This window comes from Magnolia sinica, chromosome 6, assembly GCF_029962835.1.
Source record: "Magnolia sinica isolate HGM2019 chromosome 6, MsV1, whole genome shotgun sequence".
Lineage (NCBI taxonomy): Eukaryota > Viridiplantae > Streptophyta > Magnoliopsida > Magnoliales > Magnoliaceae > Magnolia > Magnolia sinica.
In genome coordinates, this window is record NC_080578.1 from 31587568 (window position 1) to 31659656 (window position 72089).

At 39.2% G+C, this 72089-nt stretch overlaps 1 long non-coding RNA gene across 2 annotated transcripts; it reads left to right on the top strand.

Moving 5' to 3' along the window:
• The first annotated feature begins 32690 nt into the window (after window positions 1-32690).
• On the top strand, window positions 32691-45788 carry LOC131248626 (uncharacterized). Of its 2 annotated transcripts, none has more exons than XR_009172321.1 (5): window positions 32691-32797; window positions 42575-42733; window positions 42817-42897; window positions 43032-43112; window positions 44438-45457. It is a non-coding gene; the product is annotated as an uncharacterized LOC131248626 (long non-coding RNA). The 2 variants fall into 2 exon arrangements; XR_009172322.1 differs by lacking the exon at window positions 32691-32797 and adding an exon at window positions 45593-45788 and having other exon boundaries at window positions 42207-42733; window positions 44438-45302.
• Window positions 45789-72089: the final 26301 nt, after the last annotated feature.

The following is a 72089-nucleotide window of genomic DNA, read 5'->3' on the forward strand; positions in this document are numbered from 1 at the left end:
CAAGTGAATGGGTGAGAAAACTTCAGCCAAGTAATTTAGAGCCGTACATTTGTTTTGCAAACTTTGGCCCACTTGACCATTGGATCAACCTAATTCTTGGGCTAGGGCATCAATATAGTGGTGTCTTTCTAATGGATGGAATCAATCTTGGACGTACATGCCACATGCCATGATCACAAACATGCATAATGTACATTAGTTCTATTGCATGGGATGGGGCTAAACAAATCTTCGGTAGAGAGGTGGACACTGTCAAGTTTCTCATAACCCCCTTCGTCGGGCATTGTGGGGTCCAACATGATGATTGTACGCAATCCATTCCGTCTGTCCTTTTCGCCATATCATGTTACGGGTTCACTCCAAAAAGGAGGTAGATCCATGACTTAAGTAGGCCATGCCAGATGAAACGTTCGGATTCAATGTTCACCGTTGAAACCTTTATGAAGATTTTTTTTTCTTTTTCTTTTCTTTTTACATGCATGCTTACCAAACATTTACTTTTTAAAAATAAATAAATAAATAAATTTAATTTTTACCAAAGCAATTCTCAAGAAATAACTCGAGAGCAGCTGCAGGAAACACCAAACAGGACATGAGAGATTTTGACATCTGGTAGCTTCTTTTTTGGCCAAAGGCAAACAAGAGTCCGTTGCTCCCCGCTTTTCCAATTTAAACTTTATGGAAGATAAGTTACTTATGATTTTTACTTATGTAATTTCAAACATTATAAATTATTATCCCGAAAGCCTATTTGGCACCCTCACATCCATAGCCCATCATGTGGGGCCAACCTTTTGTGTGGATTATTCATTGTGTGGACCCCACCTTTGACGTGGGTTGTCTATCATACGGGGCCTACCTTGGTTGTGGGTCATTCATCATTAGGAGCTGGCCTATAATATGCACATTTCATTAGGTAGGGCCCAACGTGGATGTTAGTCATCCATCATGTGAGGCCCACCATTAATGTTATTGTCCATCATGTGGGGGCCATCTTTAATATCCATTGCCCATCATGTGGAGCCCACCTTTGATATGGACAGTACATTATGTGGGCCCACTTCCGATATGAATTGTTCATCATGTGGGAGTTGCCTTGGATATGGGCCACTCATCATTAGGCTGACCTTTGATGTAGATTGTCCATCATGTGGGGCCCACCTTCCTGCGTATCATCCATCACGTGGGGCCCACCATTATTAATTGCCCATCGTGTGGAGCCTACCTTTGATGTGGGTTGCCTATCATGTAAGGCTCGACTTGGATGTAGGCCATTTATCATTAGGGGCCGACCTTTGATATGGATTGTTCATCATGTGGGGCTACCTTGATATGGGCCATTATGTGGGCCCTGCTAGAGCATTTATCCATTCATTGGATGATTTTTCAATTTCGTGAACTTAGAAGGGTTTTATGGCCACATAGAGTATATTTTCCTTAAATAATTCTAATGAAAATGGAGGGAATAAGTTATTTTTTAGAAGTTGAAAAGTAACAAAAAATAACTTTTAAAAATAAATAATTTTTTCTAAAAAGCTATTTATTTAAGTTTAATAACCAAACTAACTTATTTAAGAAAAATAACTTATAAACTTATGTAAGTTAAAAAAGCTACTTATTTGGTAGTATCTGAGCGGGCCTTAAGTAACTTCAAATTAAAAAGCTACGTATAATTGATCATAAACCAAACGTACCTATCTCAAATAAATTATTGTAACACCCCGTAATTTTCAGCACTCAAGTGCTATCATGAAGATCTAATCTAGTACAAATACAATTTTTTTTTTTTTGTTAAATTTTTTTTTTAAAAATGTATTTGTACTAGATCAAATCCATCCATCGTGTTAGACAGAAGACAGACAGATCTGATCAAAACCTAAGAAGTCCCACACGCTGTTTCACACGTGTGTGAACAAACGCAGGCCCAAGCAGAGATGTGCGTGCGACAGCATTTCAAGAACAAAAATCACGTCCTGTTTGCTGCCAACCTAGAAGTTTGCATGAGTCTCTCCGCCTTCATCGCAACCGTAAGATGCAAAGCAATCCTAGCCCTTCAACTTACGGTTTCAGCCGTGCAAGGACAACTAGAGATTTTTTTTCGTTAGAGGGTATCAGTTGCCCTAAATCGCATCTTAACCCTTCATTATCCATCTAACGATCCGGGATGGCTAGGCTTTGGAATATTAGGGGAAAGATCAAACAATAACATTTCCTCTCCTACTCTTGTGGTTGTGCTAAGACAAATTGGTCGAAACCTTTGTTTGTCGAACCCACCACAAAACCAATCATAATCTTCAATTTTAGGGTCCCTTAAGCTTCATCGGACCCATTTGCGCCATCCAGAAGAATCACTTTGAAGGAATGTACAGGCATTTGAGATCTACCATGAGAGTTGATTATCTTCCCCACCGCACTAAAGCAAGTTAAACTCAGTTCAAGTATGATGTTTCGGGCTCTCTCTATCTAGTGGTCTACACAAGGGCCTCCTCTTGTATCAGTCAGGCCTTTAGGACCCAAAGAAAGAAACAAAGAGAGTGAGAGAGAGTGCGACATCGTGCTGCACTAAACCACCACTGAGTCTCTATGTCGAGTCGAAGGTTCGACTCATCATGTTGATGAGCCTGGTTTGGTATAGGTCATCCTAAGGAAGGTGAGAAAGAGCAGGAAGAAGAGAGAAGAGAGAGTGGGTGTGGTTCATCTCATCGACTCGGCCTGACCGAGTCACTGGACTAGGGCGTGGGTTGTTCTTGAGTCCGTGCGAGTCGGATTGAGCTCTGTCTGAGTCTAGACATCGCTGGACTTTAAAAAGAAAGAAGAAGAAGAAGAAGAAGAAGAAAGGAGAGAGTGCTCGTTGTTGTGTTGCACCAACTCGGCCTGACCGAGTTGCGGGTTGGGACTGGTGTGTCTGGACCTAGTGTTGGCCGAGTCCAGATAGCACTAGACTTTCATGAGGAAGCAACAAAGAAGAAAGGAAAAGAAGGAAAAGAAAAGGAAAGAGAGAGAAATAAGAGAAGGAAGAAAGAGGAGAAGACAGTTGGGTCAAACCGAGTAATCGGGCCAAGTCTATGCTAAGTTTGAACCTTGTTTAGCATCCAGAGAAAAAGAAAGGAAAGAAGAAGTAGAGGAAGAGTTGACTTGGGTTGCTAACTCGGCTTGTCCTCCTGAGTCAACTCGTTGGACATTGAGTTGGGTCGCATCCAAATTCCGCTGAGGTAAAAACTCTCACCTCCCTTTTGTTTGGTCTTTCATTCATAGTTGTTATTGTGTTGGCTTAACCGCTTATATTCAGAATAGATAGTAGGTAAGCTTAGCCTAATTTAACTCAATTTAGTTGAGTCCAATTGAGTTCAGCCCAGTCGAGATTGTATGTCAAAATTCACTAAATTACATAAGTAAGACCCTAATGTTGATCATAACCACAGATAATTTGTAGAACTTGGATATAATCGTACAATTTCATAATTCAGGATAGGATTCGATTCTAAGGGCGTACGCGCTTCCTGGTAACGTTAGTTAGCGATTTGACTCGTAAGGTGATGACTTTTCCCCTTAGACTTTCTATTTTTATGTTAGTTTAAGTGATAGTTTCTATTTTAATTCTTAATTGATAAATTGATATTCTTATTTTATGATTACTTATGTTGTTATTGGAATAGATTTTCAAATTTGTATGCTCAACATTTATCTTGTATAAACATATATATATATTACACTTAAATATTTTCTCATATTTGTGGATTGTTTATGTAACTTGAATTTCTACATCTATTAGTGAAAAACTTCACTTATATATGTTCATCCAGACTGGGGATGTAACTTAATTGATCGTGATTATAATGAACCCTTGACCTAGTGACCATTTTTGCCTAATGAATTAAATGAAATTTTATTGTGGACTGACCATCTTGTGGATCGTTGTACTTATGTGGCTTTTGGGGATAACCACTTTTTATTGCATTTATTGATGAACTATTTGCCCTTTGTGGCTTTGGTTTAATATTTGTTATATGTAGCTTTGATTTGATATTTGCCATATGTGGCTTTGATTTGATATTTGTCCCATGTGACTGTGATTGAATATTTTCCTTTATGGCTTTGTTGGATTATTTTTGTATAACATCATGATGGTAAAATTTCACTTGTTGAACTATGATTGACCACTAGTTGTGGAGGTTACTATTAAATATCATAATGTTGGAGTTTCATGAGCTGGGAATGGTGGTATGGGACACTATGCTCAAGTTGTCGGCCTATGCTGGTTGACGAGGCCCCCATAGTGACCTTTGAACTTTCTTAAATTGACTGTTTGAAATTGGAATAATAACGGTTGGGCTAATCATACATACATGGCACATGGGCATTATCGGGTGCCTGATTAATTGTTCGGAAGACCCTTTTTACATGTTGAATGGGTTTACTATTTGAAAGACTTATTCTTTTGTATGAATGGATTGACTGTTTGGTCCATTCATTTGTCCAACTAGATGAGCATCCCCATTTGATGTACATTCACCTATCCATGCATTTAAAATAAAATTGCATTTGGATTGTTTTGTATGACTTCTTATTTAATTTATACTTAACTAATGTGGTGGTATGTAATTTTGAGGGAAATTTACACTGATTTGACCCCTCATTCTTTGAATATATAATGATATAAATAATGAAAGTGACTTAAAAGATATTTATATTCAGACTGATGAGGAGCATGATACAAATATCATAGATTCCAGCCGAGTCTACTCCAAGAGAAGTTGTGCAATCTTGTGGCTTAAGTTTAGTTGCATTTTATTCACTTTCATATGTTAAATTATTTACTTCATGTATTTGTTAGCATTAAGACATTGGTTTGTATAAGCCTTATAGAAAACCGCTCGTATATTCTGAATATGTATGAAAACTTCATTTATGCTTGATTGTTTCTCTTCTACTGAACTACTAACTCTAAAAAGAAAAGAAAAAAAAGAAGAAAAAGAATATATATATATATATGGGAAAAGGTACTATATGTTCGACCGTATTATACCTTCTATAAGGTCGAGTGTTGGTGGCACGTTATTCATCGAATGGTGAAAATTTTAAACAAATTAGGAAATTTTATAGGGCCACAAGGAATTTACCTCGTTGTTGGAAGTCATGTGCTAAGATTCTGTGTAGGGCCCACTATGATGTTTGTGATAAATCCAACCCGTCCATCCATTTTTCAAAATCATTTTAGGACATGCAACAAAAAACGAGGAGGATCCAAATATTAAATGGGCCACATGAGAGGAAACAGTGGGGATTTAATGACCACTATTGAAACATTCATATGACTACAAAAGTTTTTTATTGGTTTATGTTCGTGTTATTTTCATTTCATATCAGTGAAAATGACCTTATAAACGGATTGGATGGAATATAAACACCAAGGTGGAGCCTAGGAAGGTTTCAACGATGAGCATTCCTTTCTGCAGTGTTTCATCTCGCATGGCCCACTTGAATTTTGGATCCTCCTCATTTTGTCCTAAAATGATATCTAAAAATGAATGGCTGGGTTGGATTTCACACAATATCACAATGCCACACAGAATCCTTTCCCGAATCTTCATGGGAAAGGCTCTGGTAGGAAATCTGCGTTGCTGGGTTTGGGAAATGGACTGGCTACTCGCCCGCAACCAGCCAATGGGGGGTGGTCGGTGTTATGTGGGCCCCACCATGCTGTATGTGTTTCATCTATGCTGTCTATATGTTTTTCTAGATCATTTTATGGTAATGAGACCAAAAAGGGGTATATCCCAATCTCAAATGGACAACATTACAGGAAACAATGTTGAATGGGTGTCAACCATTAAATTTTTTTTAGGGGCCATAAAAGTTTTGGATCAAGTTGATCTTCTTCTTTTTTTTCCTTCATATGGGTCTGTATGACCTAATCAATAGATTGGATGTCAAATAAACAATACATTGGGCCTTAGGATGATTTTAACTGTGAGCATCACTCTCCACACTTTTTTCTATGGTGGGGTCCACTAGAGCTTTTAATCTGCCTCATTCTTTGGATAATGCCATAATATGATCTCTCAAAATGGATGAACAGTGTGGATATAATACATACATCATGCTGGGACTCACAGAACTTGGTGACATGACTTCAGCTACTTAACCTCTCATTAGGTAATTCGCATCCCACTCCGAGGCGGAAGCAGATTGGCTGGTGTACCACACACTAGCTATATAGCTGGTGTATTAACGTCAACAAGTTTTGTGGGTCCCATCATAAGGTATGAGGTATGTGCCAAAACATCCATCCATTTGGCAAGCTCGTCTTAAGGCTTGAGCCTAAAGATAAGACGGATACAAAGATCAAGTGGACGACACTGCAAAAAGCAGTTGAGGATTGAACGTCTACCATTGAAACCCTTTTGGGGTCACAGAAGCTTTCGATCAATTTGAAATTTGTTTTTCCTCTTCATCTATGTATTTGTCATCTTATTAACAAATTGGATGGAAAATAAAAGTTATTTAAGCCCTACAAATTTTTTAACGATGAAAATCATTATCCTCGCTACTGTTTTTGGTGTGGTCCATTTGAGCTTTGCATATGATTTATTTTTTGTTTAATGGTCTAAATTGATCTCGAAAAATGGATGAAGGGTGTGGATATAATAAATAAATCATTGTAGGGCCATGTAACTTTGATCTCCTTTGAACCATTCATGCTACTTGGAGTTTGAGGAGCGTTGGCACTTGTCTTTGTGCAACACGTATCTGCACCAGCTATATAGCTAGTGTGTAGTACACCAGCTAATCCGCTTCCCTCCTAGAGGGAAAGGGATTGCTCAGCTTACTGAGTAAACTGTGTGAGGTCCACCATGATTTATGTATTTTATCTTCTCCGTCCATCCATTTTCCCAGATAATTTTATGGCTTCATCCGAAAAATGAAGTATATACAATGTTCAAATGGACCACACCACATGAAACAATTGAATTGAACTTCTATTGTTGAAAATTTCTCGGGGGCCACGTAAGTTTTAGATTAAGCTTATAATTTTGTTTTCCGTTCATCCATGTATGTATGATCTTATGAACAGGTTGGATGACAAATAAACATCACTATGGGGCCTAACAAGGTTTCAACAGATCTCCACTTTTTCCCAGGAATGGTGGACTTAATCTTTGGATATGCTTCAATTTTGGGCTCAACCCCTTAAATTAGATGGAAAAATGGATGGACGGCATAGATGAAACACATACATCATGGTGGGGCCCACATAGCATTGACCACCTGCCATTGGCCGGTGGAGGAGGTGTAGCCGGTCCGTTTCCCAAACTCAAAACCCAGGGACGTGGATTCTCTGCTAAAGCCTTTCCCGTGAAGATCCGCGGAAGAATTTTGTGTGGGGCCCACTGTGATCTTTATGTGACATCCAATCCATCCATTTGTTTTTAAATACCATTTTAGGACATTATACCAAAAATGAGGAGGATCCAAAATTCAAGTGGGCCATACGAGATGAAACAGTGGGGAAAGGCATGCTTACCATTGAAACCTTCCTAGGCTCCACCTTGGTGTTTATATTCCATCCAAACCGTTTATAAGGTCATTTTCACTAAGATGAAATGAAAACACTATGAATATAAACCAATACAAAACTTTTGTAACCATATGAATGTTTCAATGATGGTCACTAAATGTCCATTATTTCCTCTCACGTGACCCATTTAATTTTTGGATCCTCCTCGTTTTTGGTCTCATGCCCTAAAATGATTTTGAAAAATGGATGAATGGGTTGGATTTATCATAAACATCATAGTGGGCCCTACACAGAATCCAAGCACATGATCTTCCAACAACGAAAGGCTCGTACATAAATTCCATTGCAGTCGTATAAAATTTCCCGGTTTGTTTAAAAATTTCACCATCCAACCAATAATGTGCAGCCAGCACTCGACCTTATAGAAGGTATAATACGGTCGAGCGTATACTACCTTTTCCCTACACACACACATGTGAAATTGGTGTTGAGGGTCGAATATTGCATATCAGACCCCGATTACTGCCTGATTTTACGTACACGATAATGCTTAATATTATAATTTAATCGTGTTTTTGTTGCAGGATGTAATAAGGAGCTTTGATTGAAAAAGAGTATTAAAAGTATGGATTTAATGCTCCGAAGTCACCAGAGCAAGGAATGAACTCCAGGGGACCGAGATTGATGGATATACACGCTAGAGATCCGAGAAAATTGAGAAACTGAAGCTCAAGTGGCCTGAAAGTTAGTCAGAATGCAAGATCACAGGGTTTCCACCATCTACTCAGCTCGAAACTTCATACATGGCCTGAGGACCATAAATTAATCGTACACATCAAATTTCAGCCATTAGATCCTCGTGGAAGTGGCCCAACAGAGAGATCAAAGGGCGCTAGCCATTAAAGAGCATCTTGACAATCCAGAAGTGATTAAGGCTCAAACTTAAGCGTTAGAAAGAGTATAAAAAATAACAAATCCTAGTGAAATTTTGTGTCATTTACATGGTGCAATCAAGAGATACTGACGGCAGAAGATATAACAAAAGAGAAGGGCAAATCTGTAAATAGATGTGCCATGCATGGCATACGTGAAGCAAATTGTATTTTTAACGGTGAATGTTGTCCATACATCGGTTAAGCGTGTGGCCCACCCTGAAGTCAGATCTGCTTTAAACTAGAGGCCATAGGCCAACACTATGTACAGGAGCTGATGGAGGGAGTGGATTTCTAGGACAGGCATCACAGTGGACCCCACCATTTTTTTTGCGCAAAATGTCCAAACAGAGACTTTCGCACGTCCAGTGACGGACGTGCTCTCACCGACTAATCACAGTGGGCCACATCCATCGCCCAAACGGACGATTTGAACCATCTATTTTCTCCATAGGGTGGCCAAGACCCTTTCCAATGTCTTCTTCTGTTCCCATGCGCGCACACACATGTAACTCATGATCAAATGCAAGACGGACGACTAGAAGATCTGGTACCATGGGCCGCATCAAACTCGAGACAAATCAGCCTGTCCCGAACGGTTCTTCGTCCTGAATCCAATGGACGGCTTGGATTTCTCAAAACAACAGTGAAGTGGGCCTGCCATCGTCACAGCGTCAATGACGCTACTCTGTTTCGCGGTCCGGAAGAACCGGACGTTCCGAATCGTCCTGGCCCACTGGCGATGATCAGATGTCCGATCTTAACCGCTCATCATACAGAGGGGCTCGCTTTAGCCAAGCCCATGTTGTCTTTATGCACTCATACATGCGCAGGTGCTGGTTTCAATGATCACAAACGGACTGTCTTACAACTGTTGCAGCTGATCTCTTCCATGGGTCACGTTGAATCTGATCCAAAACCGACCATCTCCGGTCGAAATTTCGAGGAGAATCTAGTGAACGGAGTGGATCTCCTGTCTGAATTCAAGAATGGGCCCCACCGGAAAAACAGCGTAAGAATTCTATTCCTGCTACGATTCGGACTGCGAAGAAAGGACGGTTCCAACTCTAGCAGCGTGCGTGAGGAGCTTCGGCTCTCTCCGAACGGACGTCCTTTTGGCCTATAAAAGAAAGAAAAAGAGAAAAGAGAGGGGGATCCGTGGGAGGAAGATCATGCTCGGCTTGGACTATGGTAAGGGAGAGAGAGAGAAGATAGAGAGTTTGTTTTTCTTTTTCTGATTATTTTATTTTACTTTGTTTGATTTATTTTTAAGAGAATCAGCCATTTATGTGTGGCTAAACCTCTTAGCTAGGGCTAAGAGGTGAAGCCTGTAGCGAGATGGGAGATACTATTTCATACTTTTAATTTAAATTCATGAACTGAATGTGATTTGTGTTGATTATTAAAGGAATGTTTTTCTTAGTCTTTAATGGTCTGTTGTGACTGAAATTACAATGGGTCTGCAATGGCTTTGAATATTTCTTTCTCCCTTTTGGATGTTTATGACGTCAGGAAGCCCTGTTGTTCACCATCGTCTTCTGGGCATGGTTGGATGATGGCACCCTTTCTAACTTTCATGCACTGTTGATTGGTTGGTAATTAGTTTAATCCTGTTGTTTGCTTTGTCTTCTGGGCATGGTTAGATGATGGAATCCATTCTAATTCATATACCTTTCATCTCTTGAAAACCAGATCAAGTAAGTTCAGTTTAAATTCCATAATTCTTGATACAGGCATAAGATCTCCCTGATCCTTACAAGTAGATCCTCTGAATCCCTAGTTTCCTTCCTCTGGATTACTTAAGTTTTAGATTAGTGTTTCACTCTTATTACTCAAATTACAACTCGAATTAGATTTCATCTCATTCTAGTTTTAGTTCTAGTTAGTTTCAGACAACATACAGATATCAGTCCCTTGGGATTCGATCACGGTCTTACCGAGATTATTACTACATCACAACCCTACACTTGGGGAGTGAACAATTGGGCTATCTTTAGAGGTTAACACTTGAGTTTTCGGAGAACGAGGGATATATTCGGGTTACGAGAACCAGGGCATTACAATTATCTACTGCTGTAAGGGAAAAAGTAACTTATTTGGTGGTATCCAAATGGACTCTAAGTATAGCAATCCCCCTTGCCAATAATTATTTTGGAAAAAGAAACCAACAATGTTTAGGTTAGCAATTTTTTTTCTTTTTTAAATGATAATATTACCCTTCCAAACCTCTTTCTTCTCAATCCAAGAGCCCAACTCTCTCCCAAACTGGAGTAGATTAGGTAAGACCTCATCTTACCCGAGAAGGTGTGACCCATACCATGGGGCCCACCTTGATGTATGTATTCTTTATCCACAGCATCCATCCATTTTTTCCATATCATTTTGTGCCATTATCCCAAAAATGAAGCAAATTCAATTATCAGGTGGACCATACTCTAGAAAAAGTGGTGATTGAATGCCCAACCATTAAAAACTTCATAGGGTGCACCTTAATATCTCTGTAGTGTTTTTTTGTCATCTTATCCGTTGATAAGGTCACATAAGTTTGGATGAAGGTAAAAAAATAAGTATAAGCTTGCTTTAAAACCTTTGTAACTCGTTAATGGTCAATCACTATGGTTTCCCATTATATGGTCCACTGATATTTGGATCTGCTTCATTTTTGGGATGATGCCTTAAATTGATTTGGAAAAATAGATGGACAACGTGGATACAAAAGAAATACATCAAAGGTGGGCCCCACAGTAAGGGTTGCATCATCTGAGGTGAATCTAGGGTCCCCTAACAGTGGTGTCAACAGCCGCGTCAGCAGGCCAAGCTTTTTCCAAACCCAACCTACAACTTTTAACTTACATCTAAGCCTGGCCAGGGCTGTGATGGGCCATCAAAGTTTTGGTTAAGCTGATATTTGTTTGTTTGTGTTTGTTTTTTTTTTAAAAAAACCTTTTTTTTTTTTTTTTTTTTTTTTAATTTTTTGTTTTTTAAATCCAGGTCCAGTGACTTTATAAAGAGGTTGGATGGCAAATAAATATTACCATAGGTAGGAAGTTTTTAATGGTGGGCATTCAATCACCACTATTTCCTTCCATTGTGCTCCACCAGACTTTCAGATCTGCCTCACTTTTCGAAATCGTGCCTAAATTGAGCTGAAAAACGGATGGATGAAGTTGATATACAACAGATACATCGAGGTGGCCCTAACAGTCAGGGCCTCACCCACTGAGTTGTTACCACTCCTGAAGAGAACCCATAAGCTTTCTCAGGCTCGGCGGGCTGACGGGCCTTTGACCATCTTAGTCCAAGACAAGCCTATTATAGAACCGGCCTGATATTTAACACTGAGCCTGGCCCAACGGCCTGATACTCTAGCACAAGCCCAGCTTCAGGTAGGCCAAGCTCGGAAAGCCCGACTGACCAACCTGGCCACCAATATCCCTACGAACGAAGAGTAAAAAGGTCATTTTCCTTGATAATCAATCAACAACTTTGACAAGCTCCCACACATTTGGGGGAGCCAATTAGGAGCAGCCCTCACCTCAACAACTTTGACAAGCTCCCTGATAATTGATCAACAACTTTAACAAAGTCTTTTTCCCTGATAATCAATCAAGACCGTACGGCCTTTACTGTAGAGCCCACCTTGATCTATGTATTTTATATCAATGATGTCCATCCGTTTGCCAGATCATCTAAATTTTAGGTGGACCATCATATAGGAAATATTAGCTATTGAACCTTCCATCATTAAAAACTTCATGGGCACGCTATAGTATTTCAGTGATGTTTATTTCCCATCCAACCTGTTCATAAGATCACACAAAACTGGATGAAGGGATAAGACAAATATCAGCTTGATCCAAAACTTTTGTGACACATAAAGAAGTTTTTAATAGTTGATCACCATTATTTATTACGGAATGATCCACTTGAGATATGAATCTGTTTTATTTTTTTATCTCATGTACTAAAATAATTTGTCAAAATGGATGGACACCATTGATATAAAATACATACATCAAGGTGGCCCCAGGGCAAGGGTCGTACCATCTTAGGTGAGGCTGGGGCTACAGCTAATCTTCAGGTCACCGTGGGATTTTGACAAATATTGAAAACCAAATGCATTATTTGGGAAAATGGCCAAAGGGATGGTCTCATTTCTCTGTGAGCTAAAAGATATGAAAGAGGGCAGCCGCTTGCATCTTGCCCTGTGCAGGAATTAAATGCTTAATGCCTCCACACAGGGCCTCAGTGGGGCCCACCATGATGTATAGAATTTTTCCATGCCATTCATTCATTTTTTTTTCATATCATTTTAAGGTATGAGTCTAAAAATTAGGTAGATCCATTGCTCAAGTGGACCGCACCATTGGAAGCTACGGAGATAATGAAACTCACCATGGAAGCCTCTATAGGAGCCACCATGATGTTTATTTGCCATCCAACTTGTTCATAAGATCACATAGACATGTATGAAGGGAAATATGATTCAAAACAATTACTACTCACGAGAAGCTTTTAACGGTGGGATTTCAATCCTCACTATGTGGTCCACTTGAGCCTTGGATTTACCTTTTTTTTTTTCATATTAAAATGATATGGAAGACGGCACAGATACAACCCATACATTATGGTGGATCTTATCATCCAACGGAGAGGCAGGACGCAATCTACATCCTCCCGTGAGAGCTCAAAATTTATTATTCTGGACTTTTCAAGTACTGGTCTACTTTCGTTGCCATGTAAAAGCAAATAAAGTTCATTGGATCCATTTCCAAGGAGACTCTTGTACTTGTAGGCTGGGAGCACTGCTTGTGCCAATTCGCCATATAGGAGCGAGATTGAAGCCATTTATCAAATGGATTCGACCAGGTAGATCATTTGGGCCGAAAACTCAGGTCGATGGGTTTTTTAGATGGGCCACTATATTAAAAGCAAGAAGGCCTATCCATTCATCTGGTTGACCTGACAAGTGGTTTTGTGGCAAGGAATATTTATATTGTAATCCACTTAAATGGATGACTTGGATCTTATACATGTGGCGTCCAAAGAGGCACCACCAACGCTCCATGCGCCAAACAATCTAATAAAGAAGTCTTGGACTTCACTTCTCAACATGTGTTAGATGAATAGACGGACGCGGCTTAGCTACTGACATATTGAGTAGGGAGGCTCGCTACTGAAGTGACGTCACCAAGTTCTGTGGGACCCACCATGATGTATGTTTTGTATCTACGCAGTCCATCCATTTGGAGAGATCATTTTAGGGCAAGAGCCAAATAATGAGTCAAATAAAAAGTTTTACTGGACCCCACCAAACAAAATAGTGTGGAGAGTGACGCGCACCATTAAAAACTTCTAAAGGCCACGAAAGTTTTCAATCAAGCTGATATTTGTGCTTTTCGTTCTTTCATGTCTGTGTTAACTTTTGAACAGGTTTGATTTGAAATAAACATCATGGTTGGCCTTAGGAAGGTTTCAACAGTGGGCATCACTCTCCTTACTGTCTTCTGTGGTGGGGTCTATTACAGCTTTGGATCTCCCTCATTCTTTGGTTAATGCGTTAAAATGATAATGGATGGATCGGTGTGGATACAACACATACATCTTAGTGGGGCCTACAGAACTTGGTGACGTGGAGTCTCGCTGCTCAACCTGTGGGTAGCTAATCCGCGTCCCGAATAAACGGCGAAGAGGGCAGCTCTCGAGGTGGGGTAGCAGATTCACTCAGGTCTAGGTGGCAGGCTAGCAAGGCAGCAAGTTTTTTAACGTGCGCCCAAGAATAAAGTAAACAAAAATCTCAGGCAAACAAAATCACATGATTGACCATTATATACTCATTTTGTTTCGTTTTTTTTCTTCATCCAGGTCTGAGTGACCTTACCAACAGGTTGGAAGGCACATTATGGTAGGCCTTAGGAAATTTTAATGGCGGGCATTCAATTTTCATTGTTTCTATAGTGTGGTCCAACTGAGATTTCGATCTACTTCATTTTTTCACTCACATTATAAAATGAGTTGACAAAATGGATGTACAGTCTGGATATATAATACATACATCAAGGTGGGCTCCATGATCATGGCCTGATGGAAGTCATTTTACCCAAACCTGACCAAATTTACTCAGGCTCACCTAGATTGGGTACTACCCTCCCCAGCTCATAGCTGGGCACGGGCAAGAACTTGAGGGCCATTGTGATGTATGGGTTTTATCAGCATGGTTCATCCATTTTTCCATATCATTTTAAGGTATAAACTTAAAAATGAGGCAGATCAAAAGCTCAAGTAGACCATAATGTGGGGATTAATAGCCTAACATTAAAGACTTAAAAGATTATATGGCCAAAAAAAGTATCACAGACACCTCTAAGGAAGGTTTCAATAGTAGTCACTATTATCATTGCTACCTGTAATGTGGTCAACTTTTTAATTTTTTGGGTTAGCTTGTTAGCACACAAGCCACGGTCACTACGCACTCCATTGTTAGCCACCCCTACAATGGAATCGACACGGAGACCTCGGTGTTGAAACGAGGTATCTTCACTCAGTCTACCATATGGTTGACTTTAACCTAGCTTCATTTTTTTAGCTTGCCACCCAAATTGAGTACTACCCTCACCTGTTGAAAGCTCCACATAGTTAGGTGATCCGAGTGGCTATAGTGGTATATGGTTTCATCCACATGGTTCATCTATTTTGCTATGTCATTTTTGGGTATAAGCTCAAGACTTAGTCCAACTAAGGCTCAAGCAGACTGTAATACTCTAGCAATTTCGAAGGGTATTTTTTCTTTTTGATTATTTAATCATAACCGATCATCAAGTGAGTCATTTTAACCATTTAAATCAAGATCTGTAATAATCCATCTGTTGAATCATCAATCCAAACCAACCAAATTGAACAATAACTGATTAATTTTCAAATCTACCATTAAAATTATCATCTGATAGATGTGTCATCAAGATTTTGATGTAGACCACCGTTTAATATGTACTTTAACACAATATCAATAACGCCATATATAAATCTTAACTTGAAGAATGATAAAAAGCTAAGATTTAAGGCTAATAATTCTTGAACTGTTAATTTTAGCATATTTTGTAGATCTTAATAAATTATACTAACTTCTTATTTCATGACTGTAGTAGATCTTAAATACCATGATTTTAAATTATTTTAGCATATGTAAAATCATAAAAATTATCCATATGTATTATAACCATACATTTGAGCATGACCCATAGTACTATACACTTATTTTTTTTTACCTTGAAATTATTTTTCCCATGATCTTTGTAATAAAAGCTTTATTTTGATATAGTGATTGAACATAGAAACTTTTGGTATGAGCCACATAATCATAACATATACATACTCGATTAATATACCATACTTCACATGAACGCATGTGTACAATCTTTGATACATTGTCGCCTTTACGAACACTTGTGATTTTATTACAAATAACCATGTTCATTTTAATCAAGAAATCATTTTTACAAAAAGACATAAGATATAAACAATCTAATCATGCACTTAGATTAAGAAGGTATCATGCACTTAGATTAAGAAGGTTGTACTTGTGGGATCCACATCTCCACGACACATACGCACACATTGGTTGTACCCTCATCCACCCTAAAACTTCTCATCATTAAGATAATAGTTACATGCACTTAACATGTGTTTATCATATGTTACATGTATATGTGCATTAATGTAAAATGACCTTGACTCCTATATATAAAGAATGTCAAACCACTTCTTACGCGCGCACACACACACACACACACACACAGAGAGAGAGAGAGAGAGAGAGAGAGAGAGAGAGAGAAGTTATATGAGCTTACCTTATTATCCAAACCTTTTTATCAAGTAAGTGCTCCAATATTATATCTCTTATAGATGTTTTAGATCAAATCTAAGTGGGCCCCACCACAAGATCATGTCTATCATATTAAATCATTTGCTTTTCCATATCTTATATTGTAATAATTCTGCAAGTGAAAAACTCATTATAGACATTACAGTGGAAGTGGGTCGCACATAAAATTAACTTTACCTTTAGAAATCTTATTCATTAAATGTAAATATGGATTGAAGACCTTATAAATCTATATTGAGATTGTTAAAATTAGAGAAAATATCATAATAATGATCTGAACCATTAAATCGATGATTGGTTCAATCCAACCGTTGATCAAAGGTTTAATAAACTAATTAAGGGATTAGAATTAAGAAAATTTAAAATCTACTTGATCTAATATTAGTCGGATCATCTGATCAAAGATTAATCAAGACCATTAAACCAAAATAGTGAAAAATAAAGAAATAAATGGTCGGATCGGATAGATTTAAATATCCAATTGTCTTTAAGGTAAATCTCAATATGAATAAAAGATTAATACCTTTAATATATGGTTAGAAACATAGTAAATAGACTATTTACGGCTCATATTTAAGAAATTAAAGACTTGATTGGCCGATTTAATAGACTCATATAACAATCTTAGGATCTTACTTATTTTTGTAAATGTTCTAAGAAAATGAACACTAAGTAGAGAAGAAATTAAATTGATGCTTGCATTATAGCCATGACTAAAAAAAAGAAATATTTTATGAATCATAGACCTGAATACAATCATCAGATCTATGAAGAAATGATCAAAAGGTAAAAATGGTAGAATAATGAATGGATGTTATGGGCAAATAGTCACTATCACGGATGAATTTTTTCGCATGCATTGCATAACATTATATGCTAACTTTTACTTAACCTTTATAATCTGTTGATATTTGTTTAAGTATACGACTGCCTTATATTTGATATGTCATAATTCTGAGAATACCAGACAACTCGGGGATTGAGTTATCCCTTAAATTTTCTGGCAGAGTTCTCAATAAAAATCGAGTTGGTACCAATAGGGCCTCCTCCTTAAACTATGGTCGAGGCTGGGGAATGAGGTTAGCCATCTCTAGAGTGGGCCACTCATTATCAGACTATACAGTTATACACGGTACATGAGATACCTCAAGCCAGCATTCGCGCAGGATATGAGTAAACTCCTATACGTGTTGAGCTCGTATGGATCTTAGTCGGATGGGTGTTGGCAAGCCGAACGCTGTGTGTAGCTATGACATTGGTTGTTCACTAAAGAAAATGTTTATGTGGTAATGTGGCATACAAAGATTCTTGTATATACACTTGTATCATGCATATGTTGTGAATCATGTGTACAACTACTTGCTGGGCTGTTAGCTCATTCTGTTGATTGGAAAATCATCTAAGACAGGGAATTGAGCTGGAGTCTCCATGTGGAGTGATTGCTTTAAGAGGCGTACTCTTAAAGATTTGCTACGAAAATAAAGAATTTTTCATTTTATATTTATTTATTTTAAATAATGATATATGAACTTGCGCTGGATATCCGGCCAGTAGATAATTAATACTTTTGACTGGATACATGATGATTAATTAATTTTACTATTTGCGATTATTATTACGGTTATGTCTATAATATTACTCCCCCTCTATTAAGTCACACCCTCAATTCGGTGACTGAGTCAAGCAAACTTGAATTTACAAATTCGAGGTGTGACACGAACCTTATAGTAGGATTGATCTCCCAACATTAAAAACTTCAAAGGAGCAATAAAAGTTTTGGGTAAGTTGATATTTGTGTTTTTCCTTTATCCATATTTATGACCTTATCGGTTGGATGGCAAATAAATATTACCATGGACCTGTATGGTCTTAATAGTGGCCATCATTATCACCATTGCTTCCTATGGCATGGTCCACTTGAGCCTTGAATATGCCTCACTTTTGGGTGAGTGGATTAGGTGAGACCCCGACCTCACCCAAGACGTGCGGTCATTACCATAGGGTTATTGTGGGGCCCACCTTGATGTATGTATTATGTATACATGCTGTCTGTAGGTTTTTTTTTTTTTCAAGATCATTTTAGGGAATTATTCCAAAAATGAAGTGTATCCAATTATCAGGTGGACCATACCATTAGAAATAGTGGTGATGACCATCAACGGGCCACCAAAATTTTGGACCATACTAACAAACAGTAGTGACTTCCTATGGCATGTCCAATTCGCACCTAATCCGCTCCCTGGATGGGACTAGGAAAGATCTAAAAGGTTAAATCGTGGGATATACCAACATGGCAAATATGCAAGAGAGAGATCCTGACCATGAACCTGATGGATCTTTTCTGTGAAGTGCATATGCTCTGATCTAAAATCCAGGCGAATCCGCAAGTCACGTGTGGATGATAAATAAAGTGCCGTTCGTTCCTTTATTCCTGACCATACATTTTCCACCTGCGAGTGGGGCCCACCGGAAGAATGGGTTACCCGAGGAAAAGGTAAGAGAATAAGCACGTTTGGGTTACTCGAGGAAAAGGTAAAAGAATATGCGGGTGACGGGACGATAAAGATAACTGAGGGTGTGGCCCACCAAGCTAATGAGTCTCGGAAAAGATAAAAGAAATTGAAAAATATAAAATCGAGGCGAATCCGCTAGTCACGTACGCATGATACATACATGGGCCGTTCGTTCCTTTATTCCTTGATCATCCATTTTCCTCCTGCGAGTGGGGCCCACTCGACTATTGGATCAATCTGGAAAGATAAAGATAACTAAAAGTTTGTGGCCCACCGGAAGAATGGGTCACTCAGGAAAAGCTAAAAAAAAAAAAACGTACAACATTTAGATTGATGGATGTGGCCCCAACCAGGTTCGAACCGGTGACCTCTTGGTCTGCAGTCAAATGCTCTACCACTGAGATATGGGCCTTAAAATAACGTTATGTCGGTTTAAAATATATAACTAACTTCTAGTTTTCAAATTCAAACCTCCAACAACAGCTCCCTATCGCTGAGGCCTGTGGTTCCAACTGGGATACTTTCCTAGCACAATGTACCCCAGATGGCTTTAGGTCCGAAGTGGATCTGACGTTGAGTCCCAGGTTGAATCCAGGCCTTTGATTTTAGTCCCAGTAACCAATTTTGCTGGACCTCTGAACTTCCATCAGCCTGAAGGCCCAATAAAAAGTCCCATTGTCTTGTTGGGCCGTCCTGGCACTAGCTTCATTCCTTATCTCACTGGGTCGTCTGGACACTGGCATACTTCAGCCGGGCCCAGTTGCAGCCTTCCTGTGGCCACTTAAGATGTAGCTTCTGCATTAGCTTTAGAAGTAAAAGGTGGGTGCCAGCAATGTCTGACCATGGACCATTGTCGCCTGAGAAATCTGCAGTCCACTGGCTTTAACCATGCTAGCAGCGGTCCAACCAGCTCACTGTAGACTCCTGCATTGGATAATAATATATGTGTAAGCCATCACCCTTAAATGGGTCTAGTCGGGGCTTAATACACAGGCAGCCAATCAGGTGTGGCAGTGGGTTGGGCAGGAGCACAGGTCTTCTGGCCTGACCCACTGTCGATGCAGGTTTGGGCTAAGCTAAATGTGGCTTTGTTTGACTTGGCATGACATCGCGTGCCCCATGCATGGCCTGGTGTGGCCCGGTGTGCTCCTTGAATGTCCTGGCGTGGCCACGTGTGGCCTCGTGCAATGGGCTTGGGTTGTAAACATGGCTTGTTTAAGTAAAAATGGGTCAGGTTCGGACTGACCTGCTTACTCCCGATTCCACGTTTAATTGGTGGAAGGCAGTGGTTACAACATAAATACCCATGGGGCCCATTGTCATGCTTTCGTGAAATCCGCTTCGTTCACCATTTGTGACAGATCATTGTAAGATTTGATCCCAGGAATCAGGCCCATCCAAAGCTCAAGTGGACCACATGATAGGGAACAATGGAATAGGATATAAACCATTGAAATTGAAATCTTCTTGGGAGTTGGGACCACCAAAATCTTCGATAAAGGAGATATTTAGTTTGGATTTCATACTCATGAACGCGTGGGTTGGATTTTATATAAACTTGAGAGTGGCCCATCAAAGATTTCATTGGCTTACCTTGCAAAATAGTCTGGCTCAGGCGAGGGACAGATTGGATACCACGTACACATCATGTTGAGAGGGCATGTGATGGACATGTTGTATATACATCAAGATGAGCCCTACTGATATTTATGTTTCTTGCCTGTCACTTGTCACTGCAATTGGCCAACGAGGAATCCACTCACTTCAATTTACATTGAAAATCGCAAATTAATCATCATTACTTCCACCTGTAATTATGTTTCAAATGCCAAAGTTGACAATTACGATTCCATGTTTGATGAAAATAAAGGACGGAGAATGTTTTCGGCCTGAAAATGTAAGCCCACCATGATCTATATTCAATATCCTTGCTGTCCATATGATCTAATGACTCATTTTATGACATGAGCAATGTTATGGGAAAAATAGGTCCGCGTATGAAGATAAGGTCAAATCAGAAGACCATGGGCTAGGTGAGGCCGATCAACAACCAATATGGTTTAAGACGTCAATCCCAACCACGAAACTAGCTCGGACTCGACTCCATGATCACTCCTAAAGGCAGGTCGAAAAGCCTGAGACCTCAGGGATCCAGGTCAGCGTGCCCCTAGGTCTGCACGACCACAAATCAGCATAGCCCCGAAACGACATTGCCCTAAGAGAGTGTTGTCCCAGGTCGGTAAGATCCGAGATCAGCACGATCTCACCCTTGAAAGTTCCAACCTGATGACAACATCATCTATCCGAAATTCTAGCCAGAAATCTAGCTATGCATTTCAAAACGAAATCCACCAAAGATGTCAGCCAAGGATCTCAGGAGATCTCCGCGACAAGAACGGGATCCGGATCTCTCTATAATACATCCCTATTAAATAGGGAGATCTCTTCTGCATCACCACCTCTCCTCACCTATAAACAGGAGCAGACTCAGATTCCTAACTTGACTTTGGCATCGGAGGGTCCCCTGCTTTAACCAGGGTCTCCTTTGTCTTCTTCTTATGCAGGTACTCGAAGGTTTAAAAAGGGTGGACAAGATTTTTACATAATAGTTTGGCGTGGGAACGATGTTAAAGCCGTTCTCTTTGTCTACAACAACTCAACAATGGTAAAAGAGAAAAAGAAAGCTCCGACCTTCACCACTGCATCTGATCTCGGGATTACTCTTCCCAACTCCAGGCTGATTTTATGCCTGCGGGGCCGATGGAACGATCCCGAAATCGGGGAGGACGACTTGTATCCCTTGAGCAACAAGTTAAGATGTTGAATAACAACATGAACTTGAGGAAACAAATGTTGGAGCAATTACAGTCTCATCCCGTATATGGGACTGGGCAAGCATCAGGAAGCGTAACTACGGAGATCCCCGAGCCTTTTGAGGTGCCTGCCGGCTCCCGAAGAAGTAGGCAGATCGGAATCTCGAGGTTACCACCCTCCCACGTCTCAGGTACTGCCGCGCTGGTTGCTTTCGACTTACGCCATGAGCTAGAGAAAAAGAGGCACAACAAAGCTTCCAAGTCAGCAGTTGAGGTGATGGCCGAAAGCGAAGATCCTTGGGAAGACGAGCTCAACAACCTGCGGGGACAGATCGACGACATACAACAGGCTTGCTACACGAATAATCTGACCTTAGTGGAAGCAATACTGGAAGAAATAGAACCGCCATGTATTACTAATATCATGCATGCCCAGCTTCCACCAAGGTTTCGGATGCCCTAGATCACACCATACTCTGTTACCACCTACCCGGCCGAACACTTAAGAGTCCTTTAAGGCTTGAATGGAACTCCATGATCCATAAACTGTAGTCATGTGCCGATCATTTTACTTAACCCTAACAAGAGCAGCCCAGAAGTGTTTCCGACAATCGAAACCTCAATCGATCAACTCTTTCATGTAGCTCAGCAAAACATTCATCACCCACTTTATTGTAGGAAAGGAGAGGCTCAAATCAGCTTCTCATCTCCAAAATATCATCGAGGGAAGACGAACTGCTGAAAGAATATATCAAGCGCTTAAACCTTGAAACAATGCATTTGCAAGGACATTAGGAAGAAATCACCTTGACCGCCATGATGGGAGGCCTAAGGGAAGGATGATTCCTCTTTTCGCTCGACAAAAACCCTCCAACGGTGATGGTTGACCTCCTCAGTCACACCTAGAAATACTCTAATGTTGAAGAGCTTTTAAACTTGCGGAAGACCGCTTGGAACAAAGGAAGCTCGGCCAGAGAGAAACGACCTAAGGAGGAACTGTACACAACCAACAACAACAAAATAAGGAAAGACGATGAGCCAACCAGGGGCCAGTGCCCAAGCAGGTGATCCGAGAGTAGGTTCAGCTCGTACACCCCCCCTCAACACGACACCCAAGCAAGTCCTCATAGAGGTATAAGATAAATGAATCCTTACATGGCCTAACAAGATGAAATTCGATGTCGACAAGTGAGACAAGAGGAAGTATTGCCACTTCCATCGCGACCACGACCATTTAACCAATGAGTGCTTCGATCTAAAAGAAGAGATCGAGGCCCTCATCCGCAATGGGCATTTCTAGGAATATGTCAACAAGAGGGTAGAACGAACGGGCCCAAAGGATGATAGGCTCATCAACGATGAACTTACTGGGGAAATCCACACTATCTTTGGTGGGCCCGCCGGAGGAGGGGATTCAAATTGAGCTCGGAGAGCTCAAGCTCAAAGTATCAGTCACTGCAGCTCGAAGCATTAAATTAACATCACCAGCGGACCATCGAAAGAACAAAAAGTGACATCTTGCGATTTAACCTTCACTGAAGAATACGCCCGAGGTATTCACCATCCCCATGATGATGCACTAGTGGTAACCATGAGTATAGCCAACTGCAAAGTGTTTTAGATATTGGTGGACATTAGTAGTTCGGCAGGCATCATCTTCATCGAAGCCTTTGACAAAATGGGGGTCGGAAGGTCTCGACTCCAACCTGTCAAGATGCCTCTGTTCGAGTTCGCAGGAGATAAAGTCACCTCAGAAGGATCTATTCAGCTCCCAGTAATGGCAGGGGAAGGACAGAACCAGACGACAACCATGATTGACTTCCTAGTGGTCGACTACCCCTCTGTCTATAACATCATTCTCAGATGTCCTTCCCTTAATACTCTTCGAGCAGTAGTGTTAACACACAACCTCGCAATGAAATTCCTGACTGAGCATGGTACCAGACTAGTTAAGGGATACCAACAAGAAGCTCGACAATGCTATTCCATGGCATTAAGGACACCACATCAATCAATGACCATCACCTCCCTCGAAACCCAGGAAGACTTGGCCGAAAGAGGAACCCCAGTTGAGGACCTCATGACCATAACTCTCGCCAATTCCGACCCGACCCGAATCGTCTAGGTTGGTTCATCACTAGTGCTAGCTCTACGGGACGAGCTCATGAGCCTCCTTAGACGACACGCCAACGTATTCGCTTGGTCTCATCAGGATATGACTGACATCGATCCAAAGATCATGTTCCATAAACTAAATGTAGACCCTGATCACCAACCAGTAAGGCAGAAGCGATGAGCTTTCGAAGCGGAATGATATACCATTATCAAAGAGGAGGTTGGCAAACTCTTCGAAGCAGGCTTTATTGAAGAAATCTATTATTCGGACTAGATTGCCAACGTCGTCTTACTGAAGAAGTCCAATGGGAAGCGGCGGGTTTTTGTTGACTACACTAACCTGAACAAAGCCTGCCCCAAGGACATCTTCCCCTTCCACGGATCAATCAATTGGTCAACAACACGGCTGGGCATGAGCTTCTGAGTTTCATGGATGCCTACTCAGGCTACAACCAAATCGCTATGCACTCTCATGATAAGTAGAAGACAACCTTTGTCACTTACAAAGGGATTTATTACTATAAAGTCATGCCCTTCGGGCTAAAGAACGCCGGAACCACATATTAGCTGCTCGTCAACAAAAATGTTTGCCCAACAGATTGGATACTCCATGGAAGTCTACGTCGACGACATGCTCGTCAAAAGTATCAGGTCGGCAGACCACATTACCGACCTCGAATAATTATTCTCAATACTGCGTCAATACCAGATGAAGTTCAATCCAAGCAAATACACCTTTAGAGTTAGCTCGGAAAAATTTCTCAGATTCCTGGTTAGCCAAAGTGGGATAGAAGAAAACCTTGAAAAAATCCAAGCTCTACTTGACATGACCTCTCCCAGAACGATGAAACAAATCCAACGCCTCACTAAAAGAATTGCCTCGCTCAACCATTTTTTTTTCTAGAGCCAGTGATAAATGTCTTTCCCTTTTCAAATAGTTGAAAGGGAAACAAAGGATTGAGTGGACAAAAGAGTGCGAGCTCGCCTTCCAAAAATTCAAGTAGTATATGGGCTCCTCGCTACTACTCTCAAAACCTGAGCAAGGAGAGCCGCTCCTGCTATACTTGGCGGTCTCCACAGCCACAGTCAACTCGACCCTCATCCGAGAGCAGGGAGGAAATAGCTACCGGTGTATTACCTCAGTAAAGCCTTGGTCCCAACAGAGACCATGTACCTAGACATCAAGAAACTCACCCTGGCCCTAGTCGTCTCATCCCGCCGTCTACGACCATACTTCTAAGCCCATACCATTGTAATTCTGACCAACCAACCTCTTCGTCAGGTACTCCAAAAACATGAAGTCTTGGGGAGGCTCATTAAATGGTTTAGTTGGGCTCAGTGAGTTCGACATCAAATATCGGCCTCGAATCACAATCAAAGGATAAGCAGTTGCTGACTTTGTTGTTGAACTCACACATGAGGCCGACCTGGGGACTAGTCCCGACAGCTAGCTTAGCCAACCCGAAGATCGGATAGTTGAATCAAACCTGCCGAGTTGGACATTGCACATTGACGGTTCATCCAACTCTAAAGGCAGCGGGGCTGGGGTAGTCCTTGAGGCTCCTGACTAGATCTGCATACAAAATGCCTTAATATTTGGATTCCAAACATCGAACAATGTAAGTAGAATATGAAGCTTTATTAGCCAGGCTCGGGTTGGTTGCAGCAATGGGAGCTCGGAACCTAAAAGTACATAACGATTCTTAGCTCATAGTTAACCAGATCACTAGCGAATACCAGGCCAAAGAAGAAAGAATGAGGACCTACCAGCAAAAAGCTCGAGAACTCATCAAAAAATTCTCGAAATACGACATTAGCCTAATCCCTAGATCGAAAAACTCCAAAGCAGACATGTTGGTAAAACTGGCTATGACGACCGAAGATGATATCTCAAAATCAACCCTTTTTCTGCAATAGCATTGCTTCCGCCTCCTTGTACTCTGCCTAGATACGCAATACTTCGTGGCGAGTGTTAAGCAGAGAGGGGGCGAACTAAAATTAAAAACTATGTTAAACGAAGCAAAAGAAATGCCAAGTGGTGAGAGACCTACTATCTCGGATGAGATGACTTACTCTACAGAATAGCTTTGTTAGCTGACCGACGACGCCATCCGGTGGTAGATCCATTGTCCTGGTGAAGTTGGCATCTAGAACATGCCATTCTATCTAGGGCATAAGGCCCTCCATCGTAGCATGGGCCGACATCAGGGACCTCTGGCCTCACCACCTTGACCACCAGCAGGGCCCTCCATTTGAGGCGAAGGAACCTTAACCTCAACCTTAATAACCCCTTGAGTCCTAGTAGCCCGGGCCTCGACGACAGGGGCCAACCTCACAACTACCTTGGCCGCCTCGGAGACAGCAATGGTAGGAAGTGAGGTCGTCGCGCCATTCGCAACTTCCTGACCCGCAGAAGACTAAGACCTAACCATCCCCTTTTTTTCGCGATTGGCTTCTTTCTTCTTTGGGCCACCTCGGCCAATAAAGGCGTCTTGCACTTTGAGCCTCTCTGATCATGCATCTCTGTGTAATAGGAAGAAGGGGAGTTAACAAATATTACAAAATGTGCGAAATCTTTGAACGATTCCTTGAAAAGATGTACCTGTCAGGAATAGGTCAAGACCTGACTTAAGCAACAACTTGGGCATAATAAGCTGATTCCAAGATTTTAGGTCAACACTTACTGACCTTGACTCAGCATCCGAGCAAGTGCCTCCTCGTCCACTTCAGCAAAATACTCAGGCACGACTACCAAAGAACACTGATCAGACTTAAGAAAAATGAAACAAGCTAAGGAAGACTTAAAATTTTAGATATACCGACCTGGTACAGAGGAGGTTGGAACCTAAGAGCACAACCCAGAAGTCCTTGGAGCCTGCCATTACCCTGACACCTAGAACCACTTGTTCTTCCAGTTTTTGTTCGAGGTCGGGACGTCCATAATCAAAGCCCTGCCACTCCTTGGCCAAGAGGTAAAATAATACCAACCCTCATATAAAGGGTTGGATTTCACCTGGTACAGATGGAGAAACTCATTCACGACCAGCTCAGGCTGGTCAAGCTTGGACTAGAGAATGAATGACCCCACTAATGCCCTCTAGGCATTGGGGAACAGCTACCTAGGGGTTAACCCCAGATATGTAAGGACTCGCCCCACTATCCTCTGTAGAGGAAGTCTCAGACCGCTCTGGAGGGCAACCTGGAAAATGGCCATGTCGCCCCCGAGAGGATCATTTGAAAGCTCGCCTGGTGTGGGAGCTCGGAGTATCACAGAGTCTGGAATGTGATACACTGACCTGATCCACACCAAATCAGTCTCTATCAATACGGACCCTATCGGCCCCTTCTCCTCCAACTCCAACGAGGACCCACTGACCTCCTGCACCCTAGGGACAACTTCCTCTGAGTCCTCTGGCTGCTCAACCGAGGACCGTTCCACCACCTGTGACCTGTGGGATGCTTGGAAATCCCTATAGCTCATCATCATCAAAGGCGACGGTGGATTTGACATGGGATGTAGGACATCTGGCCCATCATCATATTGAGGCAACTCGTCCCGCTGGGCTGATGGTTTCGACATTCCCCCTTTGCGGACAACAACCAAGGACCGGAACCTGACAAGAAAAGAAAATCGAAAGGGAAAGAGAGAGAGAGAGAGAGAGAGAGAGAGAGAGAGAGAGAGAGAGAGAGAGAGAGAGAGAGGGCTAAGATGAGGCCTCATCAGAAGGAAGGAAGAAGATCGGAGCTCGCAAAGTCACCGAAAATTACACCGGAATTGTCTACGTATGGGAGAGTGAGAAAACGGGTAGAGTGACAGCACAGGTGACCCTTGCACTACTAGGGTTTTCCCCCTTTTATAGACGGTGCAACCACATAACATTAAATGCTTGCTTTTACTGCGCAGCCTAAACAGCTCCTCTACACCTGCGCTCAGACGCATGGAGCATCCCCACTCACCAGTCGTCCTTTCTCTCCAAAAGTTGCCACGTGTCAACGCCCCATAGGCCAGCACTTGATCAGGCATGCCGCCAGTGCACGTGACCTTGAACCACGTGTAAGCCCTCGAACGCGACATATCATGATTACAGATATACCCCGATCTCCATGCGTGTTGTCTTATCTAGCATTAATAATAAGCTAATCAGATGCCCTAAGCATAATTTGATCCAAACTGACCTGCATCTTGCCTACTCTCCAAGCCCACTCCGTGGACTCAGGAGTAGGGGGCTTACTGTTATGGAAAAAATAGGTCGGCGAATGAAGATAAGGTTAGATTAGAAGACCATGGGCTAGGTGAGCCCGATTAACAACCAATACGGTTTAAGATGTCAATCCCGAGTAGGAAACTAGCTCGGACTCAACTCCATGATCACTCCTAAAGGTAGGTCGGAAAGCCTGAGACCTCAGGGATCTAGGTCGGTGTGCCCCCAGGTCAGCACAACCATAAATCAGCATAGCCCCAAGAGAGCGTTGTCCCAGGTTGGCAAGATCCGATGTCGGCATGATCTCACCCTTGAAAGTTCCGACCTGATGACAACGTCATCTATCCGAAGTTCTAGCTAGAAATCTAGCTATACATCTCAAAACGGAATCCACCTATGATCTCAGCCGAGGATCTTAGGAGATCTTTTGACAAGAACATGATCCGGATCCCTCTACGATACGTCCCTACTAAATAAGGAGATCCTTTCTGCATCACCGCCTCTCCTCACTTATAAATAGAAGCACCTTTAATGGTGAAAGGTACGCAGAATGTCTCTCCTAAAACCCCTTGATACTTTCATACCCAGATTCCTAGCCTAACTTTGGCATCGGAGGATCCCCTTCTTTAGACAGGATCCCCTTTGTTTTCTTCCTGTGCAGGTACTAGAAGGTCTAAAAAGGGTGGACCAGATTTTTGCATCAACAAGCTAAAAAAATACAGTAAATCTAAAGCTAAAGTGAACCACACAACTATAAACAGTGGAACATGAACACTTACTCTTAATAAAAAAATGTTTTAGATCAAGCTAAGATTGGTGTTCGGATGATAAATAAACATCAATGTGAGCCCTAAGAATGTTTTAGTTTTTAATGGTTGAGGTCCGTTGGGATCACTGTTTCATATGATGTGGCCCACTTGAGCTTTAGGTTTGTCTTATTTTAGTTTTGACGAAATAGATAAACAGTATAAATATATCATATTCGTCATGATAGGCCCATGGTTTTTATTAGTGAATTCCCTGTTTCACGAAAATGATTCATATAGTTTTGGATGCAACAATTCCTCCCTTGAGTAAATGGGAAGGGGATTGAGTGTTAAGTAACTTAGGACTCTAAGCATACTAAGTAAACTCTGTGGGCACACTGTAATTTATGTATTTTATCCATTCCATCCATCCATTATACCAGATAATTTTAGGGCTTAATTAGACCACACCACAGTCAATGGTCTAAATTGAACATCTACTATTAAAAATTCTTAGGGGCCAAAGAAGTTTTGGATCAATTTGATATTTGCGTTTTACTTTGATCCATGTATTGATGATCTTATGAACAAGTTGGATGATAGATAAACATCACCGTGGGCCCAAGGAACGTTTCAACTATGGAAATAATTATTCCCAGTATTTCCTGTGGGGTGGTCTACTTGAGCTTTGGATATGCTTCAATTTTGGGCTCGAATGTTGAGTGTCAAATATTACATATTTTTCCCTATTTATATCTTGGTTTTATGAACATGATAATGCTTAATGGGTATATTTTATACATGTTTGTATTGTAAGGTGAATCTAAGAGCTTAGACTGAAAAGAATGTTAAAAGCATAGAGTTGATGCTCAAGAATCACCAAGGCAAAGGATAGATCTTAAAAGACCAAGATTGAAGAATTCACATGCCAAAGATCCAAGGAAACCAAGTGAGGAATGAAGAAAATCGAAGATTTAAAGTGAAGAAAAGCAATTCACGTGAAATTCGACTAGCCCGAGTTCTGGTTCGACTAGCCTGAGTTTTTTCAATTAAAACTCCAACAACATTATCTTTTAAATTCGTACGAAGTTCGACTAGTCAAAGATTACATTCGACTAGTTGAAGATGATGATCGACCAATTGAAGATAGCACTCGACTAGTCGAAAGTTACGCAGATTTTACGCAGACTGCGTAAATTTGAGGCGGTTTCCAGATTTTTCCAAATTGGTGCGAAAGTTGGAGTTCCCTAACTATAAATAGGAGTTCCTAGGATGCTCTAAGGCATCTTATAGGGTTTAAGGAGTGGAGCAAAAGGGTGGAGAGCCACTGCCAAGAGTTTTTTTCTCCCTTAGCTTGTTTTTATGTTTTATTTAAGAATTTTTAGTTCAATCATGTCTATGGTTGGCTAAATCTCTTAGCTAGGGTTAAGAGGTGAAGCTTGTAGTGTGATTGGGATGTTTACTTTACTTTGATTCATGTTTATGTTGAACTTCATTGATTTCTAGTTGATTTTAAGGAATATTTTTAGTTTTCAATGGTTTATTGAGACTCAAACTACAGTCGACGCTGCGATAACTTTGAGTATCTTCTTTTCATATTTGAGATTGTGGGATTGGTAAATCCTGTTGTTTGCCATCATCTCCTGGGCATGGTTTGGTGACAGAATCCCTTCCAAATCTTCATAATCCTCTTCCATTGAAGTTAGATCAATGAGACGTTCAGAGATTTTATCATCTCTCTTTCCAATTGGATATGATCCTTAACCAATTTTTAGTTCAAAGGAAACCACAAGAGGACCCAGTTCTAAAACATATTCAAGACCAAGAACTACTCAACCAAAATATGGCACAAGCATTCCAAGATATCAAATCAATAATGGGAATACTTGCATCGTCCATTCAAAGGATAAAGTCACTCTTAGCAATTGGGGAGAAAGGGATGCTTCCAGCTCTAGCTCTCCCCAATCCAAAACCATAATGTGAAATCAGTAGCCCAAGCTCTTCAAATCAAATAGAGCAAGCCAAATCTATCACCACTCTTAGGAATGGAAAAACAGTTGACAAATCTATTTCGATAAGGGCTGAAAAATCTAAGGAGCCAGAAGTAGATGAAACTGATAGATCTAGCAATACTCTGTATGAGTTAGAACCAGAACTTCAATGTAAACCACTTGCGTCATTTCTCCAACGGTTGATTGCACCAAAATCTTTACCTAACTTTCAGGACATTATAGAGGTGTTGAAACAAGTGAATGTTAACATCCCTTTGCTCGACGCTGTGAAACAAATTCCTTCATATGCCAAATTTGTAAAAGACTTATGCACTACTAAGAGGTGGTAGAGTATCAAAAAGAAAATTTTTCTGATGAAAAAAGTGAGTGCCATCCTCAAGCAAGATGTGCTATAAAAATATAAAGACCCTGGTAACCTAACTATCACTTGTATAATTGAGAATCACTAGATTGAGAATGCACTTCTTGACTTAGGGGCGAGCATAAATCTAATCCCCTACTCAGTCTACGAATAGCTGGGTCTAGGTGAATTAAAACCCACCCAGACCACATTCTAACTTGCTGATCATTTAATTTATGTATCAAGAGGAATGATTAAGGATGTGTTGGTCCAAGTTGATAAAATCTACAATCCAGTAGATTTTATCGTCCTAGACACTTAGCCCATCGTAGATATGAGCACTCAAATTCTTGTCATCTTTGGCCACCCGTTCCTTGCTACATCTAATGCTATCATCAATTGTAGGAATGCGGTTATGAATTTTTCTTTCAAAAATATCACATTGGAGCTCAATATCTTTTTCAATATTAGCAGGCAGGCAGAGGATGATGACGAAGGCCACGACATTAATACGATTGATTCTTTCATGGAAGATATAGCAATCCTGACTCTATACTCTAACACTCTAGAGACATGCTTGGCTCACTCCCCTGATTTAGATGATGACATGATTAGGAAGATAGATGACATGCTTGATGCTACGCCGGCACTTGAAGTTAACCGGTGGAGGCCACAATTTGAAGAATTACCCCAAACTGATGTAGTGCATCTACCGTCTAACCTCAAAGCACCAAAGCTTGACCTAAAATCTTGGCCCTCTAATCTCAAATATGTCTATTTAGGTCAAGATGAGACATACCCGGTGGTGATTTCTTCCCACCTTAAGCAAGAATAGGAGACTATGCTTATCTTTACTCTCATTGAGCATAAAGAAGCCATTGGATGGTCGATTGCGGACCTCAAGGGAATTGACCATTTGATTTATACTCACCTCATTCATCTTAAGGATAATGCGAAGACCTCCTGAAAACCACAACGTAAATTAAATCCAAACATGAAGGAAATGGTTAAGGCCGAGGTACTTAAGTTATTGGATGTGGGTATTATATACCCCATATCCGATAGTCAATGGGTGAGTCCAACTTAGGTGGTTCCTAAGAAGTCCAAAATCACCATCGTAGCTAATGTCAACAATAAACTTGTGCCAACTACAGTTACTACTAGTTGGAGAATGTGCATTGATGTTGAGGGTCAAATATTACATATTAGACCCCAATTATTGCCTAGATTTACGAACATGGTATTGTTTAACTGTCCGATTTAATTGTGTTTGTGATGCAAGGTACATTTGTGAGCTTAGACCGAAACAGGGTGCTAAAAGCTGAGATTTAATGCTCAGAATTCACCAAAGCATGGGACAGACCCCAGGAGACCAAGATCGACGGATTTACACGCCAGAGATCCAAGAAAATCTAGAAACTAAAGCTCAAATGACCTGAATGACATCTAGAATGCAAGATCATAGGGTTCCCACCATCCGTTCGGCTCGAAACATCGTATATGGTATGAGGACCATAAATTAACCGTACATATCGAATTTCAACCATTGGATCGTTGTGAAAGTAGGCAAAAGGATAGATCAGCCCATGAATATTTGATTTGGGGCCCACCTGATCGCGGGATACGATTGCTGCCCACTGCAACCTAAATCCGGCGATACAACAGCCATCGACATAGATCCGGCGATACAAAGCTGCACCGTTAATCATCTTCTCCAACAAAGGTACGCAACACCCATCGGTACTAAACGCAAAAAGGGTTTGATGGTAGATTTGGTGGAGTTAATGTTTGTTTGTTCATATTTTGTTGATTTCAAGGGTTTTGATGACTGATTTGGAGGGTTTGATGTTCATTTGTTCATGTTTTCTTGATTTTTAAGGTTTTAATGGCCGATTTGTAGGTTTTGGTGTTTACTTCTTTAACTTTTTTGGATTTCTTGATTTTTTTGGACTGATTTGGAGGTTTTGATGTTCTTCTTCTTCTTCTTTTTTTTTTAAATTTTTGGGTTAATGGTCATGATACCCTGTGGTGGTGGGGCCGCTTTTGTATTCGTGAACTGCTGTCTAGTTTTCTTGCATTTGGCTATGTTGAGTGCACATGAATGTATGAATGCTTTTGGCTTTTTAAAAAATCTCTTGTTGGGGAGAGACTTCAGTAAGTTCGGTTCATCTGGAAATGGCTCTTTTTAGTTTATTTGGTAAAATGATACTTTTCATTTCACAGGAATTCTGTTTTGCGGCATTGTCTTTTTCTTATTATGCATTTCACAGGTTCTTTCAATCTTCTTTTTTATTCCTACATTATTCATTGGTTCTGATTCTGTTTCTCAGGTTCTCTTGAGCCTCTTGGATCACTTATTTCAAGCACCATTGTTGGGATAACTCAGGGATGGCCTGCTGCACGAATGTCATTGAATATGTTAAGGGCCGATATGCATTGCTTTTACTACCTGCTGGCCTTTTCAATGGTTGGCAATTGTTTTACATAGCCACTAGCCCTGTGCTGATATAGTTGTAGCTTAAAAATCTTATCTTATGCATTGTGTCTAGAGATGGGCATTGGATTTTTTTCAAGAACTCACAACAACAAACTTTATATTGTTGGGAGACTTAAAAAAGATGTTTTATTTATAGCTCATCAGATGATCTTGATATGTGATTAAGCAGAGATGTTTTGATTATGAGGAAACTCTCTATTCAACTGTTAGTGATACCCTAGAGAAGTATACTTTATTTGCTTCTTGTTTTACTTGCTGGTTTGTCATAATGAATAAAGTAGATAACATTTAATTAGTTGGGCTTCTTTTGTTTTCTGTTTGGATCAGTTTGTAAACTCCAAAGGAAATAATTTTTATGTTTATGCAATTAAGAAATAGACAACTATTGGGACACCAGGACAAGGAAGTAATGCTGCATATGATGTGTTTGATTGATTGCCTGTATGAATTTAGTAGGTTTAGTTGACTAATTTTTGCTTATCTATTTATGTGTCGCTTTCTTTATATTTGACATCTTTTTAGTTATTAATTATTTATTATTATTTTTTTCTTTGGGTTTGTTGTGACTTTCGGTGGATTCTCTTTCGTGTGAGCATCTTAGAGTTGGAGAGTCTAGTCATGTTAGGTTCTTGTTTTTTTGAAGATTTTGGTAATGGGTTTTGGGTGATTTTGTGTATGCTGTAGGTTGTTGATGCTGTAAGATGCTTATTGTCAAGACCAGGTGGAAATGGTAATCGAGAAGATCCTTCATCAGGTCTACATGGTGGGAGGGGTATGCTTGTAATTTGGTTTTGCTTCTCTCCTCTTTTTTCTTCATGTATTTTTTCCACTTTATTCCTGGGGATTTTGTGGTGTGCCTAGGTCAATATTTTGATTTGAATGCATCTCTTCAACTGGGTGTTGTTGCTTGCTAGTGTGACTACGTGATTATTAGAATGAGGGCGTTTGAGAAAATTTCAAAACTATGAGCTTGATCCACTTGTTGCTTCAGTGGCATAGTGTACTTATTATAGTGTGTTTGATGCATATTTTGTAAGAGGAAACTAATTGGTGCGCAGCACACCCGTTTCCTTTAATGGTGCATTGTGATCAAATTGCACGTGGCAATTTGGATCATTCAACAGCTTAAGGTAAATACACATTGATTTGTTGTTGTTAGTCTATATCTTTTTACAGGATACTACTATTGGCGACAACAATTGTCGGCTGGAATTAAGGTCCGTGTTTATTCCTTTAATAGTTGTGCCAGACCTAAGGTGTATGGACTCTTGCACTGTGGTTATTCATTCTAAAGATTGGAGCCTGAAATAGTTAGATTTTTGGGATGCCCCATCCATTATGATGTGTAACTGATGAAAGGCCCAGATATTGTACACGTACTGCATATATACATGTCAAGTGTTTGATAACTTCCTTGGATTAAAAATCCATATTTAGAGTTGTTTTATGGAATATAGAACTATCACTTTAGTAATACAGTTCAATCTAGGCAGTCCATTAGCTCCAGTAGAGGTTTCATGAGCTACCATGTAAAGATCATACTGATGGGATGAATCTAACCATCTGATCAATGGCATATCAAAACCATCTATGAAAAAATAGGTCCAATCGAAAATTTGAGCTTTCTATTTAGTAGATCCAATATTTGGCATCGCCGATGTTATCAATAACATCAGTCAAATTTGAGCTTTCTATTTGGTAGAGCTTTCTATTTGGTAGATTTCGCCTGTTAAAGCTAGATCATTGACCTTTGTTTCTTTTTCAACCGCTCGTTGATGGCCACCAATTGGATTTTTAGGAACAACGGGTCTTTGCATTCTTGGGCCATGCCCATCCTTAGTAGGGCCCCACAATTTGGATGGTCTTGACTGACACACATGTGCACCATGCATATAGGGGATGTGTGCATGTGTGCTCCACCTTCTTCTTTGTCTTTTTTTTTTTTTTTTTGCATTGATTCAGGTAGGGGTGCCGTCACTTGTGTGTTTTCTGAATAAGGTTGATGCTGTTGATGATCCAGATCTACTGGAACTTGTAGAGATGGAACTCCGTGGTATGTGCTATGACCGTTGTCATTCATTAATTTATTTATTAATGTTTTGGTTGTGAGGCATCCTATTATGCTTGTTTGAGAGAAACTGCTTTTTTTGTTAAACAGCAGTAGCTACTTGTAATATATGATTTTGTTGATGGTTGTTGTCACATATTTGAAGATCTGTTGTATTGTATTTATATGTGGTGTCCTCAGGTCTTACATGAATTAATTGATGACTTCAATTGGACATGCCAAATTTGGATGATTAATGATTAATATACTATCCTATCAACCATTTCTCAAAGCACTTGCATCCATCAGTAGCTATCTATCATCCTTAGCTTTTGAGCCCTTCCAGTGGGGTCGCAATTGGTTTTGTTTCACAATAAACCAAACTTTACAACTAAGCTAACAATGAGCTTCTTTCAAAGGATCAAAATTGATAGCACTCTTATCTAAAAAGTATTGAAGGTCTTTAAAGTCCTTTATCTTAAAATTTTGAGAGAGATTTTTCAAAATTTTTACATATCTTACAACACTACTAGTGATGATCAAATTATCTATGTCAACAATATAAAGTTTCATTTATATATTTCTTCACAAAAGTGCATGTATTAGTAAAAGGGAAAATAAAATCACTTGAAGAAAGTATTCTCTAACCTTTGTAACCAAGCTTTAGATGCTTGTTTTAGATTATGGAGTGCCTGTTTTGGTTTGCTTGCATGCCTCAGCTTCATATGATCATAAAATTCCATAGGTTAATCAATATATATTGCTTCATCAATTTACCATTTAAGATTTTATTTTTTATTCCACACCCATCTATATATTGAAGTATCCAATAATCTGCTGCCACCAAAGCCATAATAATGTATACACTTAAGATTTTAGTTATGTGATTAAACTTTTTCATCATAATTTTCTCTATAGCTTTAAGATTTAGCTATCAAACGTATCTTGTAAAGCTCCACTTCAACTGTAACATTTTACTTTAACTTGTATATCCACTTGTAATTAATAACTTTCTTTTCTTTTAGTAAGTTAGCTAAGTTCAATGTTATTTTTTAGTGCAATCATCTTTTCATCTATGACTTATTGCTAATTCCCTCCACCTGATTACATAACTCACTATGAGAAAACGTGTTTTTGCTGACGGAATTATGCTGTTGATGAGAAATGGAACTTTATTTTTCTCTTGAGAGTGATTTTCAAGATGTTTGCCTAGTCTTGTTTGATACCTTTCTCATCCTTTTAACCATCATCTTACAATCCCACCTAACATTTAAATTGCATGTGCTGAGATCTGGTTGATCATTATGGTTGAACTATCACAGCATGCACCAAAGTGCATTTGGATTCAGATGAGAACTCGGGAATGAAGTTAATTACTGGGATTTTTTTTCTTTATTTGACATAGCTGAAGTTAACAAGGAATGACAGTGTGGCATTTCCAATATGTAAACATACTTCTGTTGAGTGATTGATGACTTGTATGCCATTGATGGTTTGTAAGAAACACTAGATCCTAGTCCATTGACTTTGAAATACAACTTTTGTAAAGTGCCATTGACTTAAATGTTTTTAATATATGTTTTTATCATATTTGTTGTCAGTGAAAGAGTTAGCACTCACACAAGCTACTAGCCTTACCCCTAGATAACTAAAGCTATAGCATGTGGTCTTTTTGTTCCATCATCAAGACAAAAGCTGTTGGAATTATTCCTAGTTGGTATAACAGAAATACTCTAGACACTTGAAAGGCTACATGCCAACTTATCTTTGCTTTCTGGTTTTGTAACTGATCTAAATGCTTATTGATACTTTTTGAATTGCAGTACGTCTATTGTTTCTAGACAATATATATTGATTGGGTGTTATTGTTCTGATTATATATTTCTTATCCAGAGCTTAAAACACAACCCAAATGGGAGGTTTGTTGTGGTTTGTGGGGATGGAGAATACATCATATATACAACTTTGGCCTGGAGAAATAGATCCTTTGGTTCAGCGTTGGAATTTGTTTGGTCATCAGATGGAGAATATGCAGTTCGGGAAAGTACATCAAGGATTAAAATTTTTGAGATCACATATAACAATGGTGAAGGTTGTTGTTGTTCTTATTAGCAAGGAGGGAGTTAGTGGCACTGTGTACTTCACTTAGGAAGGACATGGCCCAACTACAGTGACTGGAAGCCTCTATGGTCTTAAACCTGGGCTCCATGGCTTCCATGTCCATGCTCTTGGTGACACAACAAATGGTTGTTTGTCGACTGGTCCACATTTTAATCCTGTTGGGAAAGAGCATGGTGCTCCCGAGGATGATAATTGCCATGCGGGTGATCTTGGGAATGTCATAGTTGGGGAGGATGGTGTCACGCCCCAAACTTGGAAACCGGGCTCACAAAATTTTCGATCATCGAATCCAGCGCCGACAGCCTCCATAGAACCCCATTCTCGGCTCCCAGCGCCCATTCGCCAGGTTCCGATCCTGGGATGCTACAAGGAGGATTTTCAACATCAGTTTGATTTGTAAGAAGCATAACCAAAGGCATAACCCACAAACAACAACCAAAAACTCCATCACATTTTCACTATGATAAAAAACTTTCAAGTACAATGAGCATAAAGGGAAATACAATGAAGATGAACAAAACTCCAAAATGATCTGCCACACGTCCAAGCCTTAGCGCTGCTGCGATCCAACGTCACCTGCACGCAACGGTCGCGCATAAGCTTATAGAAAGCTTAGAGGATGGTGAAAGTGTATGCTCAAGGTGGTAATGCAGTTATGCAGTATCAGAGTAATGCGGAACATGCTGATGAATGCCAAGAATACCATTAGCCGTACCAAGGTCATGCGGTGCAAAGAATGATGTCGGCCATACCAAGGCCATGCAATGTGACATGCAACTCAAGCATACAAATCCTCATCTAAGTCCACATATCGATACAGCTCAAAATCTGGAATATCACCGGGGTCTAGTACACTCCAAGCCAGATTGCCGCCTCATCGCGCATAATAAGGTGAGTGGAAAAGACCTCACTATCCGCCTGCCAATATTGGGCTCGGCTCGTCAATAGCGGACCCATTCCTCGAACTGGTCAGACTCAGCCTAGCATTGCCCCCTACTCTCGGGCGGGTAAGGCCGCACCCCCTTCCAATCGATCATGACACAGTGGAAAGCGCAACCGTCTGGTAATCGGCACTCAGCGCTCATGCACCCACTCGGTCTAGACATTGGAGCAACCTCTTGGTACCATAAGGGTTTATGGACTTTCACCCAGGGATATCTATCGCACCCTATGTAGAACAGTATTTTCGGTATCCAATCATGCCAACCACGATACGTCTGTGGAGGCTACGGCCCTGATGTCACTAGGGCGTACAGTAACCATATCACACAATACGAATGCATGAATCACACTATCCAGTCATACAGCAATCCTGCGCGTATCGTGCGCTTATGTAGGGCAACACCCCTTATACGGGAGCCCCTAAACAATCTGCCCGAAGGCATATGCGATGATCAATCATTTCTCATATCAAGCATACGTATGATGCATATGGTCATGAATCATGAAACTAAACATGTTATATAGGGTGGATGATAATCATAACAAAGATGGGCCTAGACGGCCTACACATTAGACGTACGAGCCTAACAATGGGCCCTCGAAAAAGGCATAATGCGGACATTGAACCAACACTATACTTGCAATGTGGACGTCAAACCAACATTGCCCTCAAGGCACGACTGTCGTAAATATCATTACATAAATTATGTTGGAATCACACATTGTAATGGACCTTAGGTACATCCCATTGGGCCTTAAATACATCAAATGGGCCAAATCACATGGGCCTTATATTCGTTAAGTGGGCCACATCAATTGGCCGCCCGAATGGGCCTTATGTACATTGCAATGGGCTATAACCCGTGGGCCTTAGAGTGCATCAAATGGGCCTACTCACATGGGTTTTATGTGTATCAAATGGGCCTCGCCAATTGGGCCCCCATATGTACATCAAATGGGCCTCAACCCATAGGCCCCAATACATTTTTAATGGCCTTAACCCATGGGCCCCTAATACATCAAATGGGCCTCGACCCATGGGCCTTACATATATATCAAAGTGGGCCTCAACTATGGGCCACAGGTAAACTGAGGTAGTCCTTACATATATATCAAGGTGGGCCTCAATCACGGGCCTCAAGCAAACTGAGGTGGGCCTCCCACACCAGTACATTAAAGATGATATATAATATATATATAGTACATATAATATTATATATGATATAATATTTTATATATATATATATATATATATATATATAAATATACACACACGCACACACCACACACGCACGCACACAACAGGCCCACCGTCCCTGGACGGTGGGGATATAACACAAACTTCACAGTGGCCTCCACCGTCCAGGCGGACGGTGGCAATAAAACACTTACATCACTGTGGGCTCCATGTGGGGCCCACCAAAATGTTGATATGCCATCCAACCCGTTGATAAGGCCACGTGGGCCTAGATGAAGGGTGAAAACAAATTTCACCCTGATCCAAAACTTCTGTGGACCCAAAAACGGTTTCAAAGGTAGAGGTTCAATCCCACTGTTTCATACGGTGTGGGCCACCTGAGCTTTAGATTATTCTGATTTTTGGGGTGGGCCCACTTCACGACCGCCTGTCCTCTGGACGCTGTGCGCAGGCAGCGCCTGCTACCGTCTGACACAGCAGCAGCAGCTGCTGTGTTGCTTATATATATATTTTTGATTTCAGTTTTGCTGTGGTTTTTGTAGGTGGGGTCCACATCTAAACAATCTACTCCGTCCAACGGCCCTCCATGGCTCCAGACAAGCAAAACAAGCCCAATATTGGGCCTGTTTCGACGTATAAAAGGGTTAGGGAAGGTTTCAATGGTGCAAACCACCATTTGATATGGTGTGGCCCGCCAGAACCTCAGATTGACTTTGTTTTTCGGTTCAACGCCTGAAAGGGGGTTGAGAAGGGAATGGACGGTGTGGATTGAATACATGCATCAAGGTGGGGCCTACATGAGTGGACCACCCCAAAGCTTGGGAAGAAGCTGATATTTGTGTTTCTTGCCAGTAAACGTCCAGCGTCCCTGGACGCTGGACTTACCCTATTCGTTGGAGGTGGGCCACCAAGTGATGGATGGCATGGGTACTACACATATAAGGTGGGCCCTACTTATAAATGGTTTGGATAAAATACCTACCTCATGGTGGGGTCCATTCAAGTGGGCCACACAACCTCATTATCATCACAAAAATAAAATAAAATAAAAGAGAGAGGGATAGAGAGTGAGACCCGCGTGATGGAGGGACCCCGGCACTATGGGCCCTCCCTTGCACTAAATCATACATCAAGTGGGTCCCATTACATGTGGGTCCATGAAATCGAAATCCAACGGTGGAGATCCCTTCTCCACAAAAATAGATGGTCTAGATAACCCTAAGTATATAAGAAAATAAACATCATGATGGGGTCCATGGAGAATGGCCCCATCATGGAATGATCATGATGATCCAAGTGGGCCATTGGCCACATCTTAGGGTCCAAAGTGAGATCCGAACCATTGATCGGTTGGCCTCACTTGGCCCATCTTAAAAACATAAAAAACTATCCTATCAAAACACCCACCGCTTGATCTTCTTGCTCCCTTGGCTTCCTTAGCTCCTTGTGCTTCTCTTTGATGGAGGAGATGAGAAATGGATGGTTGAGATGAGAGATCTAGGGATGGAAAGGTGGGCCACACATGTAGCTTGAGAAGTTTGGGGAGGTCATACGTATGAAATTTTCTTGCTTGGGAGAGTTTGAAAATGAGAGAGAGACTTGTAAGGGAGAGAGAGAGAGAGAGAGAGAGAGAGAGAGAGAGAGAGAGAGTGATGGATGTGGTGGTGATGGGTGTAAGAGGCTCTTTTTGACTTTTTTGGCAAAAGTTGTAAGAGAGGGTATGGGTTGTAAGAAACTTTTTGACTTTGGGGCTTGCTTGGGAAAGGGTGAAAGGTGATGTGTGCTTGACATGATGGGATTGATGGGTTGATTGATTGATGTGACACCTTGTAGATATTTCCTCAAAATTCGCACGCGCGGCGTTTTCCTCGCACCCAACGCTGGCCCACATCTCCCGACCAGGGCATCGCATTAGCGCGCGAGTCGCGGCATCGGAACTGTGGCGACGGCGCGGTCGCTAAGGTACAAGTCTTGGGTTGAGTCGACTCGGGTTGACGGCATGAGAATCAAGGTCGCGCGCAAATACCGGTTAAGGGTCGAAGGTTGCCGGAATTCGACCGGAAAGACCGCAGAAGCCTATGGAACGGTACGGTCTAGGATACGGGGCTTACAGATGGTACTGCTACTTAATTTCACCATTGTAGATAGTCAGATTCCTCTCACTGGATCAAATTCCATTGTTGGGAGGGTTGTTGTTGTCCATGGTGATCTTGATGATCTTAACTGTGAGGCAATTGCATCATGTATGCACCCCTGCGACACCATGGGCAAGGGTGCATACATGACTTCCTCCACATTTGTTAGACTTGTGTGGGACTTGAAGTCTTTTATCAAAAACTTCCACTATCGGTCTACCCAAGCTGTGCCACTAAGCCCCATTTAATGTGGACTGTTGGTTGTAATCATCCATTTGGAATCCACCACATTTGCTAGCATCATCTGATAAGGGAGATGGTCCATCCCATGATAGAGCCCCATCTGATCAATGGTTTAGGTTACTAAAAGGCAGGCCACACTTATACCATTGGTGGGTAGAACATGACATGATGTTTCTTCTGTTGATCATCCTATAATGCCTATTTGTATTTGTGTGTATATAATTTTATTCTGCTTTAATGGTAACATGTGATGGAAAAGGAGCTGTTGTGTTGCTTGGATTGCCACTAAAATCTTCTGTTGTTAATTGAGCTATTAGGCGTATCTCTGTTGGTAGCTGGCAATGGTTCCGTCGCAGCCTAATAGTGGGTTGTTTGTTGGGTTGAATAAAGGGCATGTCGTCACAAAAAAGGAATTGGCTCCTCGCCCTTCTGCCAGAGAAGGGGTATGTAACGTAAAAGCAATGTACATCATGTTGGTTTTCTTTAATTCTTGCTTCATCAGATTTTTGAATTTTGAATGTCTAATGATGATTGAACATCTTAGCATTCAACATTTTAGTGGCAGGTTGGCAGCAATTCCTTGCTGAGAGTTTGTTGATCGATTTTTCTAGAAATGGAAATGAAAGCTTTTATATCTGAGGTATTCTTTTCTGGAAAATGATATTGTGTTGGACACCAATTGATATATTCAAACTTGCGCATTAATGACCTGGATCTACCAGTAAATTCATCCATGTATTCACACTAATTCTATGTTTTCATTTGCAACTTCAGGAGAATATTTCTGAATCTAAAAGCATGTTCTGTTACTATTAAAAAGGCTTAAGGAAAGAGGAAAAAGCCCATTTCACTCTGGTAATCAGTTTCCATTATTGTATTTTTGTAGTTTCATAACAAGCTTTGATTTATATTAACAATTGAGAAAGAAAATTCCTGGGTGTGTAATGGCATGGTTGCAAAAGATGTTTGTATCCTTTGAAATGACAAAAATGGCTGATTCTCTGTCCCATCCATCCTTTTGACTCCATCTCCTTAAGGATCATAGGCTTAAAAATTTTAAGTGCATCAGGTAAGTACTGTGGTGGCTTAGATGATAATGATGATGATGATATATTATGCGAGCAGGTCTTAGACATGTTTGCCCTAGCAATTAGTTTTGCTAATGAAGAACCATGATCAGACCATTCAAGCCGTTTAATGAGGATTGTTCTGGTTGAATGCGGGCTATAGCTTATTTCTATCCATGGGTGTTCATTAGTTGACTATTCTAACTGATCAAGTGACTTTTAAAATGTGTAGCAACATGAAAGGGCCCACCTGATTCACTACTTGGATCTCATTCTAAATTGTAAAGTGTGACTTTTAAAATGGGTAGCAACATTCCTGTTGGAGTTACCAAAAGAAATGGCAAGAACATCAGTCCCAACATTTACAATCCAAGGTATTAATGGTCAGTAGACGGACATCACAATCCAAATGTAGAAAAAAAGGACTACAATTGCCATGACCGCTGGATGTTCAAGTCCACGAAGTGCCTCATTTCCCGAATGATGGATAACATCCCTGTTATCTTCACCTGGATTCTCTACTACTAATATATATAAGATGGTTAGATGGGCCTTCATTAACAGATTGAACAGAAATTTCTTCTCACATGAACAAACACCAAGCTATCATCATTTGCTCCCTTGTACAAAACAAACTGCAAATGCACTCCTTTGACTCATTTACCAGAATAAATTTATGACAGTTCTTTAACATTTAAAAGGGACAATCTTGTTTGTTTTAATAAATGGATTCCCATTTTTCAACAATTACAAATTACAAAGTATGACAATAGGAATCAACTACATTTGAAGGCATCCTTAAGGAGTCATACGTTCATTACCTCTATGTATATATGATTGTAAAGGTCGATGCAGGTCCTTGCTGATAATTTTTTTTTTTTTTTGGAAATCATATATTTAGTGAGGATCAAGAGAAGTTGTTGACAGATGTTGCAGTACATACTGGGTGTATATTTTCTCATTCATGTATGCTAGTGCGTGTGAATAGATCATATAATAAGTTGTGGAAACTGTCCCATGTACAATGTTGTTCATGTGAGATAAATATACATATATGCCTTGAATGTTATTCATTTCTCTGATTTGACCTGCTCAGCTACTGCATTAATCTAGGAAAATGGCAGAGTTAACATGAACAACATATTCTTGGTACAGAAAGAGGCCGGTTGTTCATTCTAAGTCCTTATAGAGTAAATTTATTTTACAACTGAATGACCTGCAAATGATGCAGTTGCAATCCTACTTCCTTCTAATATTACTATATTTACTCTTGATTTTTCTGGATCGGGCTTATCTGGTGGAGATTATGTTAGCCTTGGTTGGCATGATGTATGATGGCCCTTGTGATTTCTTTAATGATTCTCCAGTTTCAATGCTCAATTGATTTTCTTTAGTGTTTATTCTTGTTGTTTGTCTGCCTGTCAGAAAGATGATTTGAATACAGTGGTTTCTTTTCTATGGAGCAACCAGCAAATTTCATGCATAGGGCTTTGGGGATGATCAATGGGTGCCATCATGAGGTGGTTATACATCATCCTCTATTCCATGATTTCTTACACTGCTAAACTCATGAGGCATGCTTAATTAGTTTTACAATGAAGACGACCATTCCAGTTGTAAAAAATATGTATTTGTATCATATTATGAGATGGTGAAGTAAGGAATTCCCACATTGGCTTAGCATCGATATAATGTAATAGTAAGAAGTGATCCCTTGTTGCTTCACTACTTGAGAAAGACAAGGAACTTCAATTTCTCTCTGACTGGTCCAATTCCTCCTACTTTGGGTAATGTGACCATGCTCAAAATTTTGTATTTTTCTATAAATCAGATTTCAGGTACAATTCCTACAGAATTAGGGAATCTTAAGAATTTGGTTGAGTTGACGTTGCAACGAAACAATCTGACTGGTCTGATTCCTCATGCTTCGAGTAATTTGAGAAACCTTGCATTGTTGTTGGTTCGATTCCTCCTACAGGTAAGCTTGCAACAGTAATTTGTTTATAACTGTAGGTACATGTGTGGCTTTTTGGATTATTAATAAAATTCCATCATTTAGAAAAATGACACAACTTTGTAAATATCTAGGATGATCATAGCTGAAATGAGAATGTTCAGATAGATTAGTGGCAAGATGAGGAGTTTGTTCCTTATAGAATTTTACAATTGTGTAAAACTTCTAAGCAGTACTTTGCTCATGGTGGATGTGGCTACCATATGCTAGTTGTTGTCTTTTATGCTGCTTTTGATTCTTAATTCACTTTGTAGTTATTCTACTTTTGAAGTTCTCCCACATGCTCCAACATTGATGACTGATGTGTTCGGCAATTATGTTATTCAAAAGGTATGATTTTTCTGTAAAAACAATCATCGGTTTCCTTCCATTCTTTTTCTTTTTTGTTTCTTTTTTTTTTTCCTAGGTAAAGATACCTTCTATTCTTTTTCCCCTATTCATCTGCCCTCTATCATTTTTTTTTAAAAGGCTATGGGCTGGTGATCTGATAGTCTCTATATTCATTCTCATGTTGGTCATATGAACTCTGTTCGCCTATGATTTATGCTTCATCCACCACTCGGCCAGCGATTTGGACAGTCTGATTTTTTTTATTTATTTATTTATTTATTTATTTTTTTTTGTTATGGTTCATCCACCACTAGGTCAGCGATTTGGACAGTTTGAATTTTTGTTGTTATGCTTAATCCATTGCAGATTTTCTACAGGTCATGTTTTATATCCACTCTGCCCATCCATTGCACTAGCTAATGTTAGGACATGAACCAATAGTTGTTTACTAGAAGATACCCTTTGTAATTTTGAGTATGTCTTTTCTGGCATTTTTTGCATATATTTTTCAGTGTTTTGGCAACCTTTTGAAGCGCTTATTTATTTATTTATTGACGCTTTTTTCCATCTTTTACTGGCGCCTTTTCATATCTTACCGGCGTTTGTTACTTCTTTAGCGGCGTTTGTTACTTCTTTTAGCGGTGTTTGTTACAGATGTTACTGGAGCTTTATACATTTTTTACAGGCATTTCGTACATCTTTTACCAGTGTTTTTTTTTTTACAGTTTTTACCGACGCTTTTACAGTTTTTATAGGCAATCACCAAAAGCGCTGATAAAGGATAATAAATGTCGGTAAAAGTCTTTGTTCTAGCGGCGGCCATTAAAACGCTGGTAAAGAGGTCCAATCGCCGGTAAAAGTATTAGCGACGCCCCCCTTTAGCGGCTCGAGTACGATCACCAGTAATACTTTTACCTGCAGTTTTTTGACCATTTAGAGGCATTTTTGGCCGCCAGTAAAACTATATTTTGTTGTAGTGATGTACCATATAAGTGGACTGAGCAGTGCTAGGAAGCTTTCACTAAGCTCAAGGGCATGTTGACTACTGCACCTATCATTTAGCCACCCGACTGGAGCATTCTTTTTAAGATTATGTGTGATGCGTCCGACTATGCTATTGGGGCAGTGTTAGGCTGGACAAAAGAGAAGAAGCCTTACGTTATTCACTATGAAAGTAGAACTCTAAATTTTGCCAAAATGAACTACTCTACTATGGAAAAGGAACTCCTAGCTGTAGTATTCTCTTTGGATAAATTTAGGTCCTATTTGATTAAATTTAAGATTATCATCTATACTAATCATGCGGTGCCAAAATATCTTCTTTCTAAGAATGATGTTAAGCCCCACTTGATAAGATGGATCCTTTTACTTTAAGAATTTGATTTAGAAATTAAAGATAAAAAGGGAGTAGAGAACGTAGTGGCTAACCATCTTTCACGACTTGATTATCCTGATTCCCTTGAGATGATACCTATAAATGACATATTCCTTGATGAATAACTGTTTAAACTTTCCCAATTACCTTGGTTTGCTGATATTGCTAATTATCTTGATAAAGGTTTCACGCCAACACATTGGACTGCGCAAGATAAGAAAAAAATTTTCGCTGAGGTTCGTAAGTTCTTCTGGGATGATCCGTATTTATTAAAATATTGGCCAGACCAAATTCTGAGGAGATGTGTGTCAAATAATAAACACCTAAGTGTCATCTCCTTCTGTCACTCTCAGGCCTGTGGTGGTCACTTTTCTACTAAAAAGACCACGACCAAAATTCTTCAGTGCAGCTTTTACTGGCCCACTATGTTCAAAGACACTCATGAGTTCTACAAAGCTTGTGAGCGTTGTCAAAAATTGAGAGCATTGTCTCATCGAAATATGATGCCTCTAAATCACACTCTGATCATTGAAGTATTTGACTACTGGGGCATCGATTTCATGGGACCATTTCTCCAATCATTTAGGAATTTATACATTTTACTAGTAGCAGACTATGTCACAAAATGGGTTGAAGCGATCTCGTGCTAGAACAATGGCCATCGAACAATTATTAGATTCTTGAAAGAAAACATTCTTTCTCGGTTCAGAACGCCTCTGGCCATCATTGGTGATGGAGGTTCACATTTCTATAATAGGCCATTTGAGAACTTAATGAGAAAATATGACATCTCTCATAAGGTAAGCACTCCATGCCACCCGTAGACAAGTGAGCAAGCTGAGATTTCTAACAGGGAGATTAAACATATTTGGAGAAAACGGTTAACCCTGATCGTAGGGATTGGTCAATCCGCTTGACCGATGCTTTATGGGCTTACCGTACAGCTTTTAAGACCCTCATCGAAATGTCTCCCTTTAGACTTGTCTATGGGAAAGCCTGCCACTTACCTGTGGAGTTGGAACATAAAGCCTACTGAGACATCAAAAATCTGAATTTTAACCTGGATAACGCTGGGTTGCTACGCAAACTTCAATTAAACGAAGAGAAATTTCCAACTGTAAACCCCACCTTTTACCCACCGTCTTTTTGAAATGCTCCCAAACTTTACTTTTCCAAAACAAACCATTTTGTACGGACACACTATTTTCAGACGAAAATACCCTTACCTTTAGCACGGTTGCACCGTCCATTCTATAGACCTATGGCTACGAATTATAACCATTGCTATTGGTAGCATAACCATTGGGGATCGCGAGCCTCTGCACATTTTACACTATAGACCTACGCTACTAATGACTGCGGTTATAATCCATAGCCATAGGTTTACAGAATGGATAGTGTTATCGTGCTGAATGCAAGGGTATTTTTGTTTGAAAATAGTTTGTCCGTATAGAATTGTTTAGTTTGGGAAAGTAAATTTTGGAAGCATTTGGAAAAGACGGTGGGTAAAAGGTGGGATCTACAGTTAGAAATTTCTCTTAAATGAACTCGAGAAAATCCGGAATAACACATATGAGAACTCGAGAATTTACAAGGACAGGGTGAAGGTGTTCCATGACAAGAACATCATTCGAAAATCATTCTTAAATGGTCAAAAAGTCCTTTTGCACAATTCTCAGTTACATCCTTTTTCGGGTAAACTCCGATCTCGTTAGACTGGCCCTTTCACTGTTACTAATGTCTATCTTCATGGGGCCGTCGAGATAAAGAACCCAACGAATGGCAATGTTTTTAAAGTGAATGGACATCTTTAAAGCTGTTTGTTGAGAAATTTGATTCAGTGGATATATCCATACCTTTGCTTAATCCTGTATATCAAGATTGACCTCTTAGTCTAATGGAGGTGTAGTTAGATTTATTGCTTTCATAGGATTTAGGATTATGATAGTTTGCTTTCAGTTTATCTAGATTTTTTGCTGACACATCTTCATGTTGAGATCCTTGGCAAAGCCTCAAATTTTCTTCTCCGAGTACTATCTTTCCCTCACTACTCCATTTCTTTTTGTTGCCTCATATGCATTGCATGCTTATTTCTTTTAAATTGAGGACAATGTAGATTTTAAGTTAGGGGTGTGGGTAAACTAATCAGTGTTTTCTTAGTCGTTGAGCAAAAAGTCTAAAATTTTTCAAATTTTCAAAGTAAAAACTTATTTGGAGATTGATAGTTTCTGCTCTTAAGAATGTTTCGAGTATAATAATAAGATAAAGATTGAATTTTGAATTTTTAGAGTTTGATCAACTAAGTAGTCTATCACTTATAGTTCTTGCACTCAATTGATTAAGAGGAAGTTTGAATATCATGTTAATCTAATTCACAAGACATGTTCAAGCTACTTTCTGTGAGTTGTGCTAAAATTTCTAATTGTTAGCATGAGAATCATTGATAGATGTTGAGAATTGACTCTGAAGAATTTTATCCACCTTAAATTGATGAAAAGAACCAGTTAAAAAATAGAAGATTGATAAAAAGGTCATAAATAATGAAAAGACTAGACTGAAAAAGAATGAAAATGAAATAATGTACAGTCTAAAAAAGAATGAAAGAAACCGTCGATATAAAATCAAAAATTGGAAAAAGAAGGAAAATGGGATAAGTTCGGAATTAGTACTTGAGTTTTTAACTAATCTTGATATCGTGAGCATGGTTAACATTATGAAATGATAGCATTCTTATGATAAGTAAATTGATTTTCAATGAGCACATTGAAAAACTTGATATATGAACTTATGCTCAGATTTAATTGATAAAGAACTTATTTGATAGATTGCTTATATGATTCGGCTCTAGGTTTTCAAAATCCCACTTTCTCGTCTTAATTCTACTCATCCATACTTGATTGCACAAAGGATTGATTTCTGAAAAAGGGTTTGAATATTGAGAATTGAGAATTACTTCATGCATTTTTTGCTCAGGACTAGCAAAATGTTGGTTGAGGAGTGTGTTGAGTGTCAAATATTGCATATTTTTCCCTATTTATATCTTGGTTTTATGAACATGATAATGCTTAATGGGTATATTTTATATATGTTTTTATTACAAGGTGAATCTAAGAGCTTGGATTGAAAAGAATGTTAAAAGCATGGATTTGATGCTCAAGAATCACCAAGGCAAAGGATGGATCTTAGAAGACCAAGATTAAAGAATTCACATGCCAAAGATCCAAGGAAACCAAGTGAGGAATGACGAGAATCTAAGATTTGAAGTGAAGAAAAGGAATTCGCATGAAATTCGAGTAGCCTAAGTTCTAGTTCGACTAGCCCGAGTTCTGGTCCGACTAACCCAAGTTTTGGTCCGATTAGCCCAAGTTTCTTTGGTTGAAACTCTAATAACATTATCTTTTAAATTCGTGTGAAGTTCAACTTGTCGAAGATTACTCTCGACTAGTCGAAGATGACGCTCGACCAGTCGAAGATAGCACTCGACTTGTCGAAGGTTACGCAGATTTTGTGCGCACTACGTAAATTTGAGGCGGTTTTAGAGTTCCCCAACTATAAATAGGACTGCCTAGGATGCTTTAAGGAATCTTATAGGGTTTAAGGAGTACAGCAAAAGGGTGGAGAGCCGCCGCCAAGAGTTTTCTTCTTCTTCCTTAGTTTATTTTTATATTTTATTTAAGAATTTTTAGTTCAATGAGAAGTTGGGTAAATCTCCTAGCGAGGGCTAAGAGGTGAAGCTTGTAGCATAATTGAGATGTTTACTTTTCTTTGATTCATGTTTATATTGAACTTCATTGATTTCTAGTTGATTTTAAGGAATATCTTCAGTTTTTAACGGTTTATTGTGACTCAAACTATAGTAGACACTTCGGTAGCTTTGAGTATCTACCTTTCTTATTTGAGATTGTGGGATTGGTAAATCCTGTTGTTTTCCATTGTCTCCTGGGCATGGTTTAGTGACGGAATCCCTTCTAAATCTTCATAATCCTCTTCCATTGAGGCTAGATCAATGAGAAGTTCAGATATTTTATCATCTCTCTTTCCAATTGGAAAAGATAGGACTCTGATTCCAATTGGATCTCTTGAATCAAGTAAGGTAGCATCTGAATAGCTACAAGTGGATCCTTGGCACCCTAGTTCCTACCTTTAAATTCACAAGTTCCAATGTACAATATTCACAATTACTCCCTTTATTCCAGATTTCTAATTTAGATTTTCTTCTAGATCTAGTTCTAGTTACTTTCAGAAACATACAAGATTAGTCCCTGTGGATTCGACCTCGGTCTCACCGAGATTATTATTACATCGTGACCTTACACTTGGGGTTGTGAACATCGACCCCTTAAATGACCTAGAAAAATGTATTGACAACATGGATAAGCATACATTCACGGTGGGCACAACAAAATTTACTCAGTATGACAAAAGCTCCTCAGTAACTCAATACACAATGCGATTTCAAGTAAATAATGGTAAGAAATAATGATGGAAACTTGCATGTAATAGGTACTTGCAAAATCAAACAGCTTCTAAGCAAAATGTCGTGGCATTACCCAACCCAACCCAGACAAAAGCCAAGATAAATTAATAGATGTACTCACACATGATTTATGGATGTTGGTATGTGTCAACTAATTGGGCAGGGCCGGAACCCTTAATGCCATATTCCATCTTAAATGTCAATGTGGTCGTACTGGGTTGGATTTGGACTTAATGAATTTTAAGTCTAGTTAGGCCACAGGATGTTGAGTTGTGGGTTAGGGTTCTAGCTAGAATTCTTGGCTGGTTTAGCAAACAGCTTGGGCTGACCCTGACCTGGACCCAACCCACTATCGTCTCTGCAACCAATTACTTCACTTGTTATCTCTATGTAACAAACTGTGGTGAAGTGGGTCATGTTCCTTGGTGTGCCTAGAGCCTCAGGGCTTGCTTTTTTTTTTTTTTTTTTGCTAATTTGCCTTATGCGGGGGTGTTTTAAGGCAGTTAATCAGCTTTGGGTCTTCCACCCACAGTCCAGAAAGGGGGGGAGTGCCCTATCAAACATGGCCGTACGTGAATGTACCATTCGTTGCTTTATTTTCCCATGACTGGTATAGATCACCAGTTTCATCCTCATGACACTAAGGACTGCCCTTGGATGCATAAATCATATTACGGAATTCAGTTCAATCAAGTATGAAAATAAATTACCATGCATTTGTTAATTTTCATCGAATCTTCTATATAGTGCGATATAGTGCCATCCAATTGAAGCCACTTGCTTGATACAGTTGAACATTCTCACATAAGAAAACAAAGAAGTAAGCACTCTCCCACTAATCAAAATTAGCTTTTTATGCTCTACCTGTAACACCAATTGCATCCAGTAACCGTTTCACCATCCAGCATTACTTTGATACCAACTGCTCTAATAAGCCCTTATCTTCCAATAATATCACATTAATCATGTTTTTAGATAATCTAGTCTTGCAACAATAAAATCAATCAAACATCTTCATTTGTTTTTAAGAGAGAAATTTTATTTGTTGAGTTTTGAGTATTGGGAAGAATTGCTAGGAATTATACTGAATAGAATAAAAAAATTGACCATGAGCAGGGAATCCAATACCTTGTAATAATTTGCAAGACGGCCCCTCCCAGGGAATTTCGAAACGCCTCTTTCGATGAAAATGGATTCCAACAAGAAAGGAATTCTAGGCATTTTGACGGACCTAAATGCAAGAAACTTGCACCTATCTCTAGATTTCATTTCCATAATGGGCTAGGTTTCAAATTTAAAATTACATGTGGAATTGAAAGGACCATGCAATGAATCGGAGATAGAGATCGAGAAATCTTAACTAAAATTCGTACTTGGTTAGGTTGCCATTGCTATGGATTGATTGTTGCAATCTTCCGTGCCTTATACCTTTAGGAAAGCATTGAGATTGGATGAAGATGCTTCGAATGTGTGTAGGCTTGGGTACCTATCCATATTTTTATATTTACTAAGGTGAGGAGTTTGTAATCCATTGAAATTCCTCCCCTTTAGGCTCCACACGAATTGACATTCCTAATCCAATTATAACAATCATGCGGGTAACACAGCCATAGTGCACCACCCCTACATGACTTTAGATCAATCACAGCCTTAGTGGGTCCACCGGTATGCCTAATCACATTATCCAACCCTTAGGGAGATCTAGATCGTTGATCAATTGAAGGCCCATCTTATATGAATCTTACGTTCTCCCACTTGGGTTACATTAATCAATGTCAAGGATTAATTTTGAAAACATGTTTTAATTTCGAAGAAAACATCTAAATGGTTAACTAATGTAATTGGTGGATAATACAGTCAATGTTTCTACAATCTAGTGCATCAAAACTACTAGTATTGGATTAGGGTAGTCATTATAACTTTTAATCTTGGTGATGTGAGACTTACAAAGTCATAAATACTATTAGCCTTAACGACATAGATCAGGGACTAGGAAGTGTGGTATGAAAATCATATGTGCCTATCATCAAGAGGTCTTGGAGTTTCACATGTCTTAATGAAACATGACTTTAATCCCGCTTACTTCAAATAAATTGTGCATGTATGAAGAGAAGCAGAAAATTAACTTCATATTAGAATCATCAAAACTTTATAAATGAGATCTCTTTAATGTCTGTAAAAATAAAGTACACTCAACTCCCACTAACTAAATACATCTGTGGGATCAATGACTCATATAGATATCACATGCTCCTAAAATAGCGTGAAAGGAAACCCTTTAGAGAGTGGATTTTTAATTATCTGCTTAGTGTTTATGGGCTCACAAACACTAGATGATTCTAAATTGTTTCCTCCACAACAAAATAATCGATGTCAATATATCTTGACCTGAATGAATACTTGTCATTGCTGGAGAAGGAACCATAGTTGAGTTATCAAAAAAGATTCTCAATGATTTCGAGATATGCTCTAATACCTATAAATTTGAGAAAAATGGCGTAACCATAGTGCCTAATTTGATGCTTCATAATAAGAAATAATCTCAGCTTTCATAATGGATGAGGTTGTTGTCAAATTTATCATGCTCTTTCATGACATAACCCCACCTACTACCATAAAGATGTAGCCTGAGGTAGACTTCTTAATGTCAATGTAACCAGCACAATCTGTGTCTACGTATCCAGCTAACTCTAAATGGTCAGACCTCCTATATGTGAGTTTGAAGTCCTTTGCAGGTAGCGCAATACCTTCTTTGTAGCTATCCAATACTACATTTCTAGATTAGAGAAATACTTGCTTAACATTCCGATTGCAAAGGCAATATCCAGTTGTGTACAAACTTGAGTATATATGATGCTCCCTACTACTGATGTGTATTGAAAATTCTTTATTCAATTCTTTTTCAAACCATTTTTAAAACACTAGAATTGATCGAATTTATCACCTTTACAATGGGCAACTATCCAGGAGTATGATTTTGCATGCCATACCTTTCGAGTACACTATCAATATATGCCCTCTGTAACTAGCTAAGCAGTCCACATGATCTATCACGATGTATTTTAATGCTGATGATATAGGAGGCGTTACTAAGATCCTTCATCTCAAACCTTGGAGATATGAATTTATTGGTATCACACATCATCCTAATGTCACTATTAGTTAACAAAATGTCATCAATATACAAAACCAATATGACAAACTCCCACTAATCTTGACGTAGATACACTTATCTGCAATGTTTTTCCATAAAACCGTACAAGAAAATCACTTTATGAATCTTTAGCTACCATTATCGTAACGCCTATTTCAACCTATATATGGATTATTTTTTTTTAATTTGCACACCATATGTTATGAGCCATCGACTGCAAAACCTTTAGGTTACAACATGTATACGTTCTCATCTAAATCTCCATTGAGAAACACAGTCTCTACATCCATCTGGTGTAGCTCTAAATCTATATAAGCCCAAGAGCCATTATGATTATGAATGAGTCTTTTTTATATATTGGTGAGAAATTCTCCTTAAAATCAATACACTCACATTGGTTAAACCCTTGGCAACAAGTTTAGCTTTATATCTTTTGATATTACCATTCGAGTCTCATTTGGTTTTAAACACCTATTTACAACCAATCAACTTTATTCCTTAGTGTAATTCAAAAATATCTCAAATTTCATTACCCTTCATGACATCAATCCATTGTGAGGAGTTAGCACTTTTCTTGGCTTTCATAAAGGATTCATGATCCTTTTCCACCACTATGTCAAACTTATGCTCCTGAAAATACATTATATAATTGTCTGGAATTGCAAACATCCTTTCTCTGTGATTTTCTTAATGGCTTATCATCTTGATTTTGATTTTAATTTTCTTCTTTAGTGGATTATATATGAGGTTTAATGTGGTGATCTATAGTGATTATAGGCTCAACTGTAGAACTAATACCCACGTGTTCAGGAATGACCGTGACATGGGTCACAATCCGTTCTTCCACAAATACAAAATTTCTAATGTTTGTGCTTCTACTATTTTCAATATTCTTAATGAATTTGATATTCTCAGTCTCAATAATCCTGATGGAGTGGGAAAGACAATAGAATCAATAAACTTTTGGCCTTTCTAGGTATCCTATAAAGAAACAATTTATAGTTTTGGAATCGATTTTTCTTTTATGCGGGCTATACACTTTAATCTCAGCAAGACATCCTCAAATGTGGAGGTATCAGAGACTTAGATTTCTCTCATTTCATAAATCAAAAGGGGTTTTCTTTTCAACCTTACTAGGGACCTTGTTAAGGATATGAGATGCAGTTTTAATCGCATCACCCCACAGAGATTCTCACAATGTCAAATTGTCCATCATGTTATGCACCATTTTTGTAAGGATGTGATTGCACCTTTCAGCTACACCATCATACTTTAGAGTTTCAAGTATGGTGTATTGGGTAACAATGCCACAATTTTGTAGATATCTAGCGAAGTGTCTTGGATTGTGACCTAATTCGTCATATTTGTCATAGTACTCACCACCATAAGTATTCTTGACAACTTTAATCTTCTTATTGAGTTGATTTTTAACTTCAGCCTTATATATTTAAAAACCATTCATGACATATGATTTTTTTTATAAGATAAAACTATTAAAATTGAGAGTAGCTATTTATAAAAATGATAAAATATTTATTTCCACTCTAAAATGCTGTTGAGAATGGATCAAAATGTCTGTATGTATCACTTCTAAGAGTCTTAGACTCCCATTTGCACATTTTTTTTTTAAAAAAAAATTAGTTCATTTACCCTTAATACAATCTGTGCATACTTTATAATTAGAGAAGTCTAGAGGAAGAAAAATTTCTTCATGCACTAGTCTTTTCAATATCTCATGAGAGATATGGCTTAATTGTTTGTACCACAACATAGAGAAATTTTTATAGTCTAGTCTTCGCTTAGATCCTACTTTATTTTTATATTGAGCATTCACATTATGAATGTCACGCCCCAAACTTGAAAACCGGGCTCACAGAATTCCCGATCGCTGAATCCGGCGCCGACAGCCTCCATAGTACCCCATTCTCGGCTCCCAGTGTCCATACGCCAGATTCCGATCCTGGGATTCTATAAGGAGGAATTTGAGTATGAATTTTTTTTTTTTGTAAAGAAGCATAACCAGAAGTGTACCTAAATCATAAGATGTAATATCCTGGATTTTTGCTATTTTGGATTTCCAAAAACCATTGAAAATTTTCATTATGATTAACTTATATTGTCACTTATTGGCCCTTAACTCTCTAAGTGAGCCTAAACATGAGTGGTACTAATAAATAACTGCACAAATTCAATAAATCAATTGTAGAAAGTCGATGAACCCGCCCGATCACTTAAGTACTGAGTTTAGCCTCATGATTTGTTCGCTTAGGGTCCAAATCTATCCGACCTGTTACTAACTAATCAAGACTACCACAACTAGATTAAAGGTCTACCCAAAGATGAGACAACTATGGGTCGGATCGTAATTAACAAACCAAAGTGACCTAATTGTCCATTTAGCCTACGAACCAATGGTTTAAAGTGATTTGACTGAGTCGCCATTTTCACTAATTGTGAATAGGATACACTATAAACATAGTTAATCCAAACCTTAATCATTGCCCATGAGAAATCTTGCTACCTAATTCATTTCGAAAATGTCTTGATTATCTAAACGAGCGCAAGACTGCTCGTTAGTGGGCCACTATTTCTGAAACTATAGAATAATGTACGTATTGAAAGTGCCCTAGTTTGTCCATTAGTGTGAGTGTTAAGTTGGCTAGACAGAGAAGCTCCATAGGAAGATTAATCAACCATCTGCCTCAATCGAATGTGGGCTCGAACTCATCACAGGTAAAACTAAGCCTCACATCCCATGTCCCAAAACACTAGGTAAATAAAACCCTTAAAATTGGTTAGAATATCATAGGGTTTTTGGGTTAGAAAACTTTTTTATAAATTCAGAGAATCTTTAAGTTTTCTACCTCTGTCGATTTATCGATATAATCGAGAAGTGTTGTCGATGTCCTCAATGATCAATTGATACCATCGAAGTGAGGACAAAAGATTTCCAGCAACCACATATTCATCTGGACGGAATTATCGATGTATCGATACCCTATCAATATCATCGATATTTGAAACTCGAGTTTATCAAAGTTGACTCGATAAAATCGACAGCAGAGAGTCTGTGTCCCTGTTTTTTAAAGAAAATCATGAAGTCCTTTGATATATCAAAATAATCTTTGATATCCTTGGAATTCAAAAACCGATGATATCGGAAGTCCTTCGATGATATCGATATCGGACACAGTTTTCCAGCAATATTTTCAGGTGGTTTTTATCTTGGATCGGGGGTCACTCGATAGAATCGATATTCAAATATCGATGATATCGAGGTCGAGTCGATTGCATCGAGAATGGACATAAACTATCCGGCAAGCTTGACTGGAAAATCCTTTGGATTTATCGATGCATTGACCCAACTACCGATATCATTGACATTTAAATTTCGATGATATTGAGTGTACCTCGATCATATTCTTGACCTGATATATTTTTAAGGCAAGTGTCTCTCATTTTCATGTGTTGAGGAATCGAACCTCGTATCGATGATATCAGAGTTTGAAATCCGATGATATCGATACATGTTCGATTTCCTCGACCAGTTGACAAAATGTTTCAAAAGCGTATGGCATTTGAGTTTGTGTCATTGAGCGGCCAGTCGATGCAATCGAGAGTATACGCTCCATGATATCGACCCTACTCGATGATATCAAACTCTGTCATAAATGTGACCGTTTTATATCCGTTGGAACCTTTTGCCTATTTAAAGAGAACTTGTCTTTAGTTGCTGGAAGAGAAAGAAGAGAGTGCTTTTGAGTGTTTAACCTTAGATCATTTACTCAAAGCCCTTTCTCTTAAGGGAGTTCATCCTCCAATCCACCCTCATCATTGATATTCAATAGAGTGGATTGGGGAATGAACTTCCGCATTCAAGGATCCTCCAGCTACCATCTTAATAGCAAATCATTGAGCTGAGATACCTTGAATGCATAGATGATTGGAATCACTCTATTTCCTTTATAGGAAAATATTTGCGAGTAGGATTCCATCATAACCTTAACCCAACCCGTGCCATGTATTGGTACATCTTCTGAGTTGCGGTTTAAGGAAGCAGAAGACTATTCATCAACAAAGGAGGAAATCTTCGACAACGAGCTAAAAGGGACTCATCTGCTTATTTGTAAGTTATCAGATTCCAAAGGACCCTTGTGATCATTCCTCTGTAGGATTGGGTCTAAGGTGTTTCTCACCCCTTGGAAGTCCTCTAGGAGGCCTCTGGCGGGAGTGTACTTGGTGGGTGCGTTGTGTTGACCCTTACTCTATGGAGAGCATAAACAGTTAGGGTCTTGTAGAAGATCCTTGGCCAGTGTGCTTAAAAGTGAGTGTGTTGTGTTAACCCTTGCTCATGAGAGCATAAACAGTGAGGTTCCTCGTGTGAATCCTTGGTTAGTGTGCCTAAAATCGGGTGTTATATGTTGACCCTTACTCGTAGGAGCATAAACAGTCAGCCTAGGTGTAGGTTGTAAAGGTTAAAGGTGAACCTGATTTAAAACCTTGGGTTTGGGGTGAACCGTGTGAAACCTCCTTAGTGAAATCTGGCACACTCATGGGTTGAGTGCGTCTGCCGGGAGTGGAGTAGACAAGTAGTCGAACCACTATAAAAATGACTGTGTTTGAGATTGCTATCATCTTATATTTTATGTGATTTCCTTTAATACTTTCATATTTGATTATCTGAGATCACATCTCACACACACCCACAGTCATATCCATCATAAACTAATTTGCATATTGTTCATCTCTCAAATAGGTTATGATTAGATCCTCTATCGGGCTTGGAAGCCAGTAGAGTTACTCTTGAGTAATCTTAAATGTATGCTTGTTGTTAGGATTAGAGTGATAGAATTTTAAATTGATATAAAATTATTAAAAAGTCCTATTTACCCCCCTCTAGGACATATTGGCATATTCCTACTTCAACTAAAGCGATCATTTCCGCAATTTCACGTATCACTGGGCTTGACACCCATCGCGGGTGGCGAACCAAGAAAGTTCCTAGAATGGCTCAACTTGGGCCGGAGCTAAGTGCTTGCAACGCACGAACCCCCTAGGCTGAAATCTGAAACTTAAATGAAATAGACTTTCCGCTCTTTCGTGAATTTGTGGCTTTCCGACTATTAGATCACAATCAAACTTAAGGCATGAGTTAATAATATTTTCCTGCTCATATCTGTATAGCCGCAGCCCGATCGACCACCGGTGACCGTTAAACAGACTTCTAATCATATCCATTGATTGGTGCATCCAAATGACGGGCCAATCATATCCATACGTACATTAACATTAGGGTTAACTATCCTACAGTGTATATTGACATGTACATCCCATAATGGGCCTTAGAGGTTAGAAACACTCTCCCATAGTGCTAATATAATGAAAACTTAGACCTTGGGGCCATTTGTGCAATATCTGACACTATATAAAGCCCTCATTTAGGCACCCCCTCTCCCCATACGAATTTGCATTTTTTAAAGGAGAGAAAGAGAGAAAGAGGAAGAGAAAGAAGAGAAGAAGAGTAAGAGTAGGAGTGGGGAGGCTTTAGTGCTTCCCTTCATCGGTTTCCACCAATCAAAGCTCTAGTATCGATCATTTTTCTCCGCCGAATCCACTCCAATCACGATTGGTAGGTAAGAAACAAATCATACTTCCCAACATGAGTTTTTCTAGGATGAATTGCATGAATCTTACATAATTGCTTCTAAATTGGTATAGGAATCATTTTCTCTAATTTTCTAATCATAGGAGTGCCGCGAGTCGAGTGGATCGTCACAAGGCGCAGACAATTATCTCTAGGTTATCATTTATCGACCCTTGAGGGTCTCGGTTAATGATTAGATGCTTGTAGATGAATGTGTGCATACTAATATGTTAACATTTCGATTTTTCTATAATATATGTTATTGGTTAGATATGGATGCTCACATGTTTGATAAAATGTCTAGGTGATTGAATGTGTTGTTTTTATGGATACTCATATGCTTGATTAAATGCTCAATTGAATGTGCTATTTTGTTGATGCCCATATGTTTGATAAAATGCCCAAGTAGATATGTTGTTTCATTGATGCTTATATGTTTGATAATATGCCTAAGTAGGTGTGTGGCTTCTATTGATGCCCACATGTTCAATGAAATGCCTAAGTGGTTGTGTAATAGAATATATGCTATAATTCCATAATGTAGTGCTTAGTCCATAGCGACACTTATGATTGCTACGATGTTGGGTCAGTTAGTTAACCACCCGAACTAAAGGGGTGACTCAAGTTGGAGCGGCCACCCTTGGCTTATTTGATCGACTCGGGTTGAACACGGACGATCGATAGTAGTTGGACTACACGGGATGCTTGCACCCAATGCCAATTACGCCGGAGTTGTCACGGGTCAATCAAATTAGTCCAGTAGTTATCTAATTATATATGTTCACAATGTATGACATAACCAAATTGAATCTAAGGTACCCCGTTCCCAATGAATGAGTTCATTCATAATCGTTAGTGCGATACGGTCCCACTAAGACTCATGAGCCGGGCATGATGGTATGAGACACTATGTCTGAGCTGTCAACTTATGCTGGGGTGGCGAGCCTCACCGTACTGACCAGTGAGTACTAATGGAGGTGATACATCATTGTTTGAATGGCCCCCGTCAAATTACCCGGCCGATGGTTTCGTGTCAGAGTACCGTTCGAACGACCTGGGCATGAATGTAATTGGGTGATGAGCCCTTTCCTTTATGTGTTCCTTTTATTTTATATGATAAGCCCACACCTTGAAACTGAGTGATCAAACTCGGTTTGGGTGACGACCCATAAAGGGTTGATCCTCATACATTTAGGTATCATACTGTACCTTTGAATTTGTTGATTTGTGAGATAAATGGGTGACACCTAAATTTGGATCAAGAGACACTGGTAAGGAGTCGCTACGTGCGACAATGAGCCACGTGATCCGGATAAAGACTTGCGATATAACGTCAGTATTCTAGTTTCGTCAATATGCTGGATGAATTAAACTTAATAATTACTTGGCTAACATGATCATTCATCGCATCACATTATATTAAAATGTGGTGAAACAGGCGTTGAAGTCGCATGTTGAGGAAGTATTATCATTTGTGAACTAGGTAGTTGGAGTCACGTGTAAGGGAGTGTTGCTCAGAAAGGGCATGCATCATGTCATATCTTCATATGCACATTTAACAAGAGTATTTAGGAATTAGTTAATTTCTTGTTTATCATTAACTATGTTGATTGTGTTGATAACATGTGTAACTTAGAACTAATGGAATCACTAAATTAGCTACTCACTCCCACTTGAGACAGTGTTTTAAAACACCAACCAGGCATATTATTGATGCAGGTTCTATCGAGGCCTCCGATGGGTAGGCTTAGATCAGCTTGCGCCACCACCGTTATGTTCTGGAATATTTAGAATATACTGGAAACTTTACACTTTAACCATCTTAGGTATGTATATTGTGGCTTGTATAATCCTTATTAGGGCGGACACCACTTTTCAATTATACTTTGACTATTAGCCCTATAATTCTAAATCTTTTGTTATCTTTGCCTCACTTTGGTTCCGCTAAGTTGAATTGCACAACTCTGATTATTCGTGTGCGGACTTAATGTGAATTAGAATGAAGAAAAGGCATGTGCATTTTATTAAGTTAACGCTTGGGAACTCGGGACCGGAGTCTATATACTCAGGTGTTGATTTTTGGGGTGTTACAAGTTGGTATTAGAGCGGAGTATTGAGATAAGCAGAACCTTGAGAATGTGGACTATACAAACCACAATAAGTAGGTGTTGAGACATTTAAGTTTAGAGGTTTGGATCTGTAAAGGATTTCCTTGATTTTAGGATTTAAACTCCCTTGTTTACTATGCTTTGAAACTTGAAACTTAGAAACTGAACTTTAGGATTAAATTCCCTATTGTTGGATGATTTTGAAGTTAAACCTTGAAACCATGAACAATAGGATCAAATCTATGATTTTGTAATGTCTTCAAACTTAGGTATAGAAATTTGAACCCTAGGACCGCTTTGGTCGGTATTGTCATGGGAGAAGTGTTTTGGCCCATACTCAGGTGAGAACTCACAAATTAGGTATATTAACCTGGCGTAATAGGATTAAGTAATTAAAGTAGCTTGTCCTACCCCAAAATCATATCTGGTGCATCCGATAATTCATTTTGGTTTAGGAGATACGTCCGTTTTAAATTATAACAACTAAGATCATTTTCACTCCAATTGAGTATTTATCTGGCCCACCTCGATCATGGGATAGGAAAAATGAAGTAGGATTTAGGAAAATGGGGAAGGATAGATTAATAAAAATCTAATTTCGGCACAAACGTATAAAAGTTTGCCCAAATGGGCCACCGCCGACTTCGATCTGGCTTTTTTGACCCATTTTGGGCCATTGCCGACTTTGACTGGGTTGTTGAGATTGATCTCAACCCCGAAATGATTAAAAAAATGTCAAAAATGAGAAGAATGGGAGACGTAGAGTAAGAAAAATCTAACTTTGGCACAAGCCGATAAAATTTTGCCCAAATGGGCCACCGCCGACTCATATTTGACCACTGTCTTCAATCTAGACCTTCGAAGGATTGGAGATGGTTGGGGAAATAAAAGATGAAGAGTAATGAGTAAATTTATATGGGATAAAAATTTCACTTGGTTCCATGAAGGATTTCTATGGATTTTGAAATCCATTGCGCATGTGGGCCCCACAGGCCGTTTACACATGACATTCTAGTCATATATGTGTACGAGTGGACTAAATTCATTTTAGATTTGGTCTGTTAATTACAATTTCATTGTCCACCAAACATGATTTTGCTTAATCCAGTGTTTTCAGGTAGCAAAAAAATATGTATATATATATATAAATAAAATAATAAAATAATAATAATAATTATTATTATTATCTCAAACATGGGATTGGATGGCTACAAAACCATGAAATTTCCACACATGCAAATCCTTGTGCAATTATGATGTTAATCCCATCTAATACAATTTAATACCCTTTAATTTAATTCCACCACCATCAGCACCACCCATTACACCCATCTCAAATCTAGCAACCATACCTCCATCAACACCACCATCAACACCACCACCATCATCATCATCATCATCATCACCACCAGCAACCACAACACCCACCATCAACACCTACCTATAAATGCTATATTGTCGATCTAGCACCCAGAGTTGTCAAATTTTGTTGGGCCAAATCATTTAGAATCTGTACCATGTATTGATGAGATGTATAGATCAACTTCTTGCTTTTTAAAGTTGTCTAAGTCTTCGTAGAACTTCTCTATGTATTCAAGTTGAAGAAGCATTGTCCAAGTTCAAGATTTCAAGCTCAAGTACAAATACAAGTTCAAGGCTCAAGTTCGAGTATATTCTTCAAGTTCAGTACTTTAAAGACTCAAGAACTGAAGTCTTTACTCAAGCTCAAGTTCAAGATTTGAAGACAAGCTTCAAGTATTTCAAGTGTATGAATTAGCAGAGCAAATGATGTTTCAATTGTTCAATCTCACAAACAAGGTATGGATGACCCTAGATTGACCATAGGTTAGGTCATATTTATTGCATATGCTATGTGGGTTATTTCATAAGTTTATACGTCATTTCCTCGACTAGTCCTAGTCTTTGTTTGACTAGTCCAAGCTTTGGCTCGACCAGTTCAAGAGTTTCTGGACTAGTCCAAGGTTTGTTGTGAATTTTTAGAATTTTCTATTGGACCCTCGACCAGTCGTGGAGACTACTCGACCAGTCGAGTGAATAGTGCTCGTCTAGTCGTGCAGGCTCGACTGAAAGTCTAGAAAAGTTTTTTGGTCCCACTCGACCAGTTGAGTGCATTACTCGACCAGTCGAGTAACGATCTTGTCTTATTGCGTTAGAAATTTTAAAATTTAGTTGGTCCTTCGACCAGTCAAACCGACCCTTAGACCAGTCGAGTGAATAGTATTTTCACCTATAAATAGAGGATGAATCTCAAAGTTTTTCATTCATTCCAAGCTAAATCAAGCCATCACTCTGAGAGATAAGTTATTGCATTTGTTAAGCTATATTGTGGTTATTTTAAATTCTCTTAAATAGCTTTTTGTATTTGATTTTGTGATCTCTATTCAACTCAATTTCATTAAAGAATGAAATTGTGTTTTTACCCTTTTTGAGATCAAAATCAAATTAAGCAAGCCTAGGTTGAATTAATCTAAAAATCATTTAGATCTAGAACCTTTCATTTGTGAAACTAGACATTGAACATCTTCGTCTACATCGGATCGGTTCTACTGGACCTCTTCAGAAGGAAAATTTTATAGATAAGTACTAATTTATTCTGTGTATCTTTTGTGGTTTGTGAGGTTGTGCCAGGAAAATCTCATTTTTAGTTTTGTCTAAGGTAATCTAGAAAATCTCAGAGTGTGGGGTTTTTGTAATTGTGTAAGCCCATCTAAAGACACAATTGTGAAGGTTTTAAGGTGAACCTTGGAAAATCTTTTTCATAGTGAAAGCCAATATCCCATGGGTCTGGATATTGGGAGTGGAGTAGTTGTGTGACTGTTTTTCTAACAGTTGGTGTACACATAAACGAACCGCTATAATTCCTGGTGTTGTGGTAGATGATTGAATTTGTTTATGTGTGTGATTGTTGTAATTTACTTCATGCATTTGTGGTGAATGGTGTAATTTATTTTATGCACTTGTGGTGAATGTTGTAATAACTTAGTTTATTTTCTTTCCCTCTTCATTGGTTTGGGTTTTCGATACTTACAAACATTCTAGTAAGGTTGTCCTGCTATAAGCCTTTGGTTTTTGGTGTTAGGTTATCGTTAGAACCAAGTTTGTATCAACCTCTCAAGGCTAGTGTATTTGAGGTTACTATTTACTTGTGCTATTTCATTACTTGATTGTGTTATCTATCTTTGTATTCTGTATTTATTTTTAATTTGACATAGTCCTATTCAGCCCCCCCTCTAAGCCGTTTAGCTCAACCTTTTCAAGTCGTATCAAAGACTAATAGCTCTTTTTTTTATTATTTGGATTCATTTCCTGAGCTAACCGATCTGAGCTTATAAGATGTCAAATTTTGATAGCCTCTCAATTACTAAGCCTCCACCTTTTGATGACTCCAATTATGCCTCTTGGAAAGCCAAAATGAGGATATTTTTAAGGTCCATAAATGAGAGCATGTGGCAAGCCACAGTGACCAAATGGACCCCTCCTACTCTTGAAGTAACTGGCACTGATGGAACTAAGCCTATAAAAGAATCATCATATTCTACATGGACCACACTTCAGAAAAATGAGATAGCGCCAATGCATAGGCTTTAAATGCAATCACTTGCACACTATCACCGAATGAATTCAAAAGAATTATATCTTGTGATACTACAAAGCATGCTTGAGACATTCTTGAAATGACACACGAGGGTACAACTATAGTCAAGAAATCTAAACTTCAAATCCTCACGACTCGGTTTGAGTAAATACGTATGGAAGAAAGTGAAACTTTCATGGACTTCTATACTAACTTAAATGACATAGTAAACTCTATGTGGGGTCTTGGTGGTAGTATAAAGTAAAGTCTGTGCAAAGATATTGTGCTCATTGCCTGATAGGTTCAATTCTAAAGTTACTATCATTCAGGAACTTCGTGATACGGATAATATGAGAGTTGAAGAGCTTGTTGGTTCTTTACAAACCTACGAGTTAAATTTTAAAGCTCCTAAAGGTAAATCCATAGCCCTTAAGTCTTCTAAAAATATTTCTCAAAATAATACTAGTAATTCTGATTGTAAAAATTCTGAAGATGATATGGCACTATTAGCCAAGAAGTTTAATAAAATTTTCAAAAGTAAAAAGAGGGTAGATTTTCAAAAACCTCCTGAAAAGAAAAGGACTAGATCTAAAAATTGAAAATCTATTAAAGACAACCAATGCTTCAACTGCCATGAATACGGGCATCTGACAAACAAATGTCCAAAGAGGGACAAACCTAAGAAGAAAGGTATGTTGGCCACGTGGGATGAATCGTCTTGCTCTGAAACTTCTTCTAAGTCAGATGATTATGAACCTGAGTCTACTAATAAGGTCAAGGCCTTAATGACTCTAGCTAGAGTTACTTCCTCAGACAGTTGTAATTCAACTTATGATGAAAATCTGAGAAGCGACCCTGAAAATGATGATGATTTACGAGATGCCTATAATGCCCTATATAGGGAAAGTTGTAAGATAGTTGTAAAACTAAACTTCAAAAAGAAAAGTTTTTTAAGTTAAAAGAAGATTTTGATAACTTCGTTTAAGAAAAATTGCATTTTCTGATTGTTTTGAAAAAGTTAAGTGTGATTTAGATTTCAAAACATCTCAAGTTGAAAACCTTAAATCAGAAAATGAAAAACTAAAACTAGAAGTCTCTTTTCTCTTGAGTTTGAAGGATACATGGAGGTATGCCCAGGGTGACCCTAAACTAGAAAGACTACTAACCAGATCAAGAAAATGTGGCGATAGATCTGATTTGGGCTATGATAAGAATACACTTTCTAAAAGTAAGTCCACTCCACCTAAGTTTGTTAAAGGGGAGTCCTCTTACTCAAAAGGGAAAAGTCTGAATCAAAATAGTTTCAAAAATCCTAAAACCTTTTAGGCTTTGAAACCTAAAAGCAACCATATCAATTATAGAAATCAGAATCATAACCCCTTAACTAAGAAAATTGTTGATTTACTCAAGGAGCTTTTAAAATCTAACTCGAATGGTAGAATATATAACAACTACAAGTGTAGAAAAACCAACTATGCTCCAAAACCTAAAACTATAATGAAATGGGTCCCTAAGGTTGCTTGTCTGGTTGCCCACACCGCTTTCAAGGCTTCGAGTCAATCAAAGTGGTACCTAGACAATGGTTGTTCTAGACACATGATAGGTGACAAAGATTTATTCACTAATCTTAAAGATATGACTGATGGATCTGTCACATTCGGTGATGATAGCAACTGCAGGATTATTGGCCAAGGTACGGTTCAACTCTTTAATCTTCCTTTATTTGAGAATATTTTGTTTGTAAAGGGCCTTAAGTATAATCTCTTAAGCATTTCTCAAATTTGTGATAATAAACATAGCGTTAAATTCACCAACCAAGGGTGTGAGATATCTAATGAGAATGGTTTTGTGATATTAACTGGTCGTAGAACATCTGAGAACTGCTATATAGTCAGTGATTCAAGCTCGTCTAAATTATTGTATTACATGGTCCAAACTAATGAGATCGAACTATGGCATAAACGCTTAGGACATATACACTACCGTAATCTTTATAGACTAAGCAAAGGTAAAGTAATAAAAGGTCTACCCAAGTTAAAGAAAATGGATAAAATTTGTGGCGAATGTCAAATTGGAAAATAAACTAGGAGTGCTCACAAGAAAGTGAACTCTAGTGCCACATCCAAACCTCTTGAACTCCTCCACATGATCTCGTTGGACCTACTAGAATGGAGAGTCAAGGCGGTAAGAAATATATTCTGGTAATAGTAGATGACTTTACTAGGTATACATGGGTAGTTTTCATGAGAGAGAAATCTGAAACTCTCGATGAAGTGAAAAGGATACTCAAGGATATCCAAATTGAGAAGGAATTATATGTCTCTAAAATTCATAGTGACCATATTTTTGAATTTAACAATAGCAGTTTTGAGAAGTTGTGTAGCGATCATGGTATATCGCATTAATTTTTTGCTCCTAAGACACCTCAATAGAATGGGGTTGTTAAAAGAAAAATCCGTGTGCTTCAAGAAATGGCTAATGTAATGTTAAATAACATGAAACTTCCCAAAAATCTTTGGGCTGAAGCAGTTAACACGGCTTGTTATATTATTAACTGTATTTATACTAGAAAGTCAAATAATAAGACTACATATGAATTGTGGTTCAATAAGAAACCAACAGTCAAATACTTTCGAGTTTTTGGCAACAAATGCTATATTCTACGTGACCGGAAAAATATAGAAAAATTCGACACTAAAAGTGTCGAGGGTATTTTCCTATGATATGTGCTAAATAGTAGAGCGTATCGTGTTCTCAACAAGAGGACTGGTGTAAATCAGAAGTCCATTAATATGGTTATAGATGATCACTTGAATACACCTATCTCAAGTTCAGAAGATGATAAAGTCTCTTTATTTGATAAACCTGACTCTTCATTTAGTCAAAATGACACTGAATTGCGGTCAGTTAAAGACCATCCAATTGATCAAATTCTTGGGAACCCTCTCACTGGTGTGCACACTAGTAGACAATTAGAAAACATTTGTAATTATGTGTTGTACATCCCATATTGAGCCGGCCAATGTAAAAGAAGCGTTTGCTAATGAAAACTGGATAGTGGTTGTAACAACCTGAATTTTCACGACTAGAGTATGTACTCGTGCCCGAGGAAATCAAGTGTTAATAATGTACAACTGGATGCTCTGAAATCGCACCCTATTTTTTTCGTTTGTTTACATCCAGATACATTTGTGAAGGTAACATTCATAAGAATAAAATTAACTGTATTGATTATATATCATCAGAGTAAAAGGAATAATCAAGGCCTCATAATGGGAGGTTTATTATGACATCAGAGTTCACAGCGGAAGCATACAACTAAATAGTAAAATTGTCTTCTTAGTCTTTCAAGATAATTTTCTATAGGGAAGTAGTCATCTAAGTCGTTAATCTTTATGTCACTTGTATCATCTATATGGTTGGGAGAGGGTCAATGCCCTACTCATAGTGATGGTCATCATTTAAGATTAACAATAATTCAAGAGATTCATAGAAGTAAAGGATCTAATATATCCCATGCTCTACTAACACGAGGGTATCAGCATGCGTAACCAACCTACATGAGATGCATGCCTAGCAAAATATGTGAGACTCAACATACATAGTGATCATCACATTATGAAATACGATTTATAGATAACTAGCTCGACCTGCACTCTCACTATACGGATATTCGCCGACATGGCCGACGCTACCATGGATTTACCAGAACTCCTCAGAGCGCACAACACATGGGCTGGGTAAATTACATGACACGATTTGTTCATGGAGCGACTATTTGTGACCATCTAATCCCAGGGTGATGTGGAACTACATTAGAGAATTGCACACATCGAAATGTGCACCACTACCCGAAGGCTTAAGGATTTACGTGCCCTAAGAGGGTCTCTACTCAGAACGCATTACGTCCATGATACAATATTTGAATTACTAGTTGTGATACATCTTACACATCACTTGCACTTATAAAGAATATAAACTGAATCATAGCAAATATAACTGAATCTAAATAAAGACTAGCAACTGAATTATGGAGGTTTTGGAATAGCAAGACACATGCCCAAGCCGTAAAGCTAGACGACACGAGGCCAACATAATAAAGAGAAGAGTGACAATGGTCAACTCACCAAAATGGCAATGGCCAATATAATAAGAAAAGAGTGAAAATTGTCAACTCTATAATATGAAGAGTGGCAATGGCCAACTCAAATAAAGAGACGAGTGGCAGGGCCAACTCAAAAAGGTGATGAGCCAGGGGTAAGGCTTGCATCCATGACCTCACACAAATTCAGAGAAATCCCTTATATTTGACATCATGTCGTAAACCCAAAGGGCCAATAATTGTAATGATAATAACAAAATCAATTGATAGGATAATTCCTAAAAAATTATAAACATGAAAGGCATGATGAATCACATCATTAAAGGTATGAAAAGGCATGATAACTCTCATCACCAACAGTATGAAAAGGGAAGATAAATCATATCATAAAAGGCATGGAAAGGCAGGAGAAATATAATAACTTAAATTAGTGTAAGCTTAAAGGATAAAACCCTCACCTTTGAAACTTGATTTCCTCTTAATGTTGGTAGATCTATGTCATCGGCCCCAATCCTAACATAATTAGCATGACTCTTTAAGTTAGGCTATCTTCTTATACAAGTTACATGATTAGGATTAATCTTAGGCTGAGATTTAGGACTAGTAATAAATCGATCTTCCTGATTTAGGACTAGTACTAAATTGATCTTCCTGATTAGTCAAATACCTTTTGCTCCATAATTACCCTCAACTCATCGAATTTCGGCCTTACTGAGTCATCCTGCTGAGTCAACTCGGTTTGACTCAGTGAGTTGCCGTCCCCCAGGCGAACTCTCTCTCTCTCTCCTTCTCTTTCCTTCTTCTTCTTCTTCTTCTCTTTTTCTTTCTTTCATTTCTTTTCTTCCCTCCTTTCTTTCTTTCTTTCTTTCTTGTAGTAACTGAGTAGCTGGTCAGGATTGCTTCGACCAAACCCAACTCTGGTTTGATCCCAGCGGCCTCTATTCTCTCTTCTCTACGTAACTCTTTCTTCTCACTCTGTTTTTCTTTCTTTTCTTTTTCTTTCTTTTCTTTCCTTTCATTTCCTCTTTCTATTTGTCTTTCTTTTCTTTCTTCTCTTTCCTCTTTCTGCTGCTACGTCCAGCAAGGTGCTGGACGTCACGCTCTCCCTCTCTTTCTTTCTTCCGTTTCTCTCTCCTTTTCCTTTCTTTCTTTCTTTACCTCTCTTTCCCTCACTCTTTGTCGGATGAAGATCCTTTATAGGTGTAGAGAGTCTCTAGACTCTTCTCCCCAACTCCAGACGCGGATCTGTTACGCAACCGCGTGCAGAACTTGCTGTTGCACAGTCCTATTTCGCGTAGTTGGAATCTTGGATCTGTTCTGCGGTCATGTTAACTGCTTGTTCGACATGGGAAGGACCGATTCTGCCTTGCCAACAAGATGAACGATCCGGATTTCGCAGTTGGTCAGATGTGGTGGGCCACAACGACTTCAAACCGGCGGAATCTTCGGAAGCCTCTGGTTTTCGTTTCTGCTGCAGTCGGTGGGGTCTACTTCGGCTGACCATATAGATCATCACTCCCTTCTTCGAGTTTATACATCATTCCCTGATCATGAGCCCAAGTCTGGAATGAATTCGAGTTTTGGATGGGCCACACCACCAATCGACGTAGTAACGTATTCCTTATTGCTGTGGTCTTAAATGCGTGTATGTATGTACATGGGTAACAAGTTTTTGGTCTAATCCTCCTCCGAACGCGATGGACGGCTCGAATCATCTACGTGGGCCATGATGGTGGGCCACTGACAATCCAGCGGGCGGACGTGCGAAGAGAGGAGAGAGACTCCTTCTCAAACACGAATACGGTCGGGTCAACTGCGATGGACCCTCCTCTAACGTCCGGTACACTGCCAGAGTGCACGAGTTGCGTGCGTACACAACTCAGGGTGGGGTCCACAGCGATGTTTTTAAGAGATCTACACCGTCCATTTGTTTCTCCTCCTAATTTAAGGGGTTGAGTCCAAAATT